The sequence below is a fragment of the Emydura macquarii genome, unplaced genomic scaffold (genome assembly GCF_026122565.2).
Source record: "Emydura macquarii macquarii isolate MOO-44397 ecotype Brisbane River unplaced genomic scaffold, CSIRO-AGI_Emac_v2 contig_2636, whole genome shotgun sequence".
NCBI lineage: Eukaryota > Metazoa > Chordata > Testudines > Chelidae > Emydura > Emydura macquarii.
In genome coordinates, this window is record NW_027132773.1 from 29,611,723 (window position 1) to 29,683,811 (window position 72,089).

Sequence of the window (72,089 nt, forward strand, 5' to 3'; positions counted from 1 at the left end):
AATTGTATAAATTATATTTCTAAAGCAAAGCCAATGAATCCCACAGGGTATGAAAATAAACACTAAAATGTTTACATTGCCTACTGGAAAGAATGATAGGATAACAGCCCTGTTAATGATTTAACAGTTATGTTTGTATAGGGTTTCTAATATAAACCCCTGTTTTAAGGCTTATCTTTTTCAGTGTTAAAATCCAAGATTAAAGTAGACTGGGAAGGTTTCAGATTAAAGATATATTTTTTTGCTTTGGGCCTGTGTGGAAAGAAGTTGGGAAGAGGAATCACATTGACATGGACCAATTTTGAGTTGTAAAAAACCTTTTCATATTATGGAGCTCAACAGCAAATATTTCCCAAGAATGACCATGGTCCATCTAGCCCAGTATCCTGTCTTCTGATATTGGCCTGTGATACAGGCTTGTGCCTGTGAACAGACTTTGCTTTCTGTGAACATTTTTGCTTGTAGAACCTGATTAGAGGAAAAGGAACACAAGAAGCATGAATACAGTCAAAGCAAATAATTGAATCAAACAATTAATGGTGTAAAAGAATCTAATTTTTGTTTTCAAGTAAAAACAGGCATGCATATAAGAGGCAGATCAGTACACAAAATGCCTTCAAATAGTATTTAAGCAAGGCATTCATGTGATACAGCAATAAATATCAGTCTGCATCTGGTTTCTCTTTTATTACTGCATGTATAAGAAAATAGCTTGCATCCCAACAAAGCTGTTTAACTTTAATTTAAAAAACCCAACATTTAAGATTTATAGCACTTGCAGTTTTTCTTCAACATTGTAGAAGGCTTGATGTGATAATATGTGAACAGTTTCTGTATTTATTTATTATAGCTCAATAGGTGTACACTTTTTTTTCAAAAGAGGCATAAAGACAGAGTACCTAGCATGAACATTTTAGGGCCCCCATCCTGCAACTAGATCCATGCCGGCAGACCTCTGCAGAACCTATTGGATATGTCTACACAGCACTTTAGAGCAAGCCTCGCAGCTGGGTCCATAGATTTGAACTGGCAGGGTTCCTGATCGTACTCTAAAAATAGCTGTATAGCATTTTTTAGCTTGGGTTCTGAAGCCTAGGTATGGGGTGGAGTGGAGTGGGGGTTATTTTCAGAGCATGAACCACAACTTTAAAGTGCTATCTATACAGTGTTTTTAGAGCACTAGCATGAGCCCTGCTACCCCCAAGTCTGTCGACCCAGGCTGGGAGGCTTGCTTCAAAATACCATGTAGACATACCTGTTGAACCCAGGTACAGGGCCTGTACCTAAATTAAGAGATCAATAAGAGGGCGAGGTCATGTACTGGAAGAATGAATGCAAAAACAATGGATTCATTGAAGTCAAAGGTAAAACTCACAATACCAGGATTTCACTCAGTACAGTCATGCAGTTGTTTTGGGGTGTAACACACCTGGCTTGCTGTTTAATAGCTTATTTTTAGTTAAAGGACTGCAGTTTATAAGCTTCCTTGAAGAAGCAAGTTATAGTTAGTTTTAATAGCCACTTGTTATGCTGATCAAAACAAGTGTATTGTAATTTTAAATATACTTCTAAGTAATTGGAAATTGCCACGTCTTTAACTGCATATGATAATTTGGTTCAGCATGCACCTTGTAGCAGATATTGACTTCAGGTATATTCTTGTAATTTGCAGCCGAACGTCTCCTTTTTCCAAACAGTTTATGATGCTCTTTATTGCCATCTAGATATGTGGTCCACTCTGCTAATAACACTTTGTCTACCAGCTAGTTAAAATTCTGCTATTACTGGACCTGTCCCCTGGGAGGACATATTATTCTAGGAAAACGGAGGCTACCTAACTAAATTGAGAACTCTCCTCAATCTTTCCCCTTTAGTTCCCCCAATAAAAAGGACAATATGTTAATAAGTATCACTTGAGAATAAAAATTGAAATAATCACTTATGAATTTACCCCATAGCTGACAGCTTTATTAATCTCTCTAGCTGCTGTCATTTGCTGAAGAACAACATATAATAAAACCTTTGCAAACCACCTAATTAGGCATTCTGCAAAAGCAGCTCTGCCATTATAATAGCCAGTAATCAGGTAAAAAACCCAATATTCTTCTTGGAAAGGAGGGGATTTTCTAGCATCATCCTCACTTATGATGCTGTAGTCACTAAACAATGAGAGAATCAATGTGTACTTGTTATGTTTAGGGCATATAAACAGAGAAACTAAATAAAACATTAAACATTATTTTTGGAAAGTTGACGCATAACACTACTTTATTTCATAGACTACAGAACGGTGACACTCAAGAACCAAAAACAGAGAGAGAGAGAGAAAGCAGGTTGCTCCCTAAGGTAAACAGGCATAACTCAACTCATCTTGTTCTAGGCTGGCTGTTTGCAGACTCACTACACAAGATCCAGATTGCATGCTTCCCTACAAAACCTTTTAGCTTGCAAGCAGGACCAAGAAACCTTTTGTAACTGGCAGTGTTAAAATTATAAGCTAACAAATTTTTCAAAACATCAAAGTACTCAGCTTTTACTCATTGTTTCTCTTGGTTCCAATTAATGGTAGTTTCCTCATGGACTTCAATGAGGCCAGAATTTCAGCATGAGTATTTTGGCCCTCTTGCATGGGTCTCATTAGGTTTGTCTGCTGTCTTTTAAATCCTACCAGAAAGTTTGCAAAAAAAAAAAATAAATCAGGGATCTATATGAAGCTTTTTATTTCCTTTGGCGCTGGTGAAGTTGTTTTTTCTAGATGTATTCAAATCTATTTTTCTTTAAGGGTGGACGTAATAAGATGCCTACGGGGAAGCACATTACAAGAGCCAGAGTTTCTTTTAAAAAGTTAGAAATTTCTAAATGAACAATATTTTGCACTCACTTGGTATCTCCGAAAAGCATCAGCCCCAGGTTTCATTTTGTACTTTGTATGTAAAATCTCCTGTAGTGTAATTTTATCAGCTAATTGCTAGATGTTATCTTGCCATTGCTCACTATCTTGAGGAGGATAGCAGCATTGATTTTTGTGGGACTTAAACTTAATAAAGCATCCAATGATTGATGGATGTATAAAATATTCAAATTGAAAGTTGAGATTACATTTAAGGCTAGCAATGCACATGTGGACCAAATTTCACTTTAGTCCAAGGCTTTTAAAAAAATCTATGATTCTTTAACTGGTTTTGAAATTCTCCAACCCTCCCTCCCTCACTGTATCCTAGGCAATTTTTGTCCCTGTGCATAATAGCAGTAACAATCAAAGCCCAAATGCAGAGCAAGTGTAATGCAATGGTTAATGTTCAAACTGGAACAAATAGTATGGGCCTGTTATGCTCACAAAAAAATTCCTTACACTCATGTGTGGAAATGGATTTTCAAGGTTATGTTTTTCATAAGGGCTGAGCCTCAGCCTACTTTGCTATGTACTCACATTGTTCCTGGAGAATATGCCCCATCATTTTTGCAAATGCAAAATGATTAGTGGGTGCAAATCAAGGAACTTGCATCTCTAACAACATGATTACTACTTAGGTAGAGACTTAAATTCAGATTTGCCACTGCAATTCAGTTGAGTGCAAAAATGCAGGCCCACGTATTACAGGAACAAATGGCTCTCACTAGAGGGAGGCTGCCATTTTGAAAACTTGGCCTTTCATATGCAGATGGCTTGTTATTTTGTATAAACACCTGATTTGCACACGATTGTGCTTATTTCTGTGTGCAAAGCAGGATTTTTGCTAGAGTACATATATATACATATGCACTTTTTTTGGCATTCTCATTGTATCCTGACATGAAAGTTTGGCCCTTATCTCTGTGAGAATCCCTGTGAGAATAGATTGAACATTAATCCTTCTTATGAGAAATGTCCTGGTTCTGTATTGTCATAGTGATTACCTTCTGATTTAGACCTCCTTAAGCAGAAGACAAATAGTAGGAATTTTAAAGTTGTGGAATACCAGTCATACCCTTTGCAACACTTTCTGCAGATATAAGGCATGACTTCACCCTGCTCGATATTTTCTTGTGCATTCATTGGGTGTCTCTCAATGTGAATATGAAGGCAACCAAAGAGGAATTGAAGCATAAGTGATAATGCACAGACTCTCTTCATATTTTTAGAGGTACTTTAAGTTAATTTTAATGTAATATTCTGTAAAGTTTGATGCTTTAGGTATCGTACAATATTTTTGCTTTCTGTCTCTAACTGCATCATATTTTCTGTCTCCCTGTTCATTTTAATTCAATTAATGCTTCAGTTTTACTGCATGGAATTTTCCTTTACCTAATCTTTTTGGCAGCCCCTCTTATACAATCTGTCTCAATGTTATGACATATTGAGACAGGCATGAATTGACGTGGCTTGACAATTTTTCATATGTTCATCAAATCGTTTGTCATCTTTTTGGGGCATTTTGTGAATCACATTGCAGCTCTGTATAGCGTTCTAAAATTTTTATGTTGCATCATGCACAACATTAAACATTGAAAAGATACTTTAAAGCCATACTAGAAGCAAATCAGAAGAACTATAATGGATGTGTCATATATATATATATATATATATACCCATACTGTGTTTTATCACTTTTGTATTTTATACCTACACTAGTTTCTTTAGTTTTGTCTTTCTGTTAACTATTTAGCCAAGAGACCTTTCTTCAGTACAACTCTCTAATGAGCAACACATGACATTCTCAGCTCTGCTGTGTTTAGCCCAGACAATAATAAGTAACATAAAAATAAGTTCAAACCACCTGCTCAGCTTTGGCTGCTCCTAAGGTTTCTCTCAGGACTACTCAGACCACATCTTAGATCCTGAAGTCTATAACTAAATTTCTGTTGAATTTTGTGGTAGCAGGATCAGGGTCAGTAAGTGTATGCATGTTTGCAATACGTGGAAAAGGACAATCATTAACAAGTGTTTAGCTTATGGCCTTCCTTAGTATGTGATTCATAGGTATGGTATTCTAGGTTTCAACAGCCTACAGGTATAGGGTGACCATATTTTCCCAAAGGGAAAAGGGGACACCATGTGGGGCTGGCCCATGCCCTGCCTTTTCCCTCTCCCCCTTCCCTGGGGCAGGCCCAAGCCTTTCTCCCCCTGGCATACACAGGGCCCAGCCCAAGCCGCCCATCCCTGCTGCCCTTCTGCATGGGGCCGGGCCAACCTGAGCTGCTTATCCAAGCCCTCCCTGCCATCCAGGATGGGGCCATCCTGAGCTATTCAGCCAAGTCCTCCCTCCCACGTGGGACTGGCGTCATTGCTTGCCTCCCTGTACATTCTTCCACACCTTGTTGGGGACTGCACCCCACTTTTATGGCAAAACTAGGTATTTGTCCCGTTTGCTTTTGACAACTAATCAAATGGGACAAATACCCAGTCTTGCAAAAAAAGTTGGGACGGCTGGGACAGGGCTTAGAAAAAAGACTGTCCCAGCCAAAATGTGACATATGGTCACCCTGCACAGGTAGGTAAATGATAATTACTATTAGCAGAGACAGGGCTGGATTTTGGGGAAGGTGACCCAGGTGACTGTCTGGGTGTTGGGTTTGGTAGGGTGCTGATTTTGTTGTTAATGACAAAAGGGAAAATAGAATGTTTGAAGTAAAATTGTTTCAAGTATTCTGTATGTGGATTCATTTTTCACTAACCTACTAGAATGTTCTGGACCTTTGTATAATCTCACGGAACCTTCCAGATTTTCTGAGAACCACATTTTCCTTGAATCTCCCGGAATTTTGTCAGGCATGTCCTCATGGGTATATTTGCTTACAAATGCAATGGAATAAATACAGATTTACAGATCCTCACATGCAAATTTATCATCTTATATGACAGGGATAAATCATGCATACAAATTGTGCATCAAAGCCATGAAATGAGCAACAAGTGCAATAAAAAATAAGGTATTCAAAAGTTTAACAAATGGAGGGGTGGAGGGTACACCGAAGATACGCCTTCCCTGGGGCCAACTCTGAGCAGAGAAACTTGTGTGGCAAGCAACATATATGTCCCCTTGAAATAAGCAATCTGTTCAAACCATATGTTGTCTTGAAGTGGGGTGAACTTAGTGTTATTACAAACTCACTAGCTTAGCTTCTGCTATGTCATAACTTATTTTGCATAACTTAGTATGTCTAGGAACATTCTTCATAAGAGGCATGATATTATTTGCATTTCACCTCAAGATATGGCTGCTGCTTTCCTGACTTTTTCATGTCAATGGGACTACTCATGTGGATAAATCAAGTAGTATTTTGCTTCAAACCAGCTTCTGCTCATACAAATAACAAAAGTAACTTCGTCAAAGATAAAGTCTCACAAATGAGAAACTTATATGGAGCAATCATTAAGCCCATCAAACCCCTGCCCGTAGGATCTCTACTTGAAACTACATAATTGTTACTTTAAAGAACATTGTACTTGACACATATACCATATTATGCAACTGTTTATCCCTCACTAAATTGTTAGTCAGCTTCAGCATAACTTTTTTGTCTAAAAATATAAGAAGAAATTAAGAGTTTTGTTAAGGTCATAACTACATTTTTTTACACAAAATATTTTCCATTAGAAATGCTAATTCATCAGAAATGAAATTGGGAAAGAGTCAATTTCAGTGAATTTTAAATTTTGAAAAAAAATTAAGAAAAGTTTAGAAACTACTGAAATGACCCATTTTAACATTTTTGAAGGAAAAAATTCCAGTTTTCCTATTCAAAGCTCACTTGTCCCGAAAATAGGGCTGACTTTTTGTATCACTTCTCAGTTATAAGTAAAGCATTGATCTCTATTTGAAACTACGCACACTTTTGAGTGCTCGTTACTTCCACTTGCACCACAGCACACCTTTCTCTGAATCTAGCTGGAATGGAATAGATTGTCATCAGACACTCTGATCACCATGCCTGTGTATAATTGTGATGTGCTTAAATCTCTGAAGATTTGTATATTTTCATTAGAGATTTTGAAGGTACAGATGAAGTTTTCCAAAACATTTCCATGTTTTCAGCTATTATAACTTGTGTTAGTAGGTAATCATTTGGGGAACAAAAATTAAAAAAAATATGCTTGCCCATCGTATGATAGTGTACTAAGAGAATTAGTTTGGTGGAGTTTACGAGAGGTATTCCAAAAGGATGTGCCCATCTTATCCAGGATATGTATGATGCAATGATTATCATAGTCAAATTAAATGTGGCTGCAGTAGAGAATTTCCAGTAAACATTGGCCTGCATCCACAAGTCCATGTTGACCCTTTTTTGTTTTCAGTTCTTATGGATGTGATCAATGAAAATATGCAAAGTGAACATGCTATTCATAGATGATTTAGTGATATGTGTGGAAGATTGTGAGACCCTGCAATTTTGAATAGTTGCAACATAGTTTTGAGTGGGCTGGAAATAGAGTTAATGTTGATAAGACCAAGGATGTGATAACTGAGGAAGGAGGACTCCCCATAAAGGATATCACAGGCAGAGAGCTTACAAAAGTGAAAGAATTTAAATATCTAGGATTAATGGATGCTGACGATAATGCCCTCCTGAGTGATGCCTGGCATCATCATACTAAAGCTGCATTGGTGCAAATGGCAGGAGCTGACCCCATTTCTCTGTGACAAAAAGATGGCAAAAAAAGCTAAAAGACAGAGTGTATAAAACTGTAATTCAACCCATCTTTTGTATGAAGCAGAGGCATGACCAGCCACAAAGAAAGGAAATCAGTATGCTCACAACCATGGAAATAAAGATGTTGAGATGGCCAAATGATTGGACACTCTGTAATAGGAAACAAAATGAGATAGTAAGGGGTCTAATGCAGGTTGCTCCAGCTGAAGACCAAGTGGAGGCTAGGCTAAATAGATAATGGTATATCCAGTGGAGATATGAGAGCTATATTGGTAGGATGGCTCTTGCAATGATTGTGGATGGGAGACATCCAAGTGGGAGACCAAAGACTTGGAATCTAGACCAGATATCAGCATGTCTCAGATAGATCAATCTGCATGACAGCTTGGCATGTGATCCTGAATTTTGGAAGAAGGCTATAACAGTCACCAACCTGAATAGGGAAGTGGCAAGAAAGAAGAAGATGCTTGCCTGTTGTAATTTAATTACGTCATTCAGGCTTTCCATTCTAAAACATTGGTTTACGTTTTTGCAGCAAGAGACAATATAGTTTTAAGAATTGACATTTTGTTTCTTGCAAATTCAACCACAACCTTTGGAGTTTGATCCAAATTATTCAAGTGTGTTTGTTCAGTGGAACCAGTTATCCAAATGTCAGGAAGGTAGCTGCCTTTCTCTAAGTAATCCATGATTGTTGTACAGGTCTGAGGCTTAATAGCAGCTTTGCACTTTCAGATACCTTTCACCTTTGAGCTAACACTGTTATAAGCTCCAAGCTTTACTTTAGCATCTGGGCTTACATTTACACTTTTAAGCCACATTTTCAGTTTAGTTTTACTGAATGTAACCAAAATTTAGTTCCTTCCAAGTTCCTATATATTAGATTAATTAGTTTTAAACAAAAAGAAATACAGAAACCTCGGCTCAGAGCTATTACAGAAAAACACACTGTCAAAACATCATTTTTCCCCCAGGCTGGTTTTTTTGGTCCAGATATGGTAGAATTGGTTCATGAATCTGTGTACTAAACTTCCAATGGCAGATTCAATCCTTGTATAGGGGGCAAAACTCCACCAAACTCTCTGGAGTTGTGCACATTACTTCAACAGTCAAATGTGACCCAGTATGTTCCTTAGTTGGATGCTCATGGACACAGTTATTTAATAAATATAAAAAAATACATGTATTCATCTATTTGGAGTTCTACATGAGCTTGTTCCTTCTCAGCCACTGACAAGCTTTGTGTCCTTCCTTATGAGCCAGTAAAGGGGGCAGTGAGAGCAACTAGAGAAAACAACTGAGGAAAAATGGTCTAATGTTAGGGTATTAGCTTAAGACTTGGAGTACCAGGGTTCATGGTTTCTCCAGTACAGGCGTTGCCACATTAGGCAAATCACTTGGCCTTTCTGTGCCTCAGTTCCTGATCTGTAAAATGAGGAAATTAGTACTTCCTTACTTCACAGGGATGATGTGAGCATAAATGCATTAAGGATTGTGAGGTGCTTAGATGTTATGGTAACGGAGACCATATAAGTACCAAAGAGACCTCATTTATATTAGCATGAGTGAGAGAAGAATTAGGCCTGAGCTATTTGGACTACATAGAATACTGTCTGCATTTACTATGTGGGGTTCCATTGCTGTGGAAGAAGAACCCTCCTATTTGTATTATATTTACAGTTTCAAAATGTCTTGTCTTTCGGTTATTTCAGCCTAAGAACCTTTTTTGGAACTCACATATACTGGTGTAAATCAGGTGTGACTCCAATGAAGTCAGTGTAGTCATACTAGTGTAAAAACAGTGTAAAAATTAGGTGTAAAGTGTTTGTTATAAATAAGATGGAAATAATTTTGTTAATGAGAACTCTCTGTAGTCTAATAAAACACTCTATTAATAATGTTTTGTGAGTCAAGATCTCAGAACAAACTTATGCACTTTATAGAAATGTGTATATCCAACTGCTTATTTCCAAAAAGCCTAGCTTGCAAAACTGCTACTCTACAAAACAGTAATAGCGTGAAACATAACTGATTTCTATGTAGCACTGTTCTTGCTAATATTTTATGAAGCAGAATTATGTTAGGGAGCCATTTTTGTATTTTTATTTTATGAAAATGTACACTAAGGGACATGTTAATAGCAGAACGATTTAAGAAGTTAATAAGCTAACAAAGCATAATAGCATTATTCACACTGTTATTTTTATTGTATGTAATATCATGAACTTGGCAACAAATTGTAATGGAAAATACATTTTATTTAATAGAAAATGTAACTTGATTACTGAAAATAACTGTTTCCACTTTGTTTTACAGCCAGCCTCAATCACTAACAGATCTGGAGACTTTTACGAACTGTTGTATCGATTTAAAAGTTTCTCTTTGAAAAAAGGTTCGATTTGAATCAAAATAGTTCTATTACATTCTTTAAGTTATAAAAATTCTCAAATTATCAGAACTGTATTACATTTTTTTCTGTACTATTTACCACTTGACCTATTAAGTTATCAGGACAGATGTTATGCAGGCACTGGTCACGGAAAAGCAAACATTACAAACCCAGGAAATTCAGAATTAAGGTTAAACTTCAAAGAAATCAAAACATGCTAAGGAACAGAAATTAAAAGAACCCAAACAACCTTAACTTTCACCTCTAGTAATATAACTGTATAGTTATTAAATGATAATTAAGGAGCAACACAGATTTGATTTAAATGATTTTAAAGAGAGATTTTCTTTTTTCACATTGTGTCACTGTAGGCCATTTGGATGGCTTAGCTTCATTTTATCTGTTAGCATGTTTGGATTTCTTAATTTTTTTTTTAACTCTGAATTTTCTGGGTTTCTAGTGCTTGTTTTGGGGATAATTACAGTATTCTTGTAATGATTCCTACCTGTACATTACTGATAAACACTCTCAAACTTAACTCCATTTTAATGTTTTTTTATTTTCTCTGGGAAGATGCAATGAATTATGCAAAAAATGGTCTCGAGGCTGGATGCTTCTTGCTGGTTAATGACTAAATAGACCAAAGCCTTCAGCTGCATCAGTTAGTCATTAACAGATAGGAAATACTCTCTTTGCTGATCATTGTTTAACTGTATACTTATTTAGAGCCAGATTGTGAACACCTTTTCACATATATTATGACCCAGAATGATGTTAGGGAGCCATTTTTAAAGTTTTAAGAATGAATAGAAGTAAATAGTGGTGTCTCCCAGGTATCTGTACTGGGATCAGGACTATTCATAAACAATCTGGAAAGAGGGGTAAAGAGTGAGGTGGCAAAATTTGCAGATGATACAAAATTACTCAAGATAATTAATGTCAAAGCAGACTGTGAAGAGTTACAATGGGATCTCACAAAACTGGGTGACTGAGCAAAAAAATGATAGATGAAATTCAAGTGCTGACAAATGCAAAGTAATGCACATTGGAAAATATAATCCCAACAATACATACAAAAATTAGCTCTTACGACTCAAGGAAGTGCTCTTGACTCATTGTGAATAATTCTCTGAAAACATCCACTCAATTTGCAGCGGCAGTCAAAAAAGCTAACAGAATGTTCAGAACCATTAGGACAAGGATAGCTAATAAGACAGAAAATGTCATTATAACACTCTATAAATCCATGGTACTCCCATACCTTGAATACTGTGTGCAGTTCTGGTCACCCCATCTCAGAAAAGATATATTAGAATTGGAAAAGGTACAGAGAAGAGCAACAAACATGATTTAACTTCTGTATGAGGCCAGATTAAAAAGACTGGGACTTTTCATCTTGGAAAAGAGATGATTAAGAAAGGATATGATAGAGGTGTATAGAATTGTGACTGATGTGGAGAAAATGAATAAGTAAGTGTTATTTACTCCTTCACATAACAGAAGAACCAGTGGTCACCCAATGAAATTAATAGCTAACAGGATTAAAACAAACAAAATAAAGTACTTCTTCACACAGTGCATAGTCAGCCTGTGAAATTTGTTGCCATGAGATGATGTGATGGTCAAAATTATACCTGGGTTCAAAAAAGAATTAGATAAATTCATGGAGGATTGGTCTATCAGTGGTTGTTAGCCACGATGGTAAAGGATGCAACCCCATGCTCTGAGTGTCCCTAGCCAGAAACAGGGAGTAGACGATGGTGGATGGATAACTCAGTGATTGTCTGTTTTGTTCGTTCCCTCTGAAGCACCTGGTATTAAGCATTGTGGGAAGACAGGATACAGGGCTAGATGGACTATTGGTCTGATCTGATATGGGCGTTCTTATGTTCTTACATTGGAGAGTGGTTATTCACGTAAGTAATCTCAATGAGATTATTCTGCAGTAAATGCTTGCCAATGCGATTGTGAACCTCTTAATCTGTCCTTTAGAAATATATACATATAATATGTATTTTTCTTATGAAAATATACCATAATGCAACTTGTTCTTACCTATAGTGGTAGAGCAGGTCTCTGACAAAATCTCAGTGGAGAAAATATTTAAAATGGTTTGGTCACTGCTTGTTTGTACTTTTAGCCATTTTGTATAATAGTCATTTGTTTTTACAACCCAGGGAATCCGTGTTTGACTCATTTGGATTATTCACATTTGTTTCTAATAGAGCTATTTTACCTGTTGGGGGGACAGAAAATTTGAACCCAATTGAGCATTTACTTTAATTAGAGCAAATGGGAGTGAGATCCATGTCTTTTTTACAACCTCAGTTGTTAATAACTGATATATTGTCCCAAACGTTAATATATTAAACATAATGTCCTTTTGCACACACATGAATAGGAAACATATTCCATGCTCTTCACTTGAAGGACTTTCCCCTTTCTCCTCATATATCTCTTCCCTATGTGCCTTGTTTTTTGTCAGCCCCTTCTGTGTCGTGCCTCATTTAGATCATCAGCTTCTTGGGGCAGAAACATGTCATTCTTAGTCATTTTAAGTGTGCCATGTCCACCTATGAACACCTATAGTAGTGTTCACCCACATTGTCACATTTTTGTAGATCTAAGCTGTGCAAAACATCTGCAACTACACCAAACAGCACATTTTTGTCTAGTTGACTCTTTTGCTATAGCTCAGGTTGACTGAAAAGTTTGCTGGGTTTGTTAATCTTTGAGACAAAACTCTGGGTATTTAATGCAAATCTTGTTCTAATTTTGAACAAATCTGAGATAACTTGTGTTTTCATGCCAAAAATTACCTGAAGCCAAACTGACACTTAGAACTATTATTTATTTTTATTACAGTAGTGTATCGAGACCAACCATGATTACGGCCCCATTGTGCTAGTCACTGTACAAACAAGGTAATAGAGAATAGACTTGATGTTCTAAAAAGACAATATAGACAAAGATGAGGGGAAAGGAATGTAAGGAAGCAAGCAGAATGAACAGAGTGATGCTTTGCAAATATCAGTTAACTAGAAACCAGGTGATGGTGAGTGGCTTTAAATTAGTTTTGGTTTTGGAGGCTTGATATCAAGTCTATTTAAGTCAATGGGGAAACTTCCATTGACTTCAGTGAGCTTTGGATCAGGCCCTTATACCTCAAAATGTAAAGCAAAATTTCAGGAGGTATAAACTCCTGAGGACTGAAAGCGAATACAACATTTTCTCAAATTTCTAGGAACTGTAATCACTAAGTTTTATCTAACTCTTTATAGAATGAATGTATGTATCTCAAATTCACATTAGGAAGGTTTTGATCTTCAAAGCGAAATTGAAACTTAGCTTAAATGTTAACATTATTAAACATAGAAAATTTCTGTTTTCTGTTTCTTTTATTTGTTATAAACCAAGAAGACACATGTAAAAAGTATGCTAATGCCACATTAAGACTCCAGCTGAAAATGCTAAAATTCAGGGTACTCAAAAGTTAAGGTTCCAACATTACTGTCAGTTCAGCAACATTGCACATACGTAGTGTTTTTATTTCGGTGTCTCAATAAATGTGTATCTTAAAAGATTATTGTTTAGTTTTACATATCTATTCCTGACTTGCAACTGTATAACTTATTGTATTATTATTTGGCATATGTGCATTCTAAAACAAGAACAATGTACAATGCAGCTCAGTATTTGTAGCTACTTGGAACTAACTTCTGCATTTCATGAATATTTGTGATTTTAATACTGTGACCTTAACATCATATTGATGCATTCTTTTGCATTTATTTCTGATGAATTTGCTTTTTCAGGATTCACTGTTATGAGGTGCTGAGCAATTTCAGTTCCCATGAAAATCAATGGGGGGTGAGTACACTAATTCTGCAGTAGGTTCTGAACGTCTATTAGGAACAGAATATGTGGCTGCATCAAAGCAAAGCCCTTAAGATAATAAGAATCTATAGTTTGATTAAATTTACTCTGTAGTGTCCTTTCTCGTCCAGGGAAAGCTAGGTTATGTATATGAAAAAGTAAATGTATCCGAGACTACTGTGTAATAGCATGGGGTCTATTATTTTTCAATATTTAATAATATTGAATTACATTCAGTTTGAGCTGCCACAAATTGTACCATATTCAAGCCAAGCTATTTGAGCTGGTTCAGGAGGGTTTTTAATACCTCACATCCCCATATTACATATTACAATTATTTTTGGGGATTTGTATTTTCTACTGTTAGCTCATGAAGTGTCCTAAAACATGACCATCCTCTTGGTGTCATTTTCTCTATGGCCTCATCATGTGAGGTGCCCTCAACTGAGAATCCTCAACTGCCATTGAAGTCATAACCATTAAATGCTCCTGAATGAGTCTAGGGATGCACTAGTAGGCACAAATACCTGGGAAATATCTTTGTGAGCAGCTCACAACTCCCCTTAATTTACCAAAAACATTTGGACGCAGTGTTAAGCTCATTTTATGCACACAAGTAAATTGAGAGTTATTGAATTTTGTGGGTTGCTGATGAGATCTCATTTTTGTGATCACCCAGAGTATGTGTCCATTCATCTTATTTAGGAATTAAACTTCAGTGAAGAGTCTCCCTCTCTTTTGCACTCTTTTTTTCTCACTGTTCTTCACATTTATTTTCTCATCAGAATCCTGATACCTTTCCCACCACTGTCTTTTTCAGTCTGTCTCACTTTCAGTTAAACTGTTCTCTCTCTTTCTTCCTTTTTTCCATATCCTTCTTCATGAAAACTCCCCCAATCCCATAGACTCTTTTCTGATCGTTCTCTTAATCTCTAATTTCTCCATTATCTTTTTTTGTTTCCCCAGTGTCTCCCTCCTATTCCCTTCTTTCCCTTCGTCTTTACTACCTTTCTATATTCATCATGTCCTTTCTGCCTCTGCAACCCTATGACCATCCTTGCACCCACTTGTCATAACCACATTTTCATGCAGCTAATCACTCACTGACACCACACACCTCTAGATCCTTACTCACCTTCTCCCTCCCTCTTTATCTCCCTCTCTCCTCTCTCTCTCCCTCCCCTTCTCTCCCACCCATTATGAAATTCAATCCAGTGATGTTTATTGGCAGAATAAACTACAAAAGTGTAAAAGAAGCAAAACGTTCAATGCTCAGACACAGGTAGGTATGACCTGCCTAGGAAAGAGCTTTTGGTGTGTGTAGGGGTTTCCTTCCTGTGTCTGTCTACCCTTACTGTATATTCCTGATTTGATGGCATGTTGATAAATAACTTGATAATGCCATTTCTCATCTCTTTCCTTTCTCCCACAGGTCTGCAGACAGAAGCCATGATGGAACAGCTCCATGAAGAGCTCCAATTGCAGCAATTTTCTCCTACATCAACAGGTTTACCTTTATAAATACCCAAGACTAGAATTTGGAGTTCAGGCAGATTCCCGAGCAAGGAGTGGTGTGTAAGCTGCATCCACTCCTGAGTCATAATACCTCACTGCTTTTGTTTTGCTTTGGCTGTGCTGGCCAGTGAGTGGAGGTGGACCCAACGCTCTGCCCCTTCCATGCCCCTCCTTACGTAGCTCCTCTCCTGGGGGAGGAGATATGCAGCCCCACTTACTGCTGTGTCCCAGATCCAAGGTGTGGCTACCTCTCTTACTTCCCTCTAAGGCCATGAAGTCCAAATGACAATCTAGCCCTCAGATACTTCCATGATAGGAGCATTAGAAGTGCCTAAAATAAACTGTCTACATGTATCTATCTAAACAAAATGCTCATTAAAATATGTTTTAACGGTCTCTTAAAATATACCTATGGTATGAACATACTATAACTCTCTATCCATAAACATGAGCACTGAGAACATCATGTAATTCTTTCCTGGCCTTATATATAAAACCCTGCAGTCAAAGAACTTTGAGATGTCACAAGGGACCTGCAACAACCAGTAAAGAAAGAGAAAGATCTGTGATTTTCTCACAGTACCTATGATATCATTCTGACAACTGACAAATCTGAAACGCAGATTGGTACTTAACAATGCCCAATGGAATATTCTCAAAAGAAACAAAACAAAGCAAAACAAAACCAGCACTGAGTCATGTAACTTGACTAAAACTTGTGTTCTCATTTCAAAGACAGCCATCATAACCTGCCAAGAAGAAAAAATGCAGCTCCAAGGATGATTTTTTTGTTCTTTCTACAAGTGGCACAATGTAAGAGAGGAGTTCCCATGTTACACTGTTGATACTGGACAGAATGAATCCTCAGTGGAGTCACTATGAGAAAGGAGAACAAAACCATTCCAGTAGAGAAGTGTTTCTCACAGAGAAATGTCTAATTTTTTACCCCTGCCTTTTGATTTTTTTTTAAATGCAATTTTAAAACTAGTCACATGTCGGACTGAGCTTCCAACTATACAGCTTTTTAACTTCAGAAGAAAGAATCTCACTAAAAACATTGGCTCTCTCAAATACTACCAATAATCCACTGAATTCTCCATTGTTTATAGTCACTGACATAAGGGAGTCTCCACTGATAACATACACACATCTTATCTTATTCTTATCTGTCCTGACAAATGCACCTCCTGTCCTGCATAAAAATGTCTAGTTTAGCTTGGTTCCTTCTCCTCCTCTTTGTGTGTTAGATCAGTAGAGAAAGATACTAGGCTGAAGACTATCTTAGGGTTTTATATGCTTCCCATTATCGTAGTTTCAGAATGTCTTCCATGTAAAATCAGCAGCAATAGGGAAATCCCTAGTGGACATCATGGAATCTCTTGCGATTTTTCTCTTTTCAGGGTCAAAACTCTGGGGGAGAGAATGTTGATTTTGTGTTTTTTGTTTTTTGTTTTTTGACTGAGAGGCATTGAAGGGTAGAAGAAGTGTATCTGTTTTGTTAGTGTCATTCTTATGATGGAATGGATTTTTTGGAGAGGAAGGTTTTACAGCATTTCCTAAAGACAGTCAGACTCTGGGTTCTCCTGATTTCCTCTGGAAGACTGTCCCATAACCAGATTGCCATGACAAAGAATGCTTTGTCTACAGCTCCCAGACAAAGAGAGCTTATGGGCTTTGTGATCTATATTGTCTTGGAGTGCAGCTGTCCTGGTGGTTCATAGTGACATTGTTTACCTTGGTGCCAGTTCAGGACAGGGCTGCAGGTTAATTTTCTCATATGCTAATAGAAAGCAAAGGAGTGTCAAAAGGTATTGTAGTGTAATCAGGCCAATTCACTTGTATGTTTTGTTTAGTTCAAAGTATATGTTAATGGCATTGTCTTAACTTATCTATAACCAGCTGACTGCTATTGCATTACATTTTGTATGTCACTGTAACTAGTTAACCCTAGATCAAAAGTGTGTGAGTGTTAAGATGAGAATGTACTTGATGCATGAACTTCATAAAAAGTAATGAAGGATAATTTTTGCTATTATGTTACCTTTTACACTGTGTATATCCCTGTAATTAAATTACCCATCAAACGTGAATGGAGCCTTGGAAGTGTAAATGAAGAAGACTGCTAATTTCAAAGCGAGGGCCATTGTGTTCAACAATGGGAATTTACAGACTCAGTCTGCATTTCCCACTCATCAGCATCAAAGGAAAACCCACATGGTTAGAGAGACTGTCAGCTTGTCTTTTTTTGGAAGAAGATATAAATATGGATTCAAAGAAAGATCCTTTATCTCCGACTGTTTGGCCTCTTACAGGGAAGATATCAAATACAAAGTGGAGATCCACAGAAACATCTGTGTTCCCTGAAAAGACTTTTGGTAAACCAGTAGTGTACTGCATCAACTGCTATCATTTTGGACTTACAAACTTTGACTCACCTGTTATTATATTTTACCTGCTTTAATCTCTCAATTCTCATTCCTTTTTCTTAGCTAATAAACCTAATAGTTAGTTTACTAGAGAATTGGCTGTCACTGTTGTCTTTGGTGTTAGATCCAAAGTACCAGTTGATCTGGGGTAAGTGAATGGTTCTTTGAGATTGGGATAGCCTGATGTGGTGTGATTTTTGGTTTGTGACCATTACCACTAAGTCCAGTTTGTCTGGGTGGCAGAATAGGCTGGAGTACCTAAGGGGATGTCTGTGACTCCATGGTAAGACTGGCATAATGATCTAGGAGTGCACAGTTGTTACTGACTTGGTGAAATCTAATTATAGAATATACCACCAGGTAGGGGTATCTGCTCTGTTTTCTGACAGTCTGCCCTGAGATTGGCACTCACACCCATTCTAGACAGCATGACACATAGTTCAACATTTGTTCTTTGCTGTATGTGGGCTTTGATTCAGTAGTAGTTTTGAAAATTAGGACTTTAACTGATATTGGGAGCCAGTGTTGAACACTGAGCACATGCTTGATGATGGCCTAAGCCATGAAGAAGGCAGGCTGCCACATTCTGGAGCTTGTGCATCCTCTTCCCATTCACCTTCAAATACAGTAGGTTACAGTAATCCAGACTAGCAGTGACAAATGCATGGATCATTGTGGTGAGATCCTTGTCTGGGAGGAAGGAACAAAGTTCTCTAGCAAGCTGAAGATGGAAGAAGGCATTTTTAGAAACTGATGCTACCTGGTCATCCAAGCTTTGTAAGGAGTCCAATAGGATCCAGGTGTTTTCACCACTTTGACAAATGAGGGCTGTAAACCTTCCATGGAAGGTGGAGACTTGGCCAGTTCTTCAGAACACTTGACTTTTCCAACCAGCATCACTTCAGACTTTCCTGGGCTCAGGTTGAGGCAGCAACCTTTATCCAAGAGGTGATTTCCTGTAGGCATTCTGACATTTTAGTAGAGGCAGTGATTGTGTCAATTGAGAATAAGATGAGTGTCATTGACATACTGTTGTCTCACAATTTCTCCCAGTGGTCTCATGTAGATATTGAAGAGAAGTGGGAATTGTATGGATCATTGGAGAGAAGGAACAATTAACCATTGTGACTCTTTGAGTTCTGCTGGACAGTAACAATTGGAGCCACTGTAGTACTGGACCATCTATTTCTGTGTGTTAGTAGCACCTTGTGGCCCACCGTGTCAAAGGCTGCAAAGAATTCCATTAGTATGAGCAGGAGACGTGTCAATATGGTAGCAAATTTGTGAGCTGAATGCCCGTCAGCTAGGAATTGCAATGAGAGCACCAACTCATTTCACACAGGGGACTGAATAGCGTTGAGATAAACATGACTTTTATCTTGATCTGCTCACACAGACCCTTATGCTGCACAGAATATTGCTGAAGTCTGTGGGACTTTCTGCACAGACAATGGGGCCAGAGTCATTACTCCTTTGAATTCAGTCTGACTTAGAGAGGAAAAGCTGTATAACCCATTAGAACTCTCTAAGCCAAACCACTTGATTCCTTACAGTGCACAGATGTCGAGCAAATAATAGTAGTAATAAATTTAAAGTCTGGTTCTCCACTGCATGTGTACCAGTTTTATTCCATCATAATTCCAATTACTTCAGTGGTCAGATTGATGCAAAAAAGGTGTAACCAAGTGAAATAAAAAGCTGGTAACTTCCCATTTTATTATAATTAAATACTTTTGCTTCTGTGATTTTATATCTTAATAATTGTTGTCATATCAATAGCATCATGGAGTATGAAATGTTATAAAATGTTATCTCAGTGTGCAACTTAAAGATTAGATCAGTTTTAAAAGGAGTAGTAAAAATATCTTTGTGGCATGACATTTTGGGTAATTGGGAATTCAGGAACTTTAGATAAAATCACCTTTTTTCAATCACAATTTCTGAGAAACAGCCATGTTCCTTCATACCGAGTAATGTTTGAAGCTTTAATTATATTAAAACCGTTAGTACCTGGTTATAAATATTAACTCTTTTTTTTTCTTGTATAATAAATTCATTTGCATAGTCACTATTCCTCCAGAATCTTTTACAATATTAGTGGAGTGTGTCTGAATTCTAAGGTCCAGAGTGTTGGTTTTTAACCTGTGAGTCACCTGTATTCAGAAACATCATGTGATCAAATATTGGGCTGTACTTCATTACCGCTGCTGTCTCCAAGTCTGTGGGAATATAGATGTCTAGGGAAAAGACCTCTTAAACTGATTTTTTTTTTAAATTGCCACCGGAAGTATGGTATAAACAAGACTGGGTGATTGATAAGAGGATGCTCATGATTTAATTATGTTCTATGACTGAGAAGAGGTACTTGTTTTGCAGATTTTTTTCTGTAATGGATGAAATAAAGATCTAAAGAAAAATGTTCTTAACTCAGTAAGAACTGTTGGTTGTCACAGCTGTCCATAAAAATGACCAGATTAGAATTCCTTTTAGTTTATTGATCATATAGCCTAAAGATACTATAACAGAAACTCCAGAAGTAGTTAGTTAAAATGAAAATGTCAAAGACAGAACACATAGTGAAATTAAACAAGGGAAAGCAATTTTCTTTCAAAAAAGAAAGAGATTTCTTTCTCTATTAAAAAAAATCCAGAGAGCTTGAATGTTGTCAGGGAGTACAAACTGCTGGCATCCCACCGGTTACAGAAGACAGACAAAGAGGCCAGCTCTTCACCTTAAACCAAGTGTGGTAATGCAGCTATTCTTTCCGTATTCTGTATAGTGCTGCACTAATCTCAGATTGTCAAATCTTTGATGAAATAATTCCATTTGAGCCTGCTATTTGACAGTCTTGACTCATTATTAACTTCCAGCATGCAACAAAACATTTGCATTGGAGGGTCTTAATCGTCTACAGTTTTTATAATGTGGAATCTATACTCCATTAAAAATTTATTAGATACTGTATGTAGATATGGGGCCAAATTCTGAGGTTGCACTGGTATTACCAAGAGTGGAATGGGCCAGATTCAGATGTAAGCAGACTAGTTCAAAGTTCTTACTCCCTCTATGCCAATTAATGGGTGCATAGTCTAATTCATGATTACAAAGGGAAAGATGTTCCAATGGTTAGGGAATTAGTCTGGGATTTAGGAAACCCCAAATTAAATTCCCTGCTTTGCCACAGACTTCTTGTGTGACTAGGAATCCCTTAATTTCTGCCTCTGTTACTCATCTGTAAAAAGTGAATAATAGTGCTTCTCTACCTCGCAGAGGTGTTGTGAGACTAAATACATTGACTGTGAAGTACTCAGATATTACGATGATAATAGCCATATAAGTTCTTAGGACAAGATAGATCTAGTCCACTATTTTGTTTTGTGGTAATTCCTAATGGCTTCATTCCAAATTATGAGCCCATTGTACTGCTGTGTGTATGTAGCATGTTTTACTAAATGTGCTATTTACACACTTAGTAAAAGGCTGCCCTAAAGAGTGTTTAGGTCATGTCTTCGAGTAAAATTGCCTGTGTAAATTTGTTATGAACACTTTGCACAGTTCCAGTAAAGAAATCTCTACTGTTCTACTCTGGACATAGACTGAAAAAATATATTCTCGTTCTAGAGTCCCAAAACATGTCGTTTTCGAATTTCCTGCAATCTTGTACAGACATATGAAGGTGTATGTATGAAGTCCTGTGAGGTTGCCAGTAGTACAAGATATGTGCTGATGAGACATCTTTGACTTGGTAATATGACTTCAGGGAACATTGTTAAATGTTGTCAGCAACACTTCAAAAAGCTTCCTTAGCTTACATGTTTTTTCTATCTGAGTATCAGTGGAGATAAAGGCCATTTATGAAGTACAGGCATTTTTGTTAGTGATGGTTTATACAGTAACTGGATTACATAGATTATATTTACTAGATCATTTTGATTCAGGTAGCAGGTGTTTTAGTTCATTCATCAGCAAAATGTAACATCTCTTCTGAAGTCATACAATATTTGTGTAATTGAAGCATGCAGGGAAACCTATGGATTTCCAGCATGAATCACAGAATTTAAAAATAATTTCAGATAAAGAACGATGTTTATTTTTAAATAAATGTTGCTGAAAGTGCCTGTCATGATTCTGTTGAAAAAATCAGAATTGTCTGATTGACTAGAATAAGGTTTGTATGTTTTAAGTGATTTTTTTAAAAACAAAAATCTTGGAAAAATGCCAGATTGAACTGATAAAGCTTTTGTTTGATTAAAAAAAAATAGTTGTACATCATGGAGGACTGGATGGCTCAACTCGGTTCAGGTTGTTACCATCTGATATCTGTTATGTTACCTTTGTGTATTTGGTTCAGTGGTTTTATTTTCTCTCTCTCTCGCCCTCTATCACCTTGGTATTTAGGTGTTTGTCCACTTCCTGGCTGATAGTGAAACTCACTGTCTCACTCTTCTGGCACTAATTAGACCCCCTGCCCTCCATCTTGATCAAGTGGCCTCACCTCAGCACTGAGTGGAGAGGTGATTCTGAATTACCTTGTCACCTCTAGAAGTGGATGCCACCAAGCCAAGACTGAGGCACATTAGTGGGAAAATGTAATACTGCTTCTGCTTGTGCCTTGCTTGTTCTGTGAATGTGTAGAGGGCATCAGTCTCCAGGGATGTAATTACAGGAACATTCACAAACACCAAACTTGGGTATGTAGAAACATTTTACAAAAGAAAAGGTTACAGCTTTGGTGGTGCACGCCATGTGATTTTTTTTGCTAGTATTTCTCCACCCTCATGTGGAGGTCTCTGCTCTCAATGGGAGAGTTTGGTCTCCAGGATTGCTATTTATGGTGATGGTTTTTGTGAGGTGGGCACATGTTTAGCAGGAGCTGGACTAAAAACACCAGTTCACTTCATACCTTCCAGCATTTGATCACCACTGACATGGGCCGAACTGAAACTGGCAACCTGAAGGTGAAAGGTTGCCTATCTGATCACAAATCTCCTGAGTCAGTCAGTCCCCTGTGCTATATTTAAACAAAATCTATTAAAATAAATGTACTGACATTTTAGTCAACTAAAAATATTTTTACCATATATCTAAAATATTACAGGAGGAAAGCCTCACTGAGAGGCTTTCATTTCCAAGGACGTACTGGTTCAGAAAAGAAAGATACCAATATACATTCATGTCTTTGCAGTAAATATCCAGCAAATGAAAAGAAAACACACCTCATTAAAAACCAGCCACATACAGTTTAAAATGCTTTGAACAACAATTTTGAATCCTGCACTTTTAGCAACACTTTTTGCAGACAATAGCTAAGACAATAGGTAATCTAACGTATAACAATACTGAAATGTCACATTCATTACAGGACATTTCACCATGATAAAACATTCAGAACAAAGGCTTCCAGCTAAGAAAAAACAAATCTGCTTAGTGGAAAAAAGACATGGCCTTTTATGTTAAGATAACTATTATCTTTAAGAGGCAAACAACATTACAGAGGATGTCTTTGATACATGATCCATCATACATTTTAAAGAAGCTCTGTTCATTATTTAGGGTTTTTATTCTGCTGATGAGCAATATAACTATGCAAAGCTGTTGCATAATTAGTAACCACTGTCTGCTTCTGTTATGTTCAATTTAATGGCAAAAATACCCATATTTCCTGGAAAAACGGGTTGTTTAAAATGTTTGTTTGCTTGAAACACTAGCGATAAACAAAACTAGGGGAAAAATGTAAGAGATGCTGTAAACTTTTAAACACGTAAAGACCTGCTTACTTTAAAAGGTATAGACTAGAGCTGTGGACAATTGATTCACAAACTGAAATAAATCGAACAGAGGAAGTAGTCTATTGAATCTGACCAGCGGTTCCTCTAATCCAGTATCCTGTCTTCAAGAGCGATCAGTACCAGATGTTTCAGGGGAATATACCAAAAATCTTATAATGGACTATTACAGAATAGCATTCCTATAAGGACTGTGTCTTCACAACCCCTTTGGTTAGTTGTTGGTTTATGCCCTGAGGAATGAAAGTTTAGAGTGTGTGCGTGTGTGTGTGTGTGTGTGTGTGTACATAGTGATAAAAGGTATGTACGTTTATATTATCTTTCTTAAAATATATCTAATGCTTTCTGGATTCCCACTGAGCTTTTGGTTTCAATATGTATCTCTCTATCCATCCATCGTAGGGTTTTCTCTATGCCCATGATTGCATCTTGTGGCAATGAATTCCATAGGTGAATTAAACCCTGTGCAATAAAGTATTTCCTTTTATCACTTTTTAAACGTGGTATATGTTGAGTGTCATTGAATACTCACTTTCCTTGTATGAGGAGAGAGCAAATAGGAGTGATTGTCTTGTTCTCTCTCTACCACTGGATACTTCTGTGGTGTCCCTTCTCTGCTCTAAACTAAATGCTCCTAATTATTTAACTTTATCTCTATAGAAATCATTACCTAACTCTTAACCCTTCAGTTCGTTATAACTTTTCTGGGGCAGGATTACCAAAACTGAATAGGGTATTCCACTTAAGGGTGTTCACTGACTTATATTATGGCATTATAATATATTCAGTGTTAGTTTGTATCCTAATATTTTATGTACTTTTTTGATCACTACTTCACACTGACCAGAGGCTTTCTCTGAGCTGTCACCAATGGACACCGAAGTCTTTTTCCTGAGTGCTTGTGACTCTTTGGGGTTCAACACAGACCATTAAGGGGTTGTGTCAATGCTTGTCCTGTAACCCTGGGTGTCTCTGTGCTGTGCAGTCTAGGTACAGAGCTCTGACACCAGTAGCATGCTCACAGCACAATAGACTTATCCTGGCTTCCACCAGCTTTGCTTACTTCTTGCAGGATGACCCCAACACTCTCCCAGTCTCAAATTTCTCCCAAACCACCTGCCTTGTCGTGTCCAGCTCTCTCAGTGAATACTTACAGAATTTCTTAAATTTGCTGCTCTCTTAAAGACCCAGGACCCAGCAGCTTGTTACCTTAGTTGGGGTTAACAAACACTATTTTAATAAAAGCACTGAATTGGTTTATAGTAAAAGTAAAAAAAAAAAAAAAAAAAAAAGACAAGTTTAAGTGATACCAAGTATAAGGTATAAAGATAGATAGGGATACACACAAACAAAAGTAAGCATACACTTCTGTGACTAAAACCTGATTTACAAACTAGAGTTGCTTGTTCAAAGAAGTGTTTCTCACTAAGTCTCTTTTCCAGTATGGCTGAACAGACTCTCAGGCCAGGATCCTTCACAGAGCTCAAAATGCTCGTTGGTTCCTTTATCTCCTCCCATGAAGGATGCAAACATGGCTTTTTCACTCTGCTCATATCTTCCCAAAGTTCACTGACCCTGCTTCAAGAGGCAGGAAGGCATGCCAGGGGTGCAGTGTCCATTCCTTGACATAATTGTTAAGTGGTCATCTTTCCCCACTTGCTCTCCTGATGGCTTTGTTTAACTTGCATGTATATGTGCTTTTCTTTGGCATTGGTCACACCTTCCTTCATTTACATAGGAAACCATTTCAAGAAGGCGGAACCACATTCCTTAATCTGGAACAGGCATGGCTTAGGCATTGCTTACCAAATACATTTTAAGAACATATTTCCAGCACATATTTATAACATCCTTTTTGGGTTTACCATACATATATCACTCAAGAATATTAATGATCAGTCAGATATTAGTTTTCCAATGACATATTACCACCTTTTGGATGTATATAATTGGCATTGGGGTGCTCTTAGGGTCACAGTGGTTACAGTTAATTTTAGAATATCACAATGCTATAGAAGCAGTTCAAATCATTCCTTCCAATGTACACTACCTTGCATTGTCCATATTGAATTTCATCTGTCATTGTACCATGCCTATGGACTTAGCTTTTTGAGATCGCTGAGGCTACATTTATACTGAGAGCGGCAAATTTCGCCGCCACCATATCGATCTTTCTGGATCAATTGAGCGGTCAGCGAGACCCGCTCAATCGATCAGGAAGTTGACTCAAGTAGCATAGTCGGCTCAGCGCAATGCAAACAGCGCGCAGAAGGGAAGCAGAGCAATCGATGTGAGTTACGCAAACTACCCTTTACTTAGTCTTTATAGCCATGATTAACCTAAACAGTTTTGAAAGTAAACCAATCCTTGTACATTTTCTTGAGGATGAACTCAAACTTCTAAGGTGAAAATTTCATGTGAATGGAGAAGTCTTTAGGTGTGTTGATTTGGGGGAAAGCTGTTGAAAGACAGCTGGGAAATCAATATGAACATCCACAGGATATGGCTTTTTTTTTTTTTTAAATGGGGTGATATTTCTACACATTTAAAACTCAAACCTAGGGAATTACAGTGGGATTGAATACAGGAGTCTGATTTCCTATGAGTCTGGGAGTCAGAATTTAGTGCTGCTAACTGCAAATAAGGCAGCAGCTCTAAGAGTTAGCATTTTTAAATTCTGAACATCTGAGTCACAAAAAGAATTACAGTATGTGAACACTGAATTAACGGCGGATTCAAAATATCTGCTAATAATCCAGAGATCTAATAAATCAGCCAGGAGTTAAATTTTTAATCCATAGGGTATCTTTTCAGCTCAGTGTACTAGGAACTATCTGTTCAACTCTCATTAACATTGATGGGAGATGCACGCCTCATTTCTCACGCAACAAAAGGAAAATGGACCCTCAGGTATTTCAAAAGTAGACATGAACTACACAGTTTTCTGGTAACTAAGGTACCATAGTTTCAAATTGAGGTGTTTTACATTTTATACTATTTTGATGTTATAATGCGACTGCCTGATATAATCTCATCTGATAATTTACTGGATTGATAAATCCTAGGAATATGTATAACAATAGCTGATCTTAATTTATAGAACTGGAATGAAAGGGGCAAGGTCCAGGTCAGCATCCTTGAACTGGTAGATATTACAATTTTTGGTCACACAAAGGACTTTGGGCAATTTGGAACATCTCCTAATTCACAGCAAATGAATGAAAAAGGCAGACTTTTAACGTTTTACCACTGCTTTGTATACTGAAAGCACATTGGCAGACGGGAACTTCCTCATTTCACTTAATGTACTGCAGGTACCAGCTATGGCAGAGAAGCTTAAATTTCTGAATTGATAGTTAATGCTGTCATAGCTGACCAGTTTTATGAAATGATGTTTGGATTATCAGAGTCCAAATTTAATTTTCCATGGTCCTGAAGTGTAAAGGCAGTGAAGTTCCTAAAGGGAAATACAAAGCTCTTATCATAAGCTATGGAAGTTTGTCTTTGAGAGATTAGCTATTATTTTCCTGAAAGAACTGTTTTCCAATGTTAGCCTAGCAAATCTCCTGCATGTATAACACTTGATGTAAGAGGCTTCAGGTAATTCATTAGTAAATAGAATATGCTTCAATTCTGCTTTCACTGATGGTTGGTGGCCCTTTTACAAAAGCATCAACAATAGCAATCTAACTGTGCCTTTTAGGAGTCTACTTCAGAAGGTACCACTGTGATCAGAAAGGGTAATGTTTTAGAAGTCCACTGCATATTAATTATGGTTTTAATTAGTCAGTTCCACAGTCCTTCCACCCATATGCATTATAATATTGGAGTTGGAAATATTGTATAGACTGTGCACACTTTAGAAGTTCCATTTCTTTGAAAGAGTCTACCAGAAATAGTCCCTAGTTCTAAAATGAGGAACTTTGCAGGAAAGAGTAGAATCTCTCAGACTAGTGATTTTTTTTTTTAAGGAACACCCTTGGTAGATATTTCAATGTGAATAATGAACTTTCACCCTATTTAGTGTTATGTAGATGGGTGCAAATACTATTAAATTTTATGCTGGAAATCAAAAACCTAGAAGCGCAATCATAGAATATTAGAATTGGAAGGGACCTCAGGAGGTCATCTAGTCCAACCCCCTGCTCAAAGCAGGACTAACCTCAGCTAAATCAACCAAGCCAGGGCTTTGTCAAGCCTCACCTTAAAGATGGAGATTCCACCACCTCCCTAGTTAACCCATTGCATTGCTTCACCACCCTCCTAGTGAATAACATTTTCCTAATATCCAACCTAGACTTCCCCCACTGAAACTTGAGACCATTGCTCCTTGTTCTGTCATCTACTACCATTGAGACCAGCCTAGCTCCATTCTCCCTAGAACCCCATTCAGGTAGTTAAAGGCTGCTATCAAATCCCCCCTCATTCTTCTCTTTTGCAGACTAAACAAACCTAGTTCCCTCAGCCTCGTCTCATAAGTCTTGTGTTCCAGCACCCTAATCATTTGGCTCCACTGGACCTCCACTGGACTATCTCCAACTTGTCCATATCCTTTTTGTAGTGGGGGGCCCAAAACTGGACACAATACTCCAAATGCGGCCTCACCAATGCCGAATAGAGGGGAATAATCACTTCCCTCGATCTGCTGGCAATGTTCCTCCTAATGCAGCCCAATATGCTATTAGCCTTCTTGGCAACCAGGGCACACTGCTGACTCATATCCAGCTTCTTATCCACTGTAACTCCCAGGTCCTTTTTTGCAGAACTGCCGCCTAGCTCATCGGTCCCCAGTCTGTAGCTGTGCATGGGATTCTTCCATCCTAAGTGGAGGACTCTGCACTTGTCCTTGTTGAACCTCATCAGATTTCTTTTGGCCCAATCCTCCAATTTGTCTAGGTCACTTTGTATCCTATCCCAACCTTTCAGGGTATCTACCACTCTCCCCAGCTTAGTGTCATCTGCAAACTTGCTGAGGGTGCAATCTACCCCATCCTCCAGATCATTAATGAAGATGTTGAACAAAACTGGCCCCAGGACTGACTCCTGGGGCACTCCGCATGTTACTGGCTGCTGGCTAGACATGGAGCCATTGATCACTACTCGTTGAGCCCTATGTTCTAGCCAGTTCTCTATCCATTTTATAGTCCATTCATCCAACCCATAGTTCTTTAACTTGCTGAAAAGAATACTGTGGGAGACTGTATCAAAAGCTTTGCTAAAGTCAAGGTACATCACGTCCACCAATTTCCCCACATCCACAGAGCCAGTCACCTCTTCATAGAAGGCAACCAGGTTGGTTAGGCATGACTTTCCCTTGGTGAATCCATGTTGACTCTTCCTGATCACCTTCCTCTCTTCCAAGTGCCTTAAAATGGATTCCTTGAGGACTTGCTCCATGATTTTTCCAGGGATTGAGGTGAGACTGACGGGTCTGTAGTTCCCTGGATCCTCTTTCTTCCCTTTCTTGAAGATAGGCAGTATATAATATTGCCTTTTTCCAATCATCAGGGACCTCCCGCAATTGCCACAAGATTTTGAAGATAATAGGCAATGGCTCTGCAATCACATCAGCCAATGCCCTCAGCACCCTAGGATGCATTGCATCTGGCCCCATGGATTTGTGTATGTCCAATCTTTCTAAATAGTCCTGAACCTGTTCCTTCAGCTCTGAGGGATGTTCACCTCCTCCCCATTCTGTGCTGCCCAGTGCAGTAGTTTGGGAGCTGACCTTGTCTGTGAAGACAGAGGCAAAAAAGGCATTGAGTACCTCAGCTTTCTCCACATCCTCTGTCATTAGGTTGCCTCCCCCATTCTGTAAGGGGCCCACACTTTCCCTAATCTTCCCCATGTTGGTAACATACCTGTAGAAACCCTTCTTGTTCCCTTTCACGTCCCTTGCTAGCTGCAACTCCAATTGTGCTTTGGCCTTCCTGATTTCATTCTTGCATGTTTAAGCAGTATTTTTATAATCCCCCCTAGTCATCTGACCAAACTTCCACTTCTTGTAAGCTTCTTTTTTGTGTTTAAGCTCACCAAAGTCGTCTTTGTTAAGCCACGCTGGATGCCTACCATATTTGCTATTCTTTCTGCATATCTGGATGGTTTGTTCTTGCGCTGTCAATAATATTTTTTTTAAAATAAAGCCAGCTCTCTTGGATTCCTTTCCCCCTCATTTTGGCCTCCCAGGGGATCCTGCCCATCAGCTCCCTGAGGGAGTCAAAGTCTGCTTCTCTTAAGTCCATGGTCCATATTCTGCTGTTCTCCTTTCTTCCTTTTATCAGGATCCTGAACTCTACAATCTCATGATCACTGCTGCCTAGGTTGCCACCCACTTCTACTTCCCCTACCAAATCTTCCCTGTTTGTGCGCAGCAGGTCAAGAAGAACATGGCCCCTAGTTGGTTGCTCCAGCACTTGCACCAGGAAGTTGTCCGCAACACTCTCCAAAAACTTCCTGGATTGTCTGTGCTCTGCTGTATTGCTCTTCCAGCTGATGTCAGGGTGATTGAAGTCTCCCATGAGAACCAGGTCCTGTGAACTGGAAACTTTCCCTAGTTGACTGAAGAAAGCCTCATCTACCTCATCATCCTAGTTTGATGGTCTATAATAGACACCCACTATGACATCACCCTTATTGTTCTTGCTTCTAAGCTTAACCCAGAGACTCTCAACTGGCTTATTTCCAGTTTCATACTGGAGCTCAGAGCAGTCATAGTGCTCTCTTACATACAGTGCAACTCATCCACCCTTTTACTCCTGCAATAGGATTCCTCAGGCTGTATCCTGAAATCTCTTGCAAAAGGCAGTGTGGCCACCAGCATGAAGAAGGAATTGCAGGATTGGGACCCTGAGACTACTAAAGGCTTTTAAGTACATTTCTTAAAAACTTCTTGCTATTTTATATGTACATAAATTATTAGTCAGATACAGTTCTTGCTTGATTTCAGAACACAGATTTTTTTTTAACATTTGTTATTAAAAGAAAATGGCATATGTTCTATTAAATCCATCCTTTTTCTATGACAATCTCGGTCTCCTTTGGGCAAATTGTCAGGCTCATGTACTTCAAAGGGTATCAAAAAGGGTGACAATTCCTTTGTTCTATCCTGTCCATCCAAAGTTTTAAGCAGGTGGTTGGCTGCCTTTGCTCCTTATTTACAGTGGAAAATACTTTAAAATGTCATCATTGTAACTTTCCATGTGGGGCATCTTTGTCTAGCTAGCTGGAAGAAAAAGGGCATTACCCCTTTCAGGGCTTCCCTACAAAGGGTGGAGGAGTTGGAAAGCTTATGGGAATGGCCAGGAAGGTTGGAAGCAGTTTGGGTCAGGTCAAGGGAAGATCACTTTATTGTCCTTCCTGCTGACAGGAAGAGTGGGAGAATATTTACACTGCATGCAGCCATGGAGAAGCCCTTTTTTACTGGCACAGAGATGGCAGCACCCACCCGTACCTCAACTTGGCAAAGAGACTGGGCTCTCTCTTGACCTGCTATGGGCTCTAAACTAGTTGCCTTTTTCCTTGGAGGCTGGAAAGGAATTTTTCCCTCACTGCCAGGTAGACGAAGGTGGGGTGGGTTAGTCAGGTTATAATGTCACAACTTACTACGTAAAACTTATGACAGATGTCCAGGGCAGATAGTTAGTATGGAAGGGATATGGTTATTGGATAAAATGGATTGGAAAAATATTTGAAGGAAAGCATTTCTTAAGGAAGCTGAATAAGGGGCCTTTGGGGTTCCTATATCTTGTACTGCAGGGACCTGACTCCCCATCCTTTTCCTCGTCAGCTTTCACCTCTTATGAGGGGAGGATGACAGAGTTCCGTCAGCAGGATAGTTGGAACCTGGTTGGGTTTATATTGAAGTGATTATACAGTGCAGGTCATCGTCCTTTCCTTAATTTGTTGCTGGATATTCCCAGATATTTTAAGTAAAAAAAGATGCAGTCTAATTAAACCTCGCCCAAGGCCTCCTGTCTTTCTTCTGGCATGGACAGACAATACTTCTATAACAGATTGTTTCTCTGAAATCTCCAATCAAGTTGTAATTTTGAAGTGGATTTATGCTTCTATGTAGTTGTTTCTGGTTCTTGGAATTTCATATATGGGTATAAAAGTCTTCAGTCTGAAATGTCTAAATAAGCATTGAAGTAAATGAAGAAGGCAAAAAGAACAGATTACCTGGTTACACTCTTTTTAAAAAAAACTGTGTACTAATCTTCTTTGACATAATTAAAGAAATAAGAATAAGGATGATTTGTACATAAGATAGCTCCATTTAGATTTTTTAAGACTTCATAATGTTATCAGCCATGTGGTTTCCATGAGAGCCACACTAGAGCTGTGATCATTCTATCATCAATGTTATCATACCCCGTACCATACTTGTTTGACTGTCGAGCAACAGTTCTAACAATATTAATATTAACCTGTGTTAACTATCACTTATTTTGTGATTCTTCTCTCATGTGTTTCTAATCCACTTGGCATTATTTCAACTGTAATTATGATGCTTGCAAGTGGGTATCAACACTGTGCCCTGAAGAGAAAGAAGTGGACATCTGACCTCAAGAAAGCAAAAAGAAAATGTGAGGCAGTTGGCTAAACATTTAGTCAAAGGAGATGGAACTGTAGGGCCTTGAGAGAATGCTGCAAGTATTCTGGCTATGGTCACTATAGTCATCGAGAGATTTCCGAGATCATTAGGGTGCTATGCCTGATTGCACTGCATCAGAGATATCCACACTTGTTCATTTGTTAGAGAGCTGCTGTGAGTTCCATTTTTCAGTAGTTTTACTGCAACAGCTATTTTCTTGACATCAAATGGCAGATGGTGCTTAAAGTCTTCATTGCTAAATCAAATCAACTAATCTTTTGCAACTGTTTCTGTCATAGAACCTATAACACATTCACATATAAGTGGTTTTCTAGATGCGTCCTTCGCTCTTATAAATGCTGGGGAGATTACTAATAATAAGACACATACAACCAATCCATGTAAGGTGTTTTTATAAACACTAAACATCCCTCTATGCTATACAGTAAGGGCTTGGAAACTTTGTTTCCCATCAGTTATACCACTTACAGAAACTCCAGTGCTAACAGTTTTTGCAACAGAAGTGGCTACTCTCCCTGTTCTGTAGTTGAAATATACTTTGGGGCCCTTCCTTGTCGTTTCTTTAGTGAATGTTTCTTTTTTGTTTCTGCTAACCACAAAGGCATTTTTTTAAAGAAGTATCTTTATCTGTCAGGTTCAGAACCTCCTCCAAAGTTTCAGGCTATGAAAGTTCTCCTAGAGAGATTTATTTTTAATTATGCACAGCTCTAGGATTTTCTCCACTAGCCAATATCCTGTATAGGCTCAACCTTCTTGAACCACAGACAATGGGCTAGATCTTGAAAGTCTTTACTTGGGTCAATAGTCCCAGGGGCTTCCATTAGACTACTCATGTGAGTAAGGACCAAGTAAGCAAGTGTAAAAGTTTGCAGAATTATATATTGTTACCATGGTTTGAAAATTGTAACCTTTCCAGTATTTCCCAATTTTTCTCTATTGATGAAACTAGTGTGATGTTGTTACTATATCGAAACACTTTCCCTTTCATATCACGTTGATCTTTTAAAAATCTGCTAAGAATTGTAATGACCTTTAAAGTTTATTAGATTATTTGCCATAAAAATACTCTCTTTCTCCCTACATATGGGAAATGGATAAATGCTCTCAGAGAGTGGTGGTATGCTGGCCATAGTGGAATAAATAACATTTGAACTAAAACAGTGCCATTTCTGAATATACCCATAGATATAGATAGATTAAATAGATTATAGCATCCCTCAGCGTATACTGATTATAGCATTCTTAAGAATGACCAACTGTTTTTAAATATGCAATTAAATGTTTCATACAAAGTTAAATATCATTGTAATCTGTTGAGGTTGTTATTACTGACCTCATAACAAATAGAAAGTGCAATGAAGTTTAAACTTTTATGCTTGTTGCCCTTGCAATATTTCTGATCTCATTCCCATGATGTACTTCGGATATTTGACTTACTACTAGTTATGTTATCAGAGCCTTATGCAATAACTAGGATCCTTGGGCAATATGCACTTAGCCTGTGAAACACACTTTCATTTAACATTGTTTTTTCTGTTTTTGAAGGTCATCTGAATATGTTTTTTTTCCCTCCAAATTGCATTTAGAACTATTGCTCTGCATTTTAATGATTTAGCCTCCTTCTCTCCAGCACTTGATATAAAGAGAGGTCCTTTACAAGATAATAGACACATAATAAATGGTGGCAAGTAACTAGTTGTCATGTTTTGTAGAAAAATATCTAAATTTAACAAGGAAGTGAGATTGATTTGGGAATGTCAGAATCACAACTCTCAATGAAGAAATAAAAACATTTTTTCTGTTTCTACAAGAAGGGTTTGTGGGGGGAGGGGGAAATCTTTCTCCGGGCCACAAGTTGGTCGTGAGATTGCCCCTTTGTAGTTGCTGCTGAAGATGTGAGGCTGTGGAAGCCTCACTTCTCCTGCCCAACTTCTCTGGAAGGGTCAATACAGAGCCAGATTACAGCCAGCGGCTGCCCAGGTATGCAAGCAGGAGGTTTTAATATTAAAGGATAATATTAATTATTTTAAAGGAAGGTTTTTATATTCAGTTTATCAGAATACCAGTTCCTTCTTTCCTTTCCTTTCCATCTTGCATCACTTGACATCTCTGGAGAATCTTCACCGCATGACTTGAGGCTGGAATCTGATCTGCAGCTCCTCCATTGTGCAGCTGGGACAGGAGAATATGTGGACTTCAACTTAAAGAAATTGAATATTTAACTTCAGTTTATCAATGAAAGTAAATGCTGCTCCTTATCCTTGGGAGAAGCTCCCCATGGATGTTCACCCAGCTACCCCATTATCCAGCTTCAAATCCCTTCTCAAATCCCTTTTGCCATGATGCTTACAAAAACTTGACAATAGCAGGCTGCTGATCAATGTTGTCTCATTGTTTTTTGTTCTCCCTTGTCTGTCTCCATCTGTTGTCTCTTCTCTTAGATTGGAGCAGGGGACCATCTTTTTGTTCTGTGTTTGTGCAGCTCCTTGCACAATGGGGTCCTGGTACATGACTAGGGCTCCGGTGTTACAGTAATGCAAATAATAAATAATCAACAATAGACTGAACCAAAACCCAGATGCAAACATCCCTTAATGTTGGAAAAGTTCGGTTCTAGATTCAAGCTCTGTGATTTTGCGACTTTCTCTAATTATAAAATAAACCCAGACTTTTTGAAGCATGTAACTGTTTTGACAGAGAATTAAAGTACGAATCATTAAGGCCTGTTACATCAAAGGTTTTGCTTTGATTTAGAGCTTTTTAAACCTTTGGTAAAATGTTTGTGTTAATGTGGACCTTGAAGGCATTTATTATGCTTTGGTCTGTGCACTGAAGTTTTTGAGAAGGTCATGTTTACAGTAGAAAATGCAATTGCATGTTTGATAGATTTTGGATCTCAAGGTGTGCTGTAGAGCAACATGTACATAACATCAGTTATACCTTCTTGCATTCTGATCATACCACAGCTGCATTTCAAACATTCCATTATTTATTTGTCCTTTTTGTTTTCCTAGTAATGATTAGGGATGTTACATTTTTAAGAAGTCTTGTTCTTTATGTTTTCATCCAAGCAAAGGTCTTTTGCAACCATGTATAGTGTACAGCACAATATGCTGAACAATGGTGTCTGCCTTTTCTTCAGTCGTTTTACATTACAGACATTTGTCTTCTTTGAATTCTAGTCTTATCTAGCAGCATGCTGTATTCTGTAAAATATATAGTCTCACCCCCATTAAAAACATATCATTCTCTTCAGAGTTTCCAAAATATCTGGAAGTTTTTCTTATGATCTGACTTCTTCTTCTTCTTCTTTGTCATTAACATTTTCCAAGCTGTGCATTAATAGAAATGATGATATTTAGCATGGCACATTTTCAAAACATCATACAAACTTTAAGGGACAGATTCTGCTGTCTTTATTTATGTTTGCAAATTCTTTCTATTCCTAGAGAAAGGTACTACTAAAATTGAGTAATGGAGAGATAACAGACTCTAAATGATTAACATTCACCCTGTGGGCTAAGTAGATATTATCCCCTTTTACAAATGGCGAAAATGGAGAAATGTGCAGAAGTTGAATGAGTTGCCCAAAGTCACGCAACGAATCAGCATCACAATTATGACTGGAAATTATAATTTCCTGCCTGTTAATTCAGTGCTCAGTCCATTGGACCATACAGTGAGAAGTGGTAAATCTGTGATCTTGCTTTCTAGCCCAGGAAACACTTCATAAAACAGCAAAGCCCTCCAGTATGAATATCCAGTAAAGAAATTGCCCTATTTAAGGAATATAATAATAGCTATTAAATGGGTTCAGATTCACCTTTATTCAAAATGTCTTGGCTGTGCTATCCCAATACCGATTCACCGAATAACATAGGCTCGTTCCACGGTTCTCTCCAGGCATTGTGGCTCTGTGGTCCTAGTTTTTTGCTGAAACACTCCTGATAAATGTACATTCCACGTGCAGGGGGGATGAGGAATATTTTGGTTGGATGAAAACTGTGTGCAATCCTCATCCCAGCACATACTGTGTGCACTAGGGCATTCAGTGGGAGATAGGAGGAGGAAACCTTACTCTTCAGACTAAAGCCAGATAGGGCTACTCTGCAGCCTTATGACAACCTTAGGGCTGCAGTAGCTCCTGTAGTTGATGTCCTTCCCCGCCTTCACAGAAAGAGGACTGGCAATTGAATCCATGAAGTAACAGATACACTGGCCCGCATGCCCCTAACCTCTACCATCTTCCACAATGAGTTGCAGGAAGCTTATGAAGAGCTGTCTGTCCTCTGCAGCATGCAGGGCATGTAGTACTCCAGCACAGTTGCTAGATTATGCCCCCTCCTAATCATATGTGCAGTGGGATTACTCCAGCTGTGCAGAGGTCAAGCCCCTTGTAATGAAAGAAGCAGAGGAAGGAAGGGGCACGAGGATTTCCTTTTTGTGATTAAATAGATCCCATTCACACTTTGTATTAGAAGGAAAATTATTTGTCTCATACATAAGAATACCATCTCATATATAGCACTTTTCATCAAAGTGCTTTACAAATGGTCAGGATCATTATCCCCATTTTACAGATGAGGAAACTGAGGCACAGACCAGTGAAGTGATTTTCCCAAGATCACCTAGCAGGCTAGTGGCAGAGACAGGAATAGAACATAGGTTGCCTCAGTCCTGTACTCCATCCATTACAACACAGTGCCCATATGAAGGACAGAGTACCAGCAAGAGGGTCAAATGAAAAAAACATAGTTTACATTTGTTCACACACAATCCAACCAACCATCCTGGGTTGTTCTGGTGGGCAGAAAGGGAATAATTCCTTTTTCCCAAGCTCCAGCAGGAGTGTGAGGCATTCTGTGGCTGCTACTGCATCCTCAGGGCTGCAAAATGCATAGCATTTTTTACAAATACATGGGAGTATGTGAATCACCTTATTTTATTATGCTAGTTGTAATCCTGTATTATATATCAGAAATGAAGGAAAATCCATTTTTGAGCGCTCACATTTTGGTTTTGTTTGTGTTGCACAGATTTACTTAGCAGATGAGCATGGAATACACAGGTGTTTGTTCATGTTTCATGCCCAGATGTATACCTGCTGTTGGCAGGTTTGGGTTGGTTCACATCAGAAGGCAGCTTCATTTCTCTCTGGTAAATTAACACATTTTTGCCATCACTTCACCTATGACATCATTTCCCAATCACTATGAAAATGTTTCTAGGTATGGCCCAGATAATCAGGTCTGTCTTTTCCTTCTATAAAATAATAGGATTGATACCTTTCGTTAAGCCAGTCTCAAGAAGCAATAGAATCAGACTTTTCTGTTTATAGACACTAACTTTTTTCCCTTTATTTGAAGGCAGCATCATTTCTTGATAGGCAAGCTTAAAGTTAATTTCTGCATTCATAGCCATGGGCAATAACAGTTTTAAGATTGGAGCTAATTTGTTTCTTTCTATTTTCAGAGGATCGCTTGCTATTATACCTTGTTAATGGGAATTATTTTGTGCACTGATTGCTAATGCTGTTGTAATTTCTAATTTTCAACCAATTTCAAGGATTCTATAGTCTGCTTTGGTAAATGTAATAATTCTTTCTTTTAGGAGAATTATTTGAGGGTTCGTTGTCTAAAGAACTTCTCATGCCAGCCTACTGAACCAAATCCATTACTTCAATGGAGTTACACTGGGGCTGAATTTGGCCCAATATGAATAATGCCATATAACTTTAGTTGTTTTGCAGTGTTGTGGTAGCCATGTTGGTCCCAGAATATTAGAGACAAGGTAGGTGAGGTAATCTTTTATTGGACCAATTTCTTGTTAGATGTTGGTCCAATAAAAGAGATTGCCCCACCCACCTTGTCTCTCTAATATGACGTTAGTAGAGTTAGAGTACCCAAGCAATGCATTTGTACCAATGTGTTACACTGTGGAACACAGCATCATGAGGTAACACACCATCATCCTATTCTGATGACACGTCACTTCAGTCCAGGAAAACCAGAAATGATGTTGGTGGAAGGGAGAAGCACTTCAAGGAACTTGCCCATCCCCTAACCTTGTCATCCATTAAAGGCATAAGATTAGAGATTGTCAAAGCACACGCTGGATTCCCCATTCTTCCTGGGTGCAAATATTGCTACAGTGGAGAGGAATGATTTGTTTCATTTTCACCAGGCCTCGTGAATATGCCCTTTCCTCTTAGGCAAAGGCTGAGTCTGACCCACCTCACTTGACTGTTGCAATACATTGTATCAAGGAATGAAAATCCCAAGTCGGAAAAAGTGCCAAATGCTTCAGGATGTTAACATCCTGCTTACCAGCAACTCAGGATCCTGGTGTGCCATTTAATTCACTGGCTGTCTGTAGAATAAGAGACCATATTCAGCATCTCAATACTCCTGCTAAAGCCTTCTATGAGATGGCTCAATCTACCTGAGGGACCCCTTCTCTCTCTGTGACCATGATCTTCTATGACAGCTATATTGTTCAGGAAAAATGGAACTACCTCTCACAACTGGGAGAAGAAAGAACATGAAAGACAGAACTTTCAGAGCAGATGGCCAATAACTATACAACTCCCTTGCACAGGATATTAAAATGACCATGAATGTCATCATCTTTAGTGCTCTCAAATTTGTTGCAGGTACAAAATAATGGGAGGAGGAGAGAATGCAGTATAATATATATATATATATTATCAGAAAATATATCAGCATAAAAATGCAAATAATGTATGCTGTATGCATACTAAAGCAATTTGGAGATACTTTTTAATATAATTTTAGAATTGTGAAATATTCAGATACTAAATGTATGACTAGGTAGATAGCTCAATAGATGCTCCACAATGTCAAAAGTAGGAAAATGACATGTTTTTACCAGTCAGATCTCTAAAATGTATTCCCTTCTTCACCCCCATATTTCTTTACAGACTAGTATAAGGGTTTTGCAATTTCTCTGTTGTTTGAGTACTAAGTTTTTAAATTCTGGCACTTCACTGATTAAAACTTGGCTTGAAAATGGCTGGAGCTTAAAAATCCAGCTGCAGGATCCTCACACAGGAATTGCTGCTAAAAAGGAAGGAATAATATTTTGCCTGAAGAAAGGAATGATGTATAGCTGAGCTACTACAGCATAGATGGCTTTGAGCAAAATGAAACACATGAGAAAGATATAATCAGAGAAAACGGCTGTAATTTTCTAGGACAAGATAAAACTGAAAAAAAAATATTTAAAAGGAGGAGGGAGAGCATAGTCCTCAAAGGCTGTCATCTCACCCCTCTTCTCATGGGCCAGCAAAGCCCAAGCCCCACTATGCAGCTACCTTCCTTCTTCAGGACATAGAGTGGTCATAGTCATGCCATGAACATTAGTTCAGTCCAGATATGGCAATATTGCTCTGCAGTGCTTATCTGCTCCTTGGCGTGGCAATAAACTAGAGGATCTACATATCAGTGAATCTTCCAGATCATCTCCTGTTCTTCCTTTGCTTCCACACCAGCCCCTCTGCGTTACAGACAATTGCAGTGGAGTTGGACTCAGCACTGCATATGGCTAGCCTTCTATTTTCCCTTTCAAATCCATCTGTTTGCTCTTTGGTGGGGGAAATCTCTGTGCCTGTGGAGACTTGCCTCAATATGATGGCATTATGTGTGACTTGGAAGACTTCCTTTGGTACATTTTGATTTTATGCCTTGATTACTTGTTTTAATAGGCGTTATTATACATGGTATCTTCCACCTTTAAGAGTCATATGTAGTAGCCTCCTTATAGTACATTAAAATAATCAAATGGGTTGGGAACCATCATGAAATTTTTACTAGAAGACCATAAGAGCAATGACAATGCACCCTTAATTAAAGACCTGTTAAATTAGACTGGAACATAGACCAAATAAAGTTTCTGACACTAGTATTGTCTACGATAATGACTGTGAAAGTATGGGAGGACTGATGATTCTGAAAAATAGTACAAAAGCAGAGCTCTTTTGCCATTAAATAATGGCTTCTAAAATAATGAAAGGAAGGCAGAAAAATGGGGATGAAGGATGAGACAAAAAGTGCTACAAGACTGAGTGAATGCTCTTAAATAGGTAAAATGTATACACATTTCTCATAAAATTAAATTACTGCTCAACATGGCCTAATTTTCAAACATGTGATCTGTTGCAGGCATTCAAATCTCACAGCTGGTAGCTCCAATCAGCTATTAGAGTGGTCACTCATGAGGCCATTCTGAGCAACTTAAGGGAGAATTTGGACATCTTATTAAGACTCCCTTTTTCAAAATATGAGCTCTTCAGGTCTATTCTGCATTAGCAGGCTCTATCCCTTTCACTTAATAGAAAGATCTGTTATAATTATCTTTTCTCATACCTAGTTTAAGAGATTTCCTCATTGTTAATTTACCCATTCATTTTTAGTCTAGTTGGGTGTTAGTCAGGTCTAGTTTTTTCACTGCCTCAGTCTTCTCATTTTCATATTTGGCATAAAGCGTTCCAATTAATTTTATTCCAAGTTTCCTATTAACACGTGATTTTGCATTTTCCCGTATATTAACACCATAATATTTTCACATCACATAGCATGCCAAGGAATATCTCATTAGCAGTAGATGTGAGGGGCCAAATTTGACTCTCATTTACACTGTTGTAAATCCAAAGTAACTCCATTAATGTAAATAAGAGACATTTTTGCCCCCTAAATGTAACTGCTGATGAGTTATGTGTAGATTTCAAGAGACCTAATATTCTTTAAATCTGCCAGAACAATTTGGCAGCTCACAAGCCATCAGAAAGCATTTCATTTAATGTTTCATATGTTGTAGAAATGTAATTTTTTGGGAGACCTAACAAGACGAATCAGATCAGCAAAGGATGTATCAATGTATTCTTAAAGTGAACTGAGCCTAGGGAGTATAGACACTACTTCCTGCAGTGGACACCACTTATTTTGGCACTGGCCACCAGTACATTCTGACACTGCCCACCCACCCCTCCACACATATACCTCCTACAGGCTGATCATATTGTCAAAGTGAAAAACTGGGGGACACTGTGATTGGGGATGGTGGGAGGAGCTCAGAAACCTTTTCTACCTGACTCCCCCAGGCTCAGCACACCTCAGATCCCTCCCAAATCCTCCAGGTTCCAAAAAACCCACCATCCTTTGACTCAGAACTCTTCACTCTTCTACTTGCCATCCACCATCACCAGGCTGAGACGCCCCCCCTGTTCCATAGATCAGTGGCTCTCAACTTTGCCAGACTACTGTACCCTCACTTAAAAACTACTTCCTTACACAATCAGACACAAAACTGTCACAGCACACTATTACTGAAAAATTGCTTACTTTCTCATTTTTACCATATTATTGTAAAATAAATCAATTGGAATACAAGTATTATACGTACGTTTCTGTGTAGAGTATATAGAGCAGCATAAAGAAGTCATTGCTGTATACATAGTTTGTACTGACTTTGCTAGTCCTTTTTATGTAGCCTGTTGTAAAACTAGGTGAATATCTAGAGGAGCTGAGATACCCCTGGAACACCTCTGCATACCTCCAGGGGTACATATACCCCTGGTTGAGAACCACTGACAATCGCAGCCCCGCTCAGAACCCACCTATGTGTTACTAGACACTGAGAAGCAGAGGCATCTGGGAAAGACTGGGGCTGGAGGAGCCCATTTTTCTGATTCTATGGGGCCAATGGAAAACAGCCCCATGGAACATCTTCCCTCTGCTGCCTGTAGTCAATGTACTGCAAGGCCAGGAGATCCCTGTGACAGCCCCTTGTGTATTCCAACCTCCAGTTCCTGGAGCAGCTATTGCCAAGCCAGAAATCCCATGGTGGCAGCAGATGGTACTGCATTCTACCATACATCAGCTGCACTTCCCTGTGTCTACAGTGCGGCAGACAATGGTGGTATTATTAGTGGGGATTAGTTTCTCTATCCCGGCACTAAGTGTGCTGAGTCTCTTATTGTTGGTGTCAATATCAAGTTACATCTATGAAAATATTAGAGGGAATGGGGACTGAATAGTTGTTGAAGTTTTCCTGCAGATGACTAGCATTCCATTGATACCTTGTGTTGCATTTCATTTTACCACGTTATCTCATAAAGATTTATGTTACCCAATGAAAAACAAGAAGTCACATGAAAATGGAGCTAAAAATATATTGAGGCTTTTGGGTTTCTACTTTCATTTTCCCCAGAAAGTCACCAAATTGGTTTTATTCAGTAAGGTGACCGTGATTTAAGGAACTGTGCAGAATTTATTCTTAATATGAATGAATTATTTAGTTATCAGTGTGGAATGTGGCATACATTTAGGGACAATTTTTCAGAAGGTATGTCTAATTTTTTTGCAGCAAAATTTTGCCCCTGCCAAGTTTAGCTCTGAATTTTTGCATGTGCACCTGATTTGCAGATGCAGATCTGATTGTGGTAACCAAATTTATACTTAGTGATACGAATATTCAGACTGGAGCCAGCTGTTCATATTTTGGGTCCATATTTTGGGTGTGTGCAGATATGGTGCGTGTAATTTGAACCCACACAAAGGGAGGCTTGCCTTTAGCCAAGCTGAATACACTTCTACTATTGTGAACTTGGAGGCAAAATGAGTTATGTTTGTTTTTCTATGTGCATAATGCAAAAAGAAGAAGATAAATTTCTTTTTACCAATTCTCTCAATCTTTTAATAATATGTAATACAGCTGGTTGAAAATTTTTCAACAGAACAGTTTTTTGTTGGAAATCAAAACATTTTGCGAAACGTGTTGATTTCAGTGAAAGATTTGATGGTGAAGTGTGGATAAATTGTTTCAGCTTTCTAGTTTCATTCAGATCATGTTGAAACACTTCATTTTGACTCTATCATTGAATTTCATTTGGCTCATATTATATGGTTATTTTAATATTATTTATACACCTGAAAAGGAACTTAATATCCTCATTGGAAAAGCTGCCACAACTATATCCAGACTGAGCAAGAGGGTATGGCAAAACAACAAACTGACAGAACACACAAAGATCTGTGCATGTGTTATCAGTACTCTTTTGTACAGGAGCGAGACATGGACCTTATCCTCTCATCAGGAAAAAAGGCTCAACAGCTTTCATATACATTGTCTTTGTCGGAATTTTGGAATCTCCTGGAGGGACAGAGTCACCAATGCTGAGTTGCTCAAGGAGGATATGGATAACTGGGAAGATCACTTTCAGGACTGCAGGCTTTGAAAACAAGAGCTCAATAAAGGTCTACAAAGCTACGAGAGGAAGCAGTCCAGCTTAGCAGAGGAGAAAACAGCTTGTGGAAGGCAGAGCCCAAAGGGTCAAAACACCACCTTTAAATGTGACAAATGCAGCACAGATTGTCTCTCTCTCAAGGGTCTCTTCAGCCACAGCCACAGCTGCCATAAAACCAATTGGGTAAATTTTCTATCTCTCAGGGGCGCATCAAGACTGAAGGATGCCAAAGAAAAGAATGCACATATATAATATTTTATATTATATCATACTGTTTCAGCATTATCAGAATGAAATTTTGATATTACCTAAAGGAATGACATTATTGAAACAAAACATTTTTGATGTTTCCAATTTTAAACTTCTCAGAATTTCCATTCCACAAGACTTTTAAAAATGTTGACTCTTTGTTTGGATTTGGAACGACAATAAATGTCAATGTTAGAATTTTCCATGGGAATTTCTGACCAGCTCTACTCTGTAACTAGAAGAGGCAATAGGTGAGGTTCCAGAGGTTCAGAGTTTTGTCTGGATATGAACTGAAAAGTTATGTATTAATTATTATTCTAGTATTGCAGTAGTGCCTAGACTAGAGACTCTATTAAGGGTTTCCTGGTAGTCAACATGGTACATGTCCATCCGTCCCCAATATTTGACTCAAATTGCTTACAGTCTAATTTCAATCTATTTCTCCAATGCTCCAAATCTTTGAAAGAGTCATATTTGGGATCAGGAAGGAATTTTCCCCCAGTTCAGATTGGCAGAGACCTTGGGGAGTTTTCACCTTCCTCTGTAGCACTTGCAGGTTTAAACTAGTGTAAATGGTGGATTATCTTGAAGTCTTTACTTCATGATTTTGAGGACTTCAGTAACTCAGCCAAAGGTTATTTACTGGGTCTATTACAGGAGTGGGTGGGTGAGGTTCTGTGGCCTGCAATGTGCAGGAGGTTAATCTAGGTAATCATGATGGTCACTTCTGGCCTTATAGTCTATGAGTCTCTGTGTCCCATTCTTCCTTGCCCACTTGCAAGCCCTTTTTCCTCAACAGACCATCCCGACTGTTGTGCTCTGCAGCTGTGGGAAGGTAGTGACCTGTGTCATCCTCCACCATCCTCAAACCTGTATGTGTTTCTATTTTTGTCATTTTCAGGATCAACTCTCTCCCCACCCCTCCAAGTAATCTAACAGGAAGAAGGGCTGACATGTCTTAACCGCCTTTTGGTTTTACATTGGAAATGGGTGACTGGCACCTCTTTCTCTCTGTTCCTTTAGCAGATGGCCAGCAGACTCCCCCATCATCTCTTCAGGGTGTTCTGATGTACTGACTCACCTCTAGACCAGTTTTGGGTGGCCAGAAATAAAATGAGAGCAGCAAAGCTCAGTATTTTTAGCACTTCTTGTTCAGATCCCAGCCAGATAACAGCGGCAGAGCAAATCTACCCAGGTACTTCAAAGTCTCAAAAGGTTTGGTTCATGTTCAGTTCTTAAACTGCATGGTGTTTGGGGGGGATAGGGGAGTGATTATTTTTTTCTGAATTATTTCATCCATTTCTGTTCTCAAGGTTCCCTCATCAAGAGCAGCTTTGCTGTGTTAGCACTGATTTTACTTTCATTGAGGGAACATGTTATCAGCTAGAAAAGGTTTACTAGAGACTTCAAGATTAACTCTAATGTGCAATTCATTGAACACACTTAATCTTCTAAATTCCCTGCTATTGATTCGCAGAAAAGAAGCTTATACATACTGATGGAAATTTATTACTATAGTTCAAATTGATGAAAACCCTTATCCTTACATATTGTGGACCAAAACCTTTTGGCATCTGTAAAATCTTTGCATCAGTGTAGAGTCAGAATAAACACTCCTAGTCATATGCTATGGTAAAGCACTCTTATTACTAGAATGGCAGCATACATAGCTTCCAGTTATACAAAAAACACACAGTGTAACTGTTCACAGAGCTATGATTTAATGCTGTTTTCAAAAGATGCCAGCAGGTGTTTTGATAAATATTTGCCTACCACCAGCCTCTGCATGTTGCATAGTGAAATTGGTAAAGTTTGCTTCCATTAGCAAAACACAAGGGGGCACTTCAGGATAAGAAATAGCCAGAGACTGGTGCTTAGGGTATCAAGGAGTTCAATTTTAGAAAATTAGCTTTTCTAAATCTTCAAAATTGGGTTGCCTGGACAGAGAAGTTATCCTAAGCACCCAGAGTCTCCAGTGCAGAATTGTATGCCTAGAAATATAGGACTTGTAAAAACAGAACATGAGCCAATGAAAGGGGGAGGGGGGGAGGAGGGGGGAGGGGAAGGAGCGGGGAAAGCAAAAAAGAGCACATGATATCAACAGAGAGTCTCTCAAATGTTTTTCTTTAAATAAAAAAATCAAATGTGCATCAATTAACATAGCAGATAAGGCAGTATTTCAATTCACACTTTTAATTCATTGTGCATTAATGCAGCCTACCTACATCATAGCCCTGGGCAGGATTTAACCTGGATTTTGTTTTATAATTCCCAATCCAAGAGCGCATTAGCAATATGGAACATGAGAGTTCTTAGTAAGAAAAAGAAACTTAGGCTCTACAGAGATGGCAATAGATGGACACACTACCTACATATACTATAGCCTGGCTGTTTTTCGGTATTTACAGATGTTTCAGACGAGAGCAGTTCCATAGATTTCTGTAGTGAAACTGCTGTGATTTGTATTGCCTGTATATTATCAACAGTATGTTTGATTTTGCAACATGCGGAACACTGTGGCCCCGATTCAGCAAAATACTCATGCTGTCCTTTAACAAAAGGACTACTCACATGCTTAAGGTTAGGCTGATGTTTGAGATCTCAGTGCAATGTTGAACCGAGCCATGAGTGCTTTATAGACATCTACAGTCCATTCCTCAAGCACTTACAATTTAGATGACTGCAATAGGAACAGTTCAGTACAAGTCAATCGGGCCATCCCATTGCTGCCAGATAAACGCTCTTGCAACTGTATTTCTGCTGAGAAGCAACTGTATTATGGGGTTTATTTTCCATATGGGATTTAACTGTGGCAAAGTCCCTGTGAACTGACTTTTTAATGGTCACAGGTCCCTCACTGCCTGGTATTATTGTGAATATCTGCAAGGAAGTTAATCATGCAGATATCCAGGCAGTTAATCTGCTTTTCCTTTTGAAAGGTGCAGTTGTCTGCGTACAGTATTTCTTAGTACAGAATAAGTGTCTGTCAAATGACTAAGTAAAACAAAAGTAAAAGGAATACAGCAGCCAAGAGCAGCTGGCAAATTGTTGTCAATGACAGGACTCTTTCTCTGCACTCAGATTATTTTATTTCATTCCTAAAAAACAGGAGGAATATTAAAGGTTCAATTTGGCAGTTTTCACATTTCTGCCAAAGCATAATGTCCTCTTCAGATTTTCCACCGCCTACTCATGGTTTATTTCCCATCTGACACTCGAGTAATTGTTATAAACCATTTCCATCTGTGATTTACTTTGTATTTCCTATTGCAGGTGACAGTTAATGTATCCTGTCTGGTGCCATGGAATAAACAAAAATGTTCTGAAAACACTAAGAAAAAACATTTGCAATAATTAGGACAGAATAAATACCCTTCCTTTTTCAAATGCATTTGCTGTGAAAATATGTCATACCAAGTTAAAAACCAGGGATCTTATGATTTAAATGTCTTGCTCTCAAGAAAATCTAGGGGAACATCAGGATTGTGTTTATAAATTCATATTTTTATATTGAATTGTTTCAGTTCCAAAAGTTACACAACATAATCAATGAGTACAGATTCAGTGCTTTACATTTATAAATACATATTAAGATTATTATATATTTTGATTCAAATTCATTTCGGGTGTAACTCCACTGACATCAAAGAGTTATCAAAGAGTTATTTGATTTAAGGTTTCTATATATGGATAATAGAATGTGAAACTAGTAAAACGTAACTGGCACAACAAGGAGGAGAAGCTACAGTAAATTGCATTAATTTGAGACATACCTGTTCGTTTATGCCTTTGGGACTCAGAGATGAGGAGCATTGCAAGGTGACATGTTCAGCACATTGGGGTAGGATGGGAGTAAGCAGCCCACTACAATGGAGAGATTGCATACCCTAGCTCAAAACTGGGTCTAAAATGGGATATATGAGTGTTTGTCCCTCTTTCAAACAGTGCTGTCATAGAAATTAGCTGACAAACTCATGCAAATGGTTACATTTCAAAACACTGATGTTTTAAATAAATGTAATCTGTGCCTCAGTAATTTCGAATACATTTGGAGCCCTGAGATAGGTAGAAATTTGACTTGTTTTCTGGTACAAAAGAAATTATTAATTATAACAGGACAACTCTGATTGCACAGATTAAATGTGCATCTCACTCATAATTGGTTATGTCCCATAAACACTATAATCTACACTGATCCTTGCAACAATAGTTTTTACATTGAAATCAGTGGGACTATTCAATACTCAAAGTTACACACTTACTTAAGAATCTTGGTGAATCCCGGCCTTTAAACAGGGATATTTTTGTTGGCATTCTATAGCTCTGCATACCAATGAGAGTTTATCTAAAGTACTTGTTATCACTGTAGCATGCAATGTATCCTCTATTCAGGACCAAAAATGATATTTGCTGCACTGCATAATATAATCCACTCATGCTGCCACTGCTAAACCACTTTGAAACCACTACATACATATATTACAGATAGTTTGTTGATATGAGCCACCTATGTTTAGTTTTTCCTTTTGAAGGTGACTGGTTTAGTACCCTTTAAAATCACACACTGATGGAAAGTGTGAGGAAAAAGGGGGTAGGGGATAAGCAAATAAAACAATGCCCATTACTCATTAGAGACTGAAAGCTCTTCTCAGGGCTCCAGGATTTAGTCCTTCCAGTGTTAGGACCCTCCCAGTCCTTTCAGTTCTTAGTCAGATTCCTGAATTCCTGGTTTATGGATTGGATGGGGGAATCCCAGCCTGGTGGAGAATATCAAATTTATCAGGAAATATTGCATGGTATTCCCTGGGTGCTGGCATGGTTAATGATAGTGGGATAGTGGCAGTTATTGAGCCATGTGGTTTGTCACAGAGGGTACCAAGAATACAACCCTCTGGTCTACTGAAGTGTATAAGCCCTCTTTTGAAAATAGGGCCCTACAATTGGGGTGTAATGTCACCCTGTGTAACTACAATGGTACTTCCATTGAGGATAATCCCAAGAGGTGTGATTGTTATGTACATATTACACTGGGTGTAAAGTCCCCTTTGGGATGTTGGGTGTATGATGATTTAACCATTTTACAGAATGTAACCCTACAGGTCATATGGATGCCAAGCTGGAAAAATCCAAATTTAAATAGGTCGCAGCCAGGAGTTGGAAATATTCCCTGATGAGCAAACGTGTGAGAGCCATTGTGGGAGTGAGTGCAGTCAGCGCTTTTCAATGTGTCTTTTCGATCTATTACATGGGTGATACACCCTAAGGAATGGTGGGTGGACCAAATTCATCCCAACTGTAATGTATACATAGAAGAGTTAAAAAAACAATTTGATTGGTGGGTTAGGGGACATACTTGGGACCATTGCCAGAAAAAGGGAATTGTGGGAAGCAGGGAACACAGCACTAGGTAAATGGAATCTGGGAGCTGAGTGGGTAACCAAACAATTGATAAGCCAAAATGCAAAATTTCAAAAACAAATCAATGAATTAATGGCACAGCAATTATCGGCAATTGTCACAGGATGGGGGATGGCAGCAGAGGTAAACCTGCGGTTAATTCATTGGGCAGGAGATCTTGTGACATGGGGGGGGGGGATGGTTTTAGAAGGCTAACCTGAGGAGACGTGTGTATGGGCATACAAAATGCTCTGTTAACCATGTTACTGAGGGTTATGAAGGATTCTTAGTCAGAACAACGGCCTTCCGTGTTAAACTGTGAGGCTAGTCCGTATTATTCACACTTGTAAAAACATACCTGCCCACTTGGAAAGTAACATCCCCAACTTGTGGGGCCAGCACTTGTGTAATAGTTACTATGGTACCATGGGAAAGGATTGCAACTAAGGTTGTCCTCCTGAGGCCTATGGGAGTAATAAGGGAAGGAGGAGTGCATTGGGAACCACTGGAAGATAAATGGGGAGGGTGGAATGGTGTAAATTGGACTATCATCACATTAAGTAACCGTATATCCAGTGAAAATATCTGGATGTGCCCCTCTCCTATGGCTATGGAGGAGCAAGATCAATGGCCTGTTGCAAAGGGGGGGCATTTAGGGGTAATGTATATGGGGCATGGAGTATTCTGTTGGGAATGTATTTAATCCTGTAATATAACACAAGGAGGCAAAATCATACCAGCATATGACCAGATTACAAACATCTATACACTGCCACCTGGACTATGGTGCACGAATAGATCAGTGGGCCGAATTGTTGTGAGGAATCAAACCAGCACCTATTATCCCATCCCATCCCAAGTAATTGAATTGGTTTGGACAATACCAAATTTCCAATGGATACACAATATGAACAAAAACTACAGGAGCAACTCACTACGACTGCCAATAGTTGGAAACATTTACAATATACACTTCAGGATGGCATTGACAGGATTTTAACCCTGTCAAAGGAGGCGGAGCAGTGTTTTTGGTGGTGGCAAGGATGTTAGACTATATTACAATGGTCCGGACTCTCGGTGTTGCTGTGGATTATTCTAGAGGCTGGTGTATTGCTAAGTGTACTGGTGTTACGTTGCATATGGAAACAGTCAAGAGGGACACAACCCCCTAATGAACAGCCACTGATTATAAGCCAGAAGTAATGTAGTAAGCCCTCTTCCCCCAGTGTAACAGACAACCCGGAACCAACCTTCTCAGGCCGATTGTATTGGGAAGTCTGGAACACTAATTGGAACAAGTGTAGCATGCCCATACGAGAGAAGGTGCAGGGCACTGTGTTGCACAGGGGCAGTGGGGCAGATGGAACATCAACACATTCCATCTTGATGCCTGGCCCTATCAGGAAATGTGTCGCCATATGTCCTATGCTTTTCCCAGGATACCTGGGCAGGAGGATCCCAGAAGAAAAGAAAAAAAGGGGTTGAGTGTTAGTATATAGAGTATAGATATTCAGGCCTGCCTGTAAAGGCCCATGTTTTGTAAGTATATCCTTATCATTTAGCTGGTTATAGGGATATAAAGCAAAGAATCAAAACCACAGGCCTTCTCTCACTGTGACAGTCTGAGACCTTGTACTTTGGCTCAGATGCAGGAGTGGGGGCCATAAGCTGGGAAGCGTGCAGTCACATAGGCACATTCCAACATAACATCTAATACCAGGCTGTTTAGATGGTGATCCAGTCTAACACCTCAAGATAAAGAAAAGATCTTAGAATGTTTAAAGGGAACTTTTGATAGCATTCTGTCTAGCAAAAGAATTACTTATAAGCAGTTGTGGTTGTAAAATCTACACTCCTTATTGTTTTGTCTTTATGGTACCCAATTCTCTATTATCTATTTGAATTATTTCTGTCTGGTTCTTTGATTGTTTCTGTCTGTTGCATAACTAAGTATGATCAGTTAAGGCAGTGGGATATGATTAGTTAAAGAATGATGTTACAGTATGTTAGGATTGGTTAAAGAATCTTTTCTTAATATTGTTAAAGAAATGATTGGTTAAGACACATTATAAAAACTGAGGTAAAACAGGAAGTAGGAGGAAAGATTTATTGGTGGAAAGGACGGAGGGGGTCCCCTAATGGATGCTTGCTTGAAAAGATCCCAATAAACATGTCGTATTGCCTGCTTCTGGATTCTGGACTTCTGCTTCTATCAGTGAACTAAGAACTGAAAGGATGAGGGGAGGGGGTCCTAACATCCAGGTGCTGCTGAGCACTCCCATTGATGTAAAAAGGAATTAAGGATGTTTAGCATGTCACAAGAGATTCATGAAACATGCTAGGATTTTGCTATAACAGTGAAGAGCGTTCAGCATTTGATGAGTGATGGGCTTAATTCTGTCATTTGCTCATGTCTCCATCCTATACTCAGTTGTGCTGTGTTCCTCTAACTAAAGAGTGAGTCATATACTGATAGTCCCTCAATTTGATGAATAACTCAGTGTTTGGCAAATGGAACATGCAATAACTGATAAATCTGCCCAAACTCCTTCATATAATTCATCTCCAGAATGCTATGTGCTCTACTGGTGTAGGGTAGATGTCCTCTAAACGAGATAAAATTGTGCTGGGCATACCAGCCCACCATGCCCTGGATAATCTATTATTTCCTGAGGGACATGGAGTTCCATGGCACTTCTTAAATATCTCTTGTCAACATCCAGAAAGAAAATGAAAAAGAATTACCAACTGGTTTAGAATGAAACTCCTTCCCAACACCTTAATTTAAAGGATGTAGCAAGTAAAAAAGCATTTTGGAACCAATAATTCTAAAAGCAACTTTAATCCCAACTGTAACTTTTGATTGATTAACCTCAAAATGACTCCAGGATTAACATACAATGTGTAAATGGTAAATACTTGTTCCCATTTATGCCTTTATTTTTTCCTTTGTACAGCACATTCCATTTTTGCTGTAATTCTTTAAAGGTATTTTAATTTTAAATAATATTTTATGAGTTTTCAGTAGATTTAGTGAAAGACGGTTGGCGTCTTTGGGGTTTGGACTCGCAATCCACTGCAACATTTTTTTCTTTCCCATATGTTTCAAGCCATTATTTAAAATGGATAGTAAAAAGTAATGCACCTTTGAGATACCCTCAGCAAGTAGCTGCTCAATCAACAGAATGATAAAATGATGGTGCTCTAGTCAAGAGGCTCTCCAGCCTACAGTAAAAGAGCTATAACACACTATAAAAAACAAAACAAAACAGTTTTAAGCACTATATTCCTACTCAGTACTAGCAAGACGAAAAGAGCCTGCAGAACTAGTTGAAATACAGAAACAGAAATAGGGCACAATACCTGTATATTATTGTAACTTTCCCAAATTAAAAATGCTATTCAGAATCACCTTCATTTATAAAATAACATACAAAAATGGCAAATTCATTCCCACAATGTATCCTGAGGTAAATATTAGTATTTCCATTTTACAGAAAAGGACGATGAAGGAGAGAGGTTAGGTGAGTTGCCCAAAACAATAGGTGGTGTCAGTCCAAACAAGATTAAAAATTGGGAATTTCTCTCTTCTTGTGTTGTGCTCAGGCCACTAGAAAATGTTTCCCTCTCTCTTAAAGCCTTAAACAAGAGCACTTCAAATTATTAAGAACACATTTCTTTCTTAATTCATCCTTAATTATCTTAAACAAAACTAAAATAGGAGCATAAGAACATCCCAAGGTCCATCTATTCCAGTATTCTCTCTCTCTTAGTGATCATACCAACTGCTTTAGAGGAAGATGCAATAAACCCCGTAAGTGACAATTATAGAATAACATGAACATTTTCTCCTAAGCCTGTCAGTCAGAGGTTGGTTAATGCCCTGAGGCATGAGAGTTTATATCTGTAATTTTTCAATCCTATCTAATGTAACTGGAGTGACCTCCTCAGCGAATGAGGAATAATCATCTTGCTCCGTTTCTATCAGAGGTAAGTAAGGGAGTTTGTTCTTCCATTTCGCATTGGTTCGCTCCCATCATGAGAGAGGCTTCCTCAAATGGAAAAACACAGAGTATGTATTCCTTGTGGTTTAAAAGTGTATAAAGGAGAACCCTGATTTTATGAATCCCACATTTAGGCATCTCCATATTATCTCAAGTGCCTGTATGTCACCCATCTTAGAAGAACATTCTTCTGTACAATCAGATTTTAATTTTGGTACTAGATTTAAGATTGCATTTAAAATTTTAAGTGAGTAAATATACATTTAAATATAATATTGAATGAACTACACTTGATGTTAACTGCACTAAAAAGTGTATGTAGACTTTAAAAACATTAGAACTTGCCTGGACCAAGACTAGGCCTGGGCCAGGACTGAATAAAAACTGGCAAGATGGTCAGGATGTAGCATTTAGAATGAAATCCTGCATACCAGTGCATAGGGTTGAGTCCCAGGAATATCTATCCATAGCCCTAAGGTGACCTCTTTCCTGGTAGTGGGGGATGCTTTGTGTAATATTGGATCCTCCTTGTCTTGCCCCTTTCCTGACCTGCCCACAGCCCACTTGCACATAAGCATAAAGAGAGTTGCTGAGTTTTGCACAATGCAGGGCGGTGATACACTCTTACACAGTTTCGCCAAATACTGGTTCCCTTTGTGCAGTAAAAACACACCCAGTTTGTTTTCAGGTGGATCTCCACGCCCGTTTTGGTTGGGGCAGGATTTACTCTAATTACACAAGCAGTGCATGTAAGGTACAGTAAACTTTAACAACATCCTCAGTGTAAGGAATGGCAAAAAATGTTGACTTTCAAAATGATTAAACATTTCAGCAGCAATTAGGATAAAACAGGTCACCAGTGGAATAAATTAACTGTTGAAAAAAATATAAAATCTCAGTGAGAACAAATATTGGCAACACGAAACAAAGAAATCAGAATTCATTAAAGTTTCCACTGCTTTATGTTATTGTTGACTCTGTGCAACAATATTGAAGCTAAACAAAAGACTTGCAGGATAGAACAATTAGTAGATCGAAGGGCATAGGAAAGTGCTATATGGCAATGGCAGCAATAAGATATCAACCCAATTAAAATATTTAATATTGATCAGAGCATCATTGTTGTAACAGCAGCAGTTTTCAATAAGATTAGATATGGAGTACAATGAGTTCTGCATTTGAAAGTGTCCCATTTGATATAAAGATTTTGCCTCTGGTGAAAGTTGCTATGCCTGGAGTATCAAAAGTATTTGTAGACCATCCACAGGAGCTCTTGAAAAGAAAAGAAATGTGTACACAGACTGCCTAGTTGCTTCCCCGTGTCTTTTTAAATTAGTGCTGTCATGAAGGACTGAGAAGGATGGGGAGGACACTCTAAGGAGACTATCTCAAAAGAGAGAGTCTTAAGGGTTAAAAAAGTGCAATTGTTTTATGGCAATGGAGTGACAAATAATTCTCTAAACCATTCTGATTACTTATGGGATTTTAGGCTAATCCCTTCATCAGTTCTAAATAAAATAAAAAGGCATATCTCAGTAGTTACATGCAGGCACAGTGAACCACTGCTCTCAATCTCATTTTGTCTGCTTTGTTTTTATACTTAGGAGGCGAAATACTGACCCTATTAAAATCAATAGCAAAATTCCTATTGACTTCAATTTGGCCAGGATTTTACCCTGCCTGCTTCATTTACAGTACAGCTTTTCTGCCCTGATCAAGGGTTAGATTGCAACTCTAGACACATTCTTGAGTGATGAGCAGGACATAATCTGCAACACCCTAAGAACAGCCCTGTGCTACATTGTGTGTCTGAGTCACAATTCCTCCTCTAGTTCCTTTTTGCTCTGGGTGTTTAAGAATTTGGTGCTGGATTATATCGTATGTAAATTAATAACCTCCTCACTGTGCGTTGGCTCAGCTGTACTTTTCAGTGAGTTGGTTGGAGTGCTAAAGTGGAGCTTTGGTTCTGCCCAATCCCCACCCCTACCCAGCCATAGGTGAAATGGGAGTTCTTGTAGTTCATGAACCAGACAAATATTGGGTACAATCTGGGTGCATAAATTCCCATTTTCCCTTTTTTTAAAGGTCCATCCATACACATTACAAAAATGTGTGGTGGACTGCATGGTAGCTTAAAGGTAGAGTTAGGCCTGTTTCCATGGAAATTGTACATGTAAGGTTAGGTGCTGGGTGAAAAACAAGGATGGGCCATATTTTGACTAAAAATGATGTGGCAAGGCATCCCCTCAGTTTTGCCAGGTTAGGGCTCCCTCCTCTGGTGAAACAGGACTGGGGTAAATCAGCCCCACCCTGGACGAGTCTTTTAGCTTCTCCCCTGAGCACTTCCAGTTTATAGTGTTTGGGGTGGGCCTTGATTCAGGCTCGAGGAATGCCCCTTCAACACACGGTGGAGGTGTTGAGTCTATAAAACCGAGACCTGGGGGGAATACCTTTCCCTGCCCGCCCTCAGTGGGGCTGCAGTCATGGTGGTGCAGCTGCAGAAGGGAGGGTTGTCAGTCCTTCCCTCAAGCTGGTGCCTGGTTTTGGTTGTTCTCCCTGTGGGGAGAACCACAGTCTCTTGGGTTAGAGAGTTTTACCTCCCTGCTGTCACAAACCTTCTCACAGCTTGTGTCTCTCTCCTCTCTCTCCACAAGAGCCGAGGTATTAATAGACCTGGAACTGTCTTTGATTGGATTCAGATGCCTCTAATTGGCCTGAGGAAACCTCCTCCCAGCTAGTAGGGAAAAGGGCCTTTAACATTCTGGGGCTGACATACCGGCCTTTTAGAACCCTCTTGTAGCCATCCAGCCTGACTTTGTCACAATGAATATATCTTCACCCAATTTTGGGTAATTACTTTTTTCTTTGAAAAACAAAAACTGCAAATTTGTTTCATTTGCATAACAATTGTCATGGCAACCTTCAGCAACTGAACAATGGGTAGGTCATGCTTCATGTGAAAAAGTATATTGATTCTACAGACATTGACCTAATTATTTTTCAACTTAAAATCAACTTTCAGGTAGTTGTATACAATAATTTACTTTGTGCTAAAATTTATATCTGTGTTTGCTTCAGATTCGACTGTGATGCAGTTGTGATTTCCTGGACAAACAATGGAATCAGATTCATATGTTCCCAAAAAGCGCCCATGAACAAAGCAAATGTGGTAAACAAACGAGTGATATGGGATAAGGAGGGTTCTTTCACAGAACTGAAGAAACCAAAAGATCTGGAATCATAGAAGAATCTTTTAAGAGCTGCAGAGTTCCAAAAGTGTGCTGCAATAAAAAGACAACAACAAAGTTCCTAACATATTTTATCACCTAAATTGTAGAAAGATCTTTACACACAAGAAACCTCTGCAATAGCTTGAAAAACAAGTAGAACCTTCCAGCAGTAGTGAAAAAATTAGCCATCAATCACACAAATTAATAAGGGGAATGAGATCATTGTCCACCAGAGTGTCTGAAAAAGTCTGTATGTTTTGTGAGAAAGTATCCAACTATGTGAAAAGGATCAAGTCCCAAGAGCCACTGTAGATCCCAAGAGTCTTGCCAAGATCCCAAGAGTTAAGCAGTAGATCTCATGTCAGATAGGAATGTATGGAAAAGAGCTTTACATCAAGGGAACTGGTATCAGCAAAGGCAAACTACCATAGATCTTGTTATAAAGTCTACACAAGACCAATAGAAAAGTACAAGTGTCATCAAGGTGAAGATGCTGATGATAACATATACTCTATGGAAGAAAAATAAACATATGATAGTCTCTTCAGTTATATCTGCATTGATTTGTTTTCAAAGCTTCATGTTGTATCAATGTGGAACCTCATACAGAAACTGGTGGCCAATAGAAACTGTCTTTGTATTGAAAAAATCAAGCCACAAAGAAAAACACACATTTGGAGAAAATTGGAAGCAGAATTCCATACAAGTCTGGAGGTTATATCAGATGATGACAAACTTGTGGTGATACCAGACAACACATCTAAGGTAATGTTAGTCAAAGAGAATCTAAGAATGGCCTCTGAGCTTGATTCACTTTTGTCAGAAGTCCCAGATCAGGTCTTGAAGTGATGTGCCATGGTCATACAGTTAGATTTGAAGAAATCCAATACTGATCAAACATGGCCTCCACAACCAGAGAGGCTGGATAATGATTTCATCCCAATGCCGAAATCTCTCATGGACTTCTTCAAAGTGTTGTTAACAGGAGACACAAATGAGACTACACAACTCTTATGAATTCAAAGATTCATACAGTCCTTTTCCTTATATTATATATATGCCAGTAGTGGTTTGCATAAACCTGACAAACACATCCTGTTACCATGGTGGTGAAATCCTTCACAGGCAACATGAAGTAGCTAATGGGATATCCTATTGTCAGGTGGAGGAAAAAGACACTGACCTCTATCTTCAGAAGCTAGCTAATGAGGATGAGTCAGATGTTGCAATACCATCCAACATTATGCCCTGCATGTCCACAACTTTGGCATATGAGAACATCGATGGACCTGAGGAGACACTCAGTGGTGCAGAATAAATAATATTGCAGTGCAGCCCCAGGTACCAATGGCTGGACAATCCAAGAAGCCTCCACATGTAGAGAAATTAAAAAAATGCAGCAGAAAATAGCCAGACAGTCAGCTCCTGTGCTGGCTTCAACATCCAGACACTCAACAAGGTTGGTGTGACTCAGGACAATGTTGGGAATTGCCAGCCATGAATGTGCCAGCAATGGAGGTGTCCATGGTCTATGAAATCTCTAATCAGATGCTAGAAAATATTGGAAAATCTTGATTTGAACTAGAGAGTGCATGTCTTTGACCAAGCACTGTATGCCAAGGCTTCAGAAATACTGTGGAAGAATAAAAAAAAACACATTCTAATCCATAAATATCAGAATGGGAGCATTTCACACAGTATTCAATAATGATGTTGATCTTTGGGAAAAGATTCCAAAGTGCTGGTCTCAGAGGTCTTGTATGTTGAGTCCAGTATTATTGCTGAAAATTTCACTAGCAATATATTGGAGGGACCTGCTAAGATTAGCTTGGAAGGGCTTTTATGAAGGATGGAGGAAGACCACTTGATTGACTTGCAAAGCTTCAATGACACAATAATCCAGACGGAGAAGCTGAATGGCCACATTACACAGGACCAGTTGAATGATGTCCTCAAATATCCATCCTCTTTTAGGTCTTCAAAACATACTGGAACTTCTTTAGGCATGAAAACAGTGACCTATCAGCATTCTGGATGAGTTACATTGCTATGGTTGATGTGGTTGTTGGGTTTATTTGAGCATCCAGAGAAGGTGACTGGCTTCTTAACCTAGCCATGATAAGATCCATCATATCCTGGTGTTTTACTTACAACAAGCAGAACAAGCAAGCTATCTACTAGTGTACTACACACAAATGACATGACTGGAAATAGAGCATCCTGAGGTGTATGATCATTTAAAAAATGGAGGCATCTCTGTACAGATGGGGTCTGTGGATCAGGCCATTGAGAAGGTGGTCAATAAGGACACACACAGCAGGTAGGACCAAACAATTCAGTTTTAAATCTGGAGCAGTGAATATATATTACTTAACTGCAGAATACACAAGTACTTGTCTTAGGAAACTAAGGCAAAAGGTACGATTCCAGAAAGTTGGAATATTTCAGAAAGATCTTGAACCATCAATGATACAGAGAGATGTGCAGTCATTGACAAATACAGAGGAGAAGACTTGGGTCAATCTCTTTGCAGAACCAAATGAATTGATCTGTCTGGTTCTGTAACTCCTGCAGATGTTTGAGAGGATCTTTTACATAAAAAGGAGAGGGTGCTTACACAGTATTCAGACATAATAGGCTAGAAACAGAGCAGACAACCCAGAACTTATATGATTATTTGCAGTTTTTGCTTTGGCCGCCTTTCAGTGACAAAGAAATCCAGGAAAACAAAAGTCTCAAACAAGGTGGATCACAAGGTTTTTGGCCATTTGTTTGCTAGCAGCAAGTAGGAATCTGGACATGATGGCAGTGTTGCAGCACCCCTTAGGATCACTGCCCTGACCTCTTGCCCATATTGATGGCACCATGAAGGAGACAGACAAAGCAGAGAATCTTGAGAAAACAGGAACAGAAGTTTACACAATCCCTAGTCCTTCTACCTGCATCATGGAAGGAATGGATTGTGTACACAAAATAAATGTTGAGAACAAAACCTACGATGATCTGTCAGAGACCATCTTTATTTTGACACAGAAGCTGGAACTGTCAGTGACAGGACAGATGTGATTTTTTGATGTGTACAATGACATCTCTATTAAAAATCAGAAAGGAAAAATAGAAGATAAAACCCTGGATTGCTATTGAACAACATTGTATTTGGCCAACAAGATCCAACAATGGAGTTGTATTCTTGGATGTTCTACCAGCCAGACTGCTCTCATCGAGTTTTTATGAGATGAATGGAAAAAGTCCTATTTCTTGGAGTAACTAGATAAGAAAACAATGTGTGTGACATGCCAGGGATACTGTAACAAGCTTACAAGAGAAGGAGCAGCAAATTTTCTGGATTTATTCTCTTCTCAAGAAGAAGGAGACACTTTGATAATGTTACGTGAAAAGCATGCATCAAAGAACCATAAACCATTTATTATTGTATCTGATTCTGATGTACTAATTTTTACCCTTGCTTTCTTCAGGGGCATTGACAAAATCTATGTAAGAGCTGGTATCAAAAATTGAATCAGGTACATAGATGTAAGCCAACTTGGCACATCACTAGGAAAGGAAGTCTGCAGACCCCTGTTAGGATTGTACATATTCTTGTTAGCGCATTTGCAGGACATGAAAAAGTGACTAGCCTAAAGTTGATCACCAGTGAAGAAAATCTTCAGAGAGCACTGGCAGAGCTAGGGCAACACTGGGTATTTTCTGCAGATTTCTTTCTTCTTATTCAGGAATTCACCTGTAGAATACTTGCAGCACAGTCAAATATCACAGAGGTAATGAGCTAAGATACCAGATGTTTTGAGCTAAGAAGGGATATGGTGAATCTGGATAGCTGCTTCTTTGGAAAGATTGCCTCCACCTGCATGCTCTGTGTTCCAGTTACCAGGGTGCTGGCTGGAATAGGAACCTGGAGAAGTATTCTGTCATACCCATCTCTGCAAGAGGGCAGAAGCCAACAATACAATCTAGTTCTAAGTGAATTGATTGCAACTCTAAAAAGGAAACTTCTCTCGGATGAACATGCCCCTTCTCCTGAATTAGCTCTTTTAATAAGCTTGAAACATAGGGCCACACTTTCAATTCAGCCTCCAGTTGACTATATGAAACTTTGTCAGCAAATCACCTGTGCGTGCAATTGTATTGCACTATCACTTGTAGTTATGAATGACAGAATTTATGTGCACAAATACTATTTGCACTCATTTTGGGCATGCAAATGAGTGTTGCTTCTATCAGTGCCATAGTTTGCATGCAGAAATGAGTTGCACAGAAGTTGTATGTTCAAATCATTGTACAAATAGAGTTCAAATTTTGAAATCTGAATTCCTTATCAAATTAGTTTCCTTTGAATAAAATATCAATAGGTATTTACCTGTTTCATATAAAGTTTCCTCTTTTAAAGCTGCATATCAAGTACAAAATCATAGCATTAACCTGACCAGATGTAAAGCTGAGATAAGCATTAATTTCATGGAAACTATTTGTGAACTGATTTAAATACTAATAGTGGATGTTGATTAATACTGAATGTTTACAGAAGAGCAACACATCCATAATGCTATCCTTTTTCTTATCCATATACTGTTGCAACATGGTAACTACTCCATTATTTGGGCTCAGTTGCAGCTCTTAGAGTGCGGGAGGGACTTGGGGAGGTTCACCATAGGAGTGATAGTGGCTAGAGCCATTCTGCTTCCAGTGACCAGTAGTGGGCATCATGCCTCCAGGTAAGATGTTGAGAATACTTCTCTTGGAAAAAATATTTAACTCTCACTCTGGACCAGACCTCAGAGCATTGCAAGCCTGAGTTGTACCACGACCTCAGGACTGGAGGTCTTGAATAACTCAGTCCTATGGAGTTCAAAAGTGACAATCCAGCTCCACAATTCTTGTTCAGTTCAAAGGAGCTTCTGAGGGCTTGTCAGTTAGTGTGTGCAAGGTAGGATGTACATCTATAGTGCACTAGCCTGCCACAAATGAACTGTCTGAGGGGACCCTGCTAATGGAACACTAGAAGTTCCATGGGGGCATTTTGACCTACTGTTGTTTGACACACCATGTCCATAAACTCTGCAGGACTATAGCGTCTATTCTGTGTAGCTTCTTAGGAACAGCACAGGATGGGAGTACATATGCTGCACAGGACTAGAACTTCAAAGAGACTTAGGGGGCAGAGCCAGCCTTTGGATAACAGAGGGTTTTGTTTAAGGAGAGTAAAGATAAATGAGTTCTGACTGGAATCTTTTGAAAATATCACTCTACACGTGTAATGCTGGCAAGCCAGGTGCCAGCTCTTGCCAAGGCTTTATGCCAAAGCCAAGCACTGACAAATTCATTAGTGGAAACCAATCCTGTGTGTTAATAGGGTTAAGATGGACAATGAACTTATAACAATGTGTTTAGACTTTATGAAATGCTTGTAAGTTGCTGCATGCATTAATTTCACTTATAATAGCATTATCCCCTGCTAAAAGGCAATAATAAGTTTTTGCTTTATGACTGTACAAAATGTTTGCTCTGAACCTGTGAACACAATCAGGAGGGATCATATCCTAACTATCATGAAGTCCAAAACTTCTGAAATGAGCTACTGTGGGACATCACAATACAAAGACTTGGCTAATTGCCCCGCACACCCATACCGAAGCTACATGCAAAAGAGCTTGTTCCATCAGCTGGAATTCTGAAAGAAAGAAAGGGGGCATGAAAATTTTTCATCTCTCTCTCTCTCTTTGGCTGTTTGGACTGTCACAGGCCTGGAGCTATGAAACAGAAACAGGGATTCCCAGAGTCAACATGGGTTAGCCCTAAAAGAATTCAGTGCTGACAGATTGCTACAATTCTGTCACTTTTGGGAACCATAGACTGTAATTCATTTGTGCATATTTGTTTGCTTGCTTTAACCTGTAAATAGTTCTCATTTCTTTTTCCTAGTTGATAAATCCCTAGTTAATTTACTAGACAATTGGCTACAAGTGTTGTCTTTGTATAAATTGTATAAATTGTATAAATTGATCTGGGGTAAGTGACTGGTTTTTTGGAACTGGAAGCAACCTGAATCTTTTGTGATCTTTGGTGTATAGCAACCAACTATCACTAAGTCCAGCTAGCCTGGGTGGCAAGATCGACTTGGATGTTTAAGGGGACTATCTGTGAATCCATGGTAAGACTGTTATAGTGCTTCAAGAGCTCACATTTTTACTGGGTTGGTGAAATCTATTTACAGAACATGCAACCAGTTTGGGGTATCTGCCCTGCTTTTTGACAGTTTACCCTGAGTTGAGTTTGGCATGCATGTTTGTGAACCACTCCAGACAGCGACACAATATGCTTTCTGCTTAGTCCAGTGACAACACATGAAGTGAAACCACTTCCTCCGAGACTCTTGGCATTAGAGCTGATTAGGAAAAAAAATTCCCTGAGAAATTTTTGATTAAAATGAAATATTTTCAGATTTATTAACATTCTTAGAAATTCTTACTTGTTTAAAATTAGAAAATCAAGAACCCCCCAAGCTGAAAAATTTTAGGTTTTTGGTAAATCAAGTTATTTTTTGAGAAAACCCCAAAATGTTTTGACAATAGACGTTTCACAATGATTGCCATTTTGTCAAAAAAAAGCTAATTTCCTTTGAAAAAATGTTTTGATCAAATTTTTTTGATTAACTCTACTCAGAATGGCATCTCCTAATGCTCTGGCATAATGTGAGTAGTCAAGGAAATGCACATATCAAGAGATATGCTTTTTTGAGGGAAGCTGTCACATTCCTCCCCCTCTAGAAAAACATTGTTTTTTAATGACAATGCATCCAAAAAATCCCTGACTATGTTTACTTATCGAGAGGAGGGTGATTGCAGCCAAAGCTTCTACTCTCCCTCCATCTCTGCTCCCATCCATCCCCCTAACCTAAAACCTCAGTGAGTGAGGCAAACTGAAATTCAACCACATATGAAGGTGCTTTTCATCTTTTCAGGTACCGATTTATCACAATTAAAGTGATTAATCTGGTCCAAATCAGATGGCAAAGAACATAAAAAACCCATCAGAACCAGAAAAAAATCAACTTAATTTCCTAGAAGAGGCAGTACAGGGTCATTGGATTTTCTCCATGTATTTCAAAATCAGAGTTTTGATCTGTGTTGGTAACTTGGAGGAATTCTCAGGGGTGATCTCAGTTGGTATTTGCTCAGAAGTATGTTGGTGGAAGAAACTCAAAATGAGGCATATTTTAATTTTGTGTCAAATCATTTGCTTAGCTTCAGTGTCATATCATGGCTTCCTGAAGGTCATATCATTTAGCACATCCTACTGTGATACAAGCACATGATCCAAAATCTTGTAAGCGATTGTAGGACGGGCCCCTGCCCGGTCCAGTCCTGGCGGCCCTTCCACGGGCCCCGGCTCAGCGGAAGGCCACTGCGCCTTCCTAATCAATAGGGGAAAGTTAGCTTTTCAGTCTTTCGCCCCGGCCCTCAGGCAGGGCGGGCGAGCAAGGAGCAGTGAGCTCGAGTCCAGCGGGCGGTATAGGCTAATCACTCTTCGGGGGTTGGCAAGGATTAGGGGGGAGGGGAGGGGGACGCAGGCCCACCCAACTCCACTGCGTCCCAGCCCAGGGCCCTGGCAGTGGCACGGGTGTTGCCACTCCGTCGGCATGGCTCCTGCTGCAACACGCCGGCGGGCGTTACCCCTAATACAGCCACGCCTCTGGCTGTCCCTGGGCTCCTTCCTCCCCTGGTTCCCCGGTACCTGAGTCCGTCGGTTCCTCTGGGTCGTCAGGGTACACCGCACGGGGTAGGCCAGTCAGTCCTTCTGCATCCATGGGGGGCAGGCTGGGAAGCTCCTCAGCGAGGGGCAGCTCCTCTAGATCACAGGGCTGGGGGTACGATTCAGCCTCCGGCATCTCCTCCAGGTCGGATCCTGCCTCCAGGGGTTGGGCGTCGGGCAGCTCCTCCAGGTCCGGACCGGCTTCTGGGAGGAACTCCCAGCTCTCCGGTTCAGGGGGCTCGTCCCAGCCGCTGCAGGCCTGAGGCTGGGCCCAGCGCTTCGGGCCTGTAGGCCTCGGCCAGTCCAGGGGGCCCGGAGGCCCAACCCAGGCCTTAGAGGCGGGTCGCCGGGGGCCGCAAGAGGGTTACCTGAGGCGGAGGTCTGGCATGGTTTGGCCCCTGGCTGCAGCCGGCAAGGCAGTGCGTCTGTCTCCGCCGGCAGCCTTCCCCCTTCTGAACTGCAGGGCCTGCTCTTTATGGCTGCCGCCCTCCCTGAGGCTCCGCCCCCCTGCTGCCGGGTTGGCCGTCCGGCAGGACCTATCGGGGCCCAGCTGCCTGGTTGCCGGGCAGACTGGGCTGCCGGCGAGTCTAGCGTCTGATTGGGCGCCTGTGGCCCTTCCACGGGCCCAGGCTCAGAGGAAGGCCACTGCGCCTTCCTACAGCGATACTTGTATACTCTACAGTGGTGAAAAGAGTCAATTACTGTTTGACTTGAAGTTCCTGGGATGGGTTATAGTATCAAAAGTCATAGCTTTCATTGGTAATAATGACTTGCAGCTATGGTAATGTGATGCCAGATTCATTACATTATCTCTTGATTTTATACTGTCAATCCTCCATGTCCAGCAGTACTTAAAAGATTCTATGTCAAATGCATTTTAGGAATATGGTCTCATTTTCTAGAGCAGGATATTACACTCATGAATCTTTGCACATCATAAAAATCAGCTTGTCCCCAAGTATTTTCCTATATATCATAAAACAGTCATTTGACATCTACTTGAATTTGCAGGTGAGATGATAATGGTCTCAGCTCAGCTCCTCATGATCCACAGTTAGCACGACCTAATCACTGCCTACCATATTGTTATTTAACATCACTGAGATGATTATTTAAAAGTCACCAACTTGTGATTAGTTTCTTTAGATCCCCTTGTTAGAAACTATTAGTAAATGACATTATTGCTTTTTCAGGTCATAGTTTGGGTGAGAACAATTGATTCAGCAATACATAGCAGCATCAAACTTTAAATAGATTACACAGTCCATGCCTCATAAATCACATCAGTCACACATTCTTAACTTTTCCTGTAAGCTTAACTGTTCTAATTTTTTCACTAACAACAATTGATGTTCCTCTAATAGTTTTTTTTTAAATTACTTAGTTTTTATAGATTATCTGTAAACATCTTTAAAATGTAAATTCTATTTTTCTAAGATCTTTTCTCCTAAAATGTATGCTAAATAAAATATGTCAGTAACATTTTCATATCACGGAACAATACTATTGTGGAAACCATAGTGCTTTAACAACAATACTATGTTTTCCAAACCTTTACATTGATATGAAAGAGTTTGTATTCACCACATGCAGCTGTTGAAGAGAATGTAGTGAAGATAATAAGTTATATATTTATTCACACTTCATTTTGGGTGCTGATTGCAGTGTCAGCATCCCTTATAATTCTTCACCATGACCCTTTAATCTTAACCCTTACCTGCATGGATATAGTTTCCTGCATTAATGAGAAGTGACAGTCTCCACAAGAAGTCTAAACTACAAAAACTGTGTCAACTGTGCAAAATTATAGTGGCAAACCCTACTGGTGGTGCTGAGGGGAGAATTCACACCTCATCAAAAACCTATTCATTTGCAAGCTGATACCCATTATGAATTCTTAAAGACTGATGAAGTCATACAATTCTAGTCACAGATGATGTGGAAAAAGCTGAAGTACTCAATGTGTTTTTTGCCTCTGTCTTGACAGACAAGGTCAGTTCCCAGACTACTGAACTGGGCAGCACAGAATGGGGAGGCAGTGAGCAGCCCTCAGTGCTGAAAGAACAGGTTCATGACTGTTTAGAAAGGTTGGACATGCAGAAGTCCATGGGGCCAGATGCAGTGCATTCAAGGATGCTGAGGGAGTTGGCTGATGTGATTGCAGAGCCATTGGCCATTATCTTTGAAAACTCATAATGACTGGAGGAGGTCCCAGATGACTGGAAAAAAACAAATATAATGGCCATCTTCAAAAAAGGGAAGAAGGAGGATCAGAGAACTACAGGCCAGTCAGCCTCACCTCAGTCCCCAGAAAAATCATGGAGCAGATCCTCAAGGAATCAATTTTAAGGAACTTGAAAGAAAGGAAGGTGATCAGGAACAGTCAGCATGGATTCCCCAAAGGCAAGTCACGTCTGACCAACCTGATTGCCTTCTATGATGAGATGACTTGCTCTTTGGAAGTGGGAAAAGCGGTGGTCGTGATATACCTTGACTTTAGCAAAGTTTTTGTTACGGTCTCTCTCAGTATTCTTATCAGCAAGTTAAAGAAGTATGAGTTGGATGAATGGACTATAATATGGATAAAAAGTTAGCTAGATCATCAGACTCAACGGGTAGTGATCAACAGCTCGATGTCTAGTTAGTAACCAGTAATATGCGGAGTGCTCCAGGGGTCGGTGCTGGGGCTGGTTTTGTTCAACATCTTCATTAATGATCTGGAGGATGGGGTGCATTGCACCATCATCAAGTTTGCAGATGATGCTAATCTAGGGGGAGTGGTAGATATGTTGGAGGGTAGGAATAGGATACAGAGTGACCTAGACACTGGAGGGCATGGATAGGATACAAAATGACTTAGACAAATTAGAGGATTGGGCCAAAAGAAATCTGATGAGGTTCAACAAGGACAAGTGCAGAATCCTGTACTTAGGATAGAAGAATCCCATGCACTGCTACAGACTGAAAACGGATTGGATAGCTAGCAGTTAGGCAGAAAAGGACCTGGGGGTTACATTGGACAAGAAGCTGGATATGAGTCAACAGTGTGCCCTTATTCCCAAGAAGGATAATGGCATATAGGGCTGCATTAGTAAGAGCATTGCCAGGAGATTGAGGGAAGTGATTATTCCCCTCTGTTCAGCACTGATGAGGCCTCATTTGGAGTACTATGTCCAGTTTTGGGCTCCTCACTACATAAAAGATATAGACAAATTGGGAAGGGTACAGTGGAGGGCAGCAAAAATGATTAGAGGCCTTGGGCACATGACTTATGAGTAGAGGTTGAGGGAACTAGGATTGTTTAGTCTGCAGAAGAGAAGAATGAGGGAGGATTTGATAGCAACCTTTAACTACCTGTTCTCAGTGGTAGTAAATGACAGACATAGGAGCAATGGTCTCAAGTTGCAATGGGGAGATCTAGATTGGATATTGGGAAAAGCTCTTTCAATATGAGGGTGGTGAAGTAGTGGAATGGGTTACCTAGGGAGATGGTGGAATCTCCATTCTTAGAGGTTTTTAAGGCCCAACTTGACAAAGCCCTGGCTGGGATGGTTTAGTTGGGGTTAGTTCTGCTTTGAGCAGGGGGTGGACTAGATGACCTCCTGAGGTCCCTTCCAACCCTAATCTTCTATCATTCTATGAATTCTAAAAACAGTTTCAGTCCAGTGCTATAACCTACTTACACGTATTCTTACTGGTAGAAGCCTGTGACAGTTATTCTCTGCATATAATTCTCAACAGGCAGTGTGACATAATGGTAAATTTACAAATAAAATAATCTCAACAGGTACTAACACTACATTTAATGCAGAATTACCACGTTAACGTGTTTATTAATGATCTAGAAAAGAGATGAAACTCCCAATACCCAAATGTTAACCATAAATACAATACATCCTTTAGCGTTAATATAGGTACAGAGTCATATTTATATTTACAATAAATATCAATCCTCCAGGAGCAATACTGCTTACTTTAATCTGATAGAATTTTTCTTCTTACTTTGTGTATCTGCTATGTGTATCTTCTAACATACTATGTTGCCATGTATGATAAGAATTATGGACATAGGGTTGTAGTGACAGTAATGGATTAGGTACAGGACTAGTCATTTTCACATTTGTTCTTATTACGTTTGTACTGCTCTATTTCATTCTTGGGTGTTTCCTTTAAAATCAATTTGTTAAGCAAAAGGAATTTTCTCTACAAAGACTAATACATGAAAACAGTTTCACTGTGATAAGTTTGATTTTCAAGATACCTTGTCCATTGTGATTCACTAAGGGCCTGATCCAAAGCCCATTGAAATCAATGGGACTCTTGACTTCAGTGGGCTTTGGTTCAGGCCATAGAGGTCCAATCCTGCAGGTTGCTGAATGAATCCTTTAAAGTGTTGCACACTCTTAACTCTTGCTGAAGTCAATAAGAGTTGAGACCACTCAGCACCTTGCAGGACCAGTCTCTAGTGGGGAACTTTTTTTCCATACACGAGCAATAATATTTTTTCACCATCAGGATTAGGGGATGTTTTAAAGTCTTTAGAGAAGTTCATCATGGGGATGAATGGATAATATCCCAGAAGAAAAATCAAAGGTGTCAGTGGAAGGTTGAATCTTGTAATCCTGACCTCTGTAATGATTTAATGGCTTTGGCCATGAGTGAACCCTGGTGTTTATGTAGCCAAAGCTTACATACCTTAATATATATTTAAAAAAAAATAAAATAAAAAATGCAAAATCAGGGACACAGCAGCAATTAGGGAAAATGTGGTGAGATTAATTTTGTTCACAATTGCTAGTGAAGGGAAGAATGTCTAATATTCAGACAATTTTTCACCTCGATTGCCTTTGTCATGTAGATTAATTAGTTTATATTCTCCGGATCTAATCCTGCAAGCCCTATACACATAGAATACCCATTAGGATGAAGTTTCTCAGTACCACTGTTTCAGTTATGCATCAGAGCACTTGTCATGCTAATATTACAAAAAATGTGAAATGGCTTTAAGCAAATGTAAAATTGCTGTTAACTTTGGCTTTAATCATTTTGGCTATCTTTAGCTTCTGAAACACCTTGATTTGGACTTGGCTACTTACGGAAGGAGAGGCAACAGGCAGATGGCTTTTCATCTCTTGCTAAACTTAAAGAGCTATTAATTGTGAAATTGAATCCTGTGATATTGTGCATTATTTCAACGAATAACGTAGGACTGACAATTTCTTGGCACATATTTCACGAGTGCCATAAATCTAGAAATAACATAAAAGCAAAGCTGATATTTTTTAAAGTATAGACTGAAGATATCATATAGGTGTACATTTACAAACCTGATTTTTAAAATGTGCCCTACTTAAAATGATCAGATTAAGAAGTTCTTTTAGAATAGACTAGTCTAGTCTATATTATTACTATCATTATTATTTATATTACCATAGCACATCTACCTTCCACCTGGCACAACAGCTGGAAGACTTGATTGGAATCACGGGGTGGTGGATAGCCATAGAAGGAAAGAGAAAGAGGAGTGCACATAAGGAAGATGCAAGGGTGGCCCCTCCTTTCCCATGGGTCCTCTGCCTCCTGACAGCCTGCTGAGAGGAAATAAAGATGGTCTCATGTCCTAAAGAGCTTGCAGTCTAAATATAAAACAAGAGACAAAAGGTGGATACAGACAAAGAGATGGGGGAGTATGAAGAAACAATGAGACAGTATTAGTCAGCATGATAGGCAGCGGTCTCAGCACACAAGTGGCCTAACCATTGTCAAGTTTTCTATAGGCATTATGGAAAAAGCCAGTCTTGGACAAGAATAATGCGGTAGCTTTGCATCTGTTTACAGGGAGCTCATCCCAAGCATGAGAAAATATGGGAGAAAGCACAGGTGCTTGTTTGAAAACCTAACAAGTATGAGGAAGGAATCCTTTCATTAGAGATTCAGGCCAGTTTTAAAAACAATAAACATATGCAATGACTTTAATAGAGCTAGGCCAATTTTCACCAGCATTGGGTTATCTTTGGTGTAACATCATTGATTTCAATCAAGCTATGCTAAGCAGGAATTTGGAGCTTCATTTTTACAAGTGCCGTGGGCATTTAAAAAACTGAAAACATTTTTATTTTACATGCAGCATTTTGGCCAAGGATCATGCCTCATTTTTTCTCTGGAAAACAAAGCCACAGTAGGATAGTGTGACTGAATGATAATAACAATACACAGAGAAGGCTGCAGGCTCAGTGGAAGCAGTTAACCACTTTCTACTTGGGGATTACAAGCACCTGGGTGGTAATTACTAGGCTATTGATATAATTGGCAGTAATTGGGAGGATATAAGTGGGAGAAACAGGAAGTGGGTGGTAGGTGAAATGGAGGGCTATCTAAAAGAGGAGTGGGCTAGGGTTGTTGAGCAAGTGATCAGTAGGCTGACTAGGCAGACTGAGGTGGAAGTGATAACAAATGAAACAGAAACCAGGCTAGACAATGAGAAAGGAGAAAGCAGAAGACTGGATGTAAACAAGGAAAAGAAAAGGATAGATCCCTGGAACTAAAAGAAAGAGCAGCAAATAGGGCAGGAAAGGGAAATGGGGGGAAATTACATATTATTAAAATCCCTAGGTAAGGACATAAAGATATCAATCTCCTTGACGACTGCAGAGTGGATCTCACCCCTCTCCCCTCCCCCCCCCCCCCAAAAAAAAAAAAAAAAAAGTGCTGGAGATATAGTAAGAGCTAACAAACTATTTGCTGGAGATTTGTTAGTGGAATGTAAAAACAAAGAACAAGCAGGGAAGCTCCTTAAGACAAAGGTGCTAGGTAAAATAAAAACAAGCTGTCAGTTACCCAAATTCCTCACAGAATTAAGAGGGGTAGTATATGGTTTGCCAGTTTGAAGTGTCGGAGAAGGAAATAAAGGAATAAGTGAATATAAAATGATAATTGTTAAGAGGCTAATTAGCAGAAGAGGAGGTGATGGCAAGTTCTTGATAGGTCACATTTTAAGGGATGAATGCTACCAGACAGAGTAACTTTAGGCTGTCCTCGTCTGGACAAAGCCTTATATTCTTCCTCCTGTGCCAAAATTTTTGACAGGTGCCAAAAATTTGGTCATGTAGCAAATGATTGCAAATGGAAAACATGGTGTAGTAAATGTGGAGGTAAATATTCACATAACTATGAGGAAGGGAGAGAATAAAAGTATTGCAGCTGTGGAAGAAAACAGTATATGGAGGCTGTACTGAGGCAAAATGAGTTAGAGGGGGGAAAAAAAAGTCAAAACTACTAATCTTCCATATACAGAAGCTGCTAGGAGACACCTAAAAGATGGGAGAAGAAAACCTGGTATGGGGGAAAGGGAGTAACCAACAACCAATTAATGGTTAGGAAGTAATGAGTGACCCAGGAAAAAAGGAGAAGACTTGTTACTTATAGAAACAGATATTGATTGGAATAAAACTGTACATCTCAAACAGGAAAGAAAACAGAGATAATGAGAATTATAATTAAAGCTGCTGAAAGGTTGCTAGCCTGTAGGTACTTATCAGTGGAATGACTTCATACTTTCCTAACTGAAGGAAATATTGAAGGTTAAAAGAATGGTGGTTACTATTTTCAGCTGAAGTGCCCAGAGCCTAATAGCGCATGGTCAGGAATTAAAGAAAAATATTTTTATAAAAACAAAGCCTGATATAATATGCATACAAGAGACTTGCCAATAGAAAAACTAGAATATAAAATCTTGGGATATGGTGTATGTTGACATGATAGATAAGAAAGGCTGGGTGTGTGTGCAGTTTCATTAAGGAGAACCTGAAAAACCTGGAAGAAGAGGTAAAAATATCTCAATATTAACTATAATGCTATTGATACCGATGCAAAAACAATTCAGCATCTATAAGACTTTATAATGTTTATAACTCATGAAGCAAACTAGAGACTATGAAT